The sequence below is a fragment of the Lolium perenne genome, chromosome 6 (assembly GCF_019359855.2).
Source record: "Lolium perenne isolate Kyuss_39 chromosome 6, Kyuss_2.0, whole genome shotgun sequence".
Classification (NCBI taxonomy): Eukaryota; Viridiplantae; Streptophyta; class Magnoliopsida; order Poales; family Poaceae; genus Lolium; species Lolium perenne.
Window position 1 is genome coordinate 133519264 of NC_067249.2, and position 70782 is coordinate 133590045.

The 70782-nt window shown below is 43.3% G+C and overlaps 4 protein-coding genes, 1 long non-coding RNA gene and 2 other non-coding genes across 8 annotated transcripts; 1 reads left to right on the forward strand and 6 right to left on the reverse strand.

Moving 5' to 3' along the window:
• Positions 1 to 6748: 6748 nt before the first annotated feature.
• TRNAR-ACG (transfer RNA arginine (anticodon ACG)) lies at positions 6749 to 6821 on the reverse strand. The gene has a single exon. It is a non-coding gene; the product is annotated as a tRNA-Arg (tRNA).
• A 16992-nt stretch (positions 6822 to 23813) lies between these two features.
• On the reverse strand, positions 23814 to 26224 carry LOC127334495 (uncharacterized). The gene is made up of 2 exons (XR_007872184.2): positions 25782 to 26224; positions 23814 to 24224 (listed from the first exon to the last, which is right to left on the reverse strand). It is a non-coding gene; the product is annotated as an uncharacterized lncRNA (long non-coding RNA).
• A 1078-nt stretch (positions 26225 to 27302) lies between these two features.
• LOC127334494 (uncharacterized) lies at positions 27303 to 30296 on the reverse strand. The gene is made up of 6 exons (XM_051360957.1): positions 29968 to 30296; positions 29640 to 29851; positions 28721 to 29038; positions 28567 to 28641; positions 28318 to 28392; positions 27303 to 28051 (listed from the first exon to the last, which is right to left on the reverse strand). The coding sequence occupies exons 1-6, from the start codon at positions 30167 to 30169 to the stop codon at positions 27506 to 27508; spliced, it is 1428 nt and encodes a 475-aa protein (XP_051216917.1). The 5' UTR covers positions 30170 to 30296; the 3' UTR covers positions 27303 to 27505.
• Positions 30297 to 31227: 931 nt separating this feature from the next.
• On the reverse strand, positions 31228 to 31300 carry TRNAA-UGC (transfer RNA alanine (anticodon UGC)). The gene has a single exon. It is a non-coding gene; the product is annotated as a tRNA-Ala (tRNA).
• A 151-nt stretch (positions 31301 to 31451) lies between these two features.
• On the reverse strand, positions 31452 to 37805 carry LOC127334493 (ran-binding protein M homolog). The gene is made up of 11 exons (XM_051360956.2): positions 37646 to 37805; positions 37092 to 37478; positions 36472 to 36618; positions 35997 to 36083; positions 35434 to 35479; positions 34886 to 34962; positions 34383 to 34536; positions 33635 to 33703; positions 33342 to 33401; positions 32267 to 32353; positions 31452 to 32096 (listed from the first exon to the last, which is right to left on the reverse strand). Exons 2-11 carry the CDS (start codon positions 37460 to 37462, stop codon positions 31812 to 31814), a joined length of 1383 nt encoding a protein of 460 aa, XP_051216916.1. The 5' UTR covers positions 37463 to 37478; positions 37646 to 37805; the 3' UTR covers positions 31452 to 31811.
• Positions 37806 to 41856: 4051 nt separating this feature from the next.
• LOC127334490 (uncharacterized) lies at positions 41857 to 47839 on the forward strand. Of its 2 annotated transcripts, none has more exons than XM_051360954.2 (12): positions 41857 to 42222; positions 42805 to 42926; positions 43011 to 43455; positions 43544 to 43650; positions 43749 to 44562; positions 44819 to 45355; positions 45574 to 45762; positions 45837 to 46064; positions 46156 to 46389; positions 46575 to 46647; positions 46721 to 46907; positions 47019 to 47839. In XM_051360954.2, exons 1-12 carry the CDS (start codon positions 42046 to 42048, stop codon positions 47488 to 47490), a joined length of 3585 nt encoding a protein of 1194 aa, XP_051216914.1. In that variant the 5' UTR covers positions 41857 to 42045; the 3' UTR covers positions 47491 to 47839. The 2 variants fall into 2 exon arrangements, with proteins under 2 accessions (XP_051216914.1, XP_051216913.1); XM_051360953.2 differs by having other exon boundaries at positions 41859 to 42222; positions 46718 to 46907.
• Positions 47776 to 49086, reverse strand: LOC127334492 (protein MAINTENANCE OF PSII UNDER HIGH LIGHT 1). Its single transcript, XM_051360955.2, has 3 exons — positions 48730 to 49086; positions 48478 to 48612; positions 47776 to 48367 (listed from the first exon to the last, which is right to left on the reverse strand). Exons 1-3 carry the CDS (start codon positions 48955 to 48957, stop codon positions 48014 to 48016), a joined length of 717 nt encoding a protein of 238 aa, XP_051216915.1. The 5' UTR covers positions 48958 to 49086; the 3' UTR covers positions 47776 to 48013.
• Between the last annotated feature and the right edge of the window lie 21696 nt (positions 49087 to 70782).

Consider the following 70782-nt stretch of genomic DNA (forward strand, 5'->3'; position numbering starts at 1 on the left):
ATAGCACATGATTTATTGGCAATGTTGCTAGCTTTGAATTCATGCACACAAGCCTGCCACCCTTTTTCAGATGTGAAGATATCCACGTTGGTACATTTCCTGCTATCTTATCCACCAAAAATTGTAGCTTTATCTTAGAAAGTCTGGTAACAACAAAGGGAGGCCCTGTACCGGGAAGGCTCTTCACAGGGCATCCAAGCACCTCCAAAACAGGTTGCAGATCAATCACAGAGCATCGAATTGGAGACACGGAGCTTTTTGCCAGGTTGCATCTCAACCCCAACGCATCTCCAAAGACGCGCAATAGTTCAACCACCCATAAAAAGCCTCATCCATTGTTGGCTTGATCATTAATACGGCGTCATCCGTGAAGAAGGAGAGTTTGTGTCCGATCCAATAGTTTGCCATAGAAGAGAATACCCCGTCCTCCTCCGATCATCATCATTATCATCAGCTGGTATTTTCCTTGGCTTGATCTTGGACTTAGGAAGTTTGGTGTGTGCAATCGACGCAACCTTAAATTATGCGTATATGTTACTTCTAGGGCTCTTGGTGACGAAATCTTCAAACACACCAATCTTGTACACGTTTTGAAAAGTTTTTCTCCCTTCAAACAGACCAATCTTCAAACAGACCAAATATGAATTTTTATTGAAATTTTAATAAAATTACCTTAACGTATTTTTTCTCTTTTGTTTACACATGCGTATGATTTAGGTTTCATGCATATTTCATTGATTTTTTGCGACACCACATTTCGTCAAGATTTTTCTTTTTATTTTTCACAAGAATAGCATCAACTTTCATTTTTATTGAAACTAGCACAGTGGCCCGCGCACATGCGCGGGCGATATCTTGATGATTTCTTATAATTACTTATACGAAGGTAAATAGTTTTGGGTAAGACCCGCTATTAGAAGGAAGAAGGAAGTCTACGAAGCCCTGAGAGTGGATTTGGTAACCGCGTGTATACGTGAGCACGCTCTAGCTGCTGTTGGATCAACTTTGAGATTCATTTTTTGGGTCACGGTGACCATACGGCGTTAATCTTTCTCTGGCACGCTCCTTGACCCTTGGTACGCGATGTCAGCGTACTTTCTGACCAGCACGGCGCCACCAATCACTCGCCCCTGACGCCCATCTCCTTCCTCGAGCGGTCGGTGCTGGTGTACCCAGACCGCCCAGCCGTCGTGTCCGTCGCCGGCGGCGACCTCCGCGTCCAGCACCGCGACTTGCTAAGAATACTGATTCGCTACAATTTGGCTCGAGGCACGTCCAATTCGGCTACAATCGCCTCTAGCCCCAAACCAAATCGATTTTGATTTGGAGGTGTCTCGCTGAGAATCGAGTGATTTTTGACTGATTTGTTCTGAACTGTGTGCAGGTCGTGGTGTTCGCCCAGAATATCCCGGCGATGTGCGAGCTGCACTTCGCGGTGCCGATGTCCGGCGCCGTCCTCTGTGCGCTCAACTCGCGCCTGGACACCGCCATGGCGTCCGTCCTGCTGCGGCACGTCGGCACTCGAAGGCCAAGGTCATCTTCGTCGATGTCGCGCTGCTCGGCGTCGCCCAGGAAGTCATCCGCCTCGTGTCCGCTGCGGGCGCCAGGCCCCTGTGGCCTTCCTCCACTCCGATTTGGAGTCCTCCCGCATACGATTTGGAGATATAGGAAGCAGTATCAAACGTAATAGAACCAAAATTGAGCCCGTCAATTGGAGAGCCCAATCCATCCTGCTCCGTCAGTCAATTAGAGAGCAGCAACGGCAGGAGCTCGTCGCCAAGGATCACCACTTCGTCGCCTGGTAACAAAATCTCAGGTATCGCAGCGGGTCTTGCCCAACCTCTCCTCCATTGCGAAGGGGAAGCTACGGGGCCCGGGCGACGAACTTCCGTATAGCGAAGGCTTCGCAGCAGACCACTGGGCTGGGGCGCCATGAGCGGAGCGCCGGAGCAGGTGGGCAGCTCCACTCGAGCGGAGCAGGTGAGCAGCGCCACTCGAGGTTGGGGGCGAATCGGAAGTTCATCGGGGAAAGGGGGTGAGAGATGGGATGGAGCTCGAGGAGGAGAGGGCCGACCGCCTTATCTGCTTCGCGAGCGTGCGGGGAGGCAGCGTGCGGCGGTCGATTTTTGGGATGGCGGGCGTGCGGCGGCCGATTTTGGGGAAGGCGGGCCTGCGGCCGTCGATTTTGGGGAGTGCGGCATCAGAGGCGTACAACATACGGGGCGGCGTACGACCACAACCATGACAAACGGCAGAACACACAGACGTTAGACACGTGTTGAGTAAAGACCGCGTGCTCACGTATACACCCGGTCACCAGGCTTCTTTCGATTCTAAGTATGTTCGGGTCCAATTTGGTTGTCACATTTTTCTAGCAACCACTTTGAAATGATCACTCTTGTGCTTCGAGCTCTTTTCATTAGCAAAACCACGAAATCTTCATGCTATCTTAAAATTATTTATACGGTCAATAAATTAAAAGAATTATTGACGATGTAATAATAAATCGGCATTTATCTAAATCCTAGAATTGCATGTTGAAATAATTTGGATTTTTATTAAATTTTCATTTATATATATTTTGAATGAAGGTAAGAACTTAGCTTGTACGGAGTAAAATTAGTTGTTATTCTTTTAGTATATGTTGCATTTCCTCCTGATGTGTATGCATTTGCCGGCTCGAGGAGCTATTTCTATTTTTTAAATCCCTTTCATAAGACATCTCATTTTTTTCCAATTGCCCACTGTCCCACTTCTTCCCTTTTTTTATTCACCGCTTGTCTCCTAATCTATAGATCTGGTTGTGTCCGCTCCCAGGAATCAACAAATCTAGGTGTCTCCACTCTTTTCCACCTGTCCTATGAATCCACCGAAATCAGCTCGCCCATGTTCTCCATTGACCACAAATTGAGCCTTTAAATGGAGCATGAGGTACTGTTGTTGGAGTACGATGGCGGACGTTTGTGCTGACGAAGGTCAGGCACCTTCTATCTTACCAGGAGCTTGAGGCTTGCCGCGTTGGTTGCAGGCTATCTACTTTGAGAAGACAAATGTCTCGGTGCCCTTTGTTAGTTTTGTGTTAGCTCCACCGAGACTCACTGATTGAAGAAAGTTGGCATTGTCATTAGATAAAGAAAATTCTTATATCCAAAAAAATCAAGGTTCGTAGTTGGATCTCGTATAGAAATGAAAATATGTATTATTACTTTATCCATGAGAAGGAAAGAAGAACACACTCAATACCTAGCATTGATATATCTTCGAGACACCTTATCTTTCACCTCTCAGGACATAGCTCTAGCCAGTTCAAATAGAGGAGTATTGTCACCATTCAGGAGAAAGGCACCTGAACTTGTAAGAACTATATGCGGATTTAAAAGTTAGAACAAATGCTAAATAGCTGATACATGAGATGTTGTTAGCTCCAACTCACTTTGTCTCAGCATCACACCTTATAAAACTGTCACTGTAATAAATTATCAGGGCCATGTGTCTAGCTTATCCATGTAACAAAAGTAAACAACGTTTGGTACTATATATACTGCAGTAAAAACCGACGAAAATACTGGGATAGTTTTTATTTCTAGAACCTGAGCATAGCAGGACCCCGTTGCAGACATTACCATATAAATCACCGAAATTATACCAAACTCAACATTAAATAGTAAAAAATATCAGTAAAGCAGGCAAAAATAGAAGGTTAATGTCTAGGAAATTTCAAGTGATTGATTCAAATCTTATAGAACATATAGCACTAAATGATTAATATGAATATAGCGACAACACACCCCGTAGAAGACCAATACATTCAAATAAAATTGCATAATCGTGCTGCAAGGGAAATAAAACTTGATCTTCTAAATAATAAACTGAAATACCAAATGGATGCATGATTCATGGGATGTTAGCTCCAGGTAAACATTTCAAAATGCCGTTGTATAACAGCATGTCGGTTTGGCTGATGCACTTACCCTAGAGTAAGTACTATGCTGTAGCTGCAGTGAACATAGGTAAATAACAAATTAATCACCTTGTCTAATCTAGTTCTGTGTATAGTTGCCAACTCTTACCGATCCTAACCTGATACGTCGTAAAAAACATTTCAGCTGAAAAAAAGTAGGGACCTTATAATAAAGCGGGTAAACAACAATTATTAATATGAGTGACGATTAGCGTGAATAGAACACGTGCAGAATATATTGGGATGAACGTTAAGATGTGTGCGTATAGATATAACACAATTGATGGTGAATACTATCATAAAAGGGTCATTGCAAAACACTTACAATTCAGACCGTGAGGGTAATTTGAAATGCAGTACTGGTAGCTTTGGCTAGTACACAATTCATGAATACCTAAATGCTTAGCCCAGCGGCTAAAAATAATGAGAATGAAGAAGGAATGGAACTGAAAATGTGAAGAGAATATTTACCATGCTGTTGGATGGCGCATTAAGCTCTCAATCTCGTCCTCGTCTAAGTCGTTCAACGCAAGGTCCAGGTCTGGTAGATATCAGTCCATGTGGTCCGTACTTTCTCTCCGATCATTGATCACACTTGAAGAAACAGTCGAAGGAACACAATATCAATACTAATCACTATAATTAAGTACAAATATTTACAGGGCTATGAACCATGATTATAAGTAGACAACCTAGCCTTTGGTTGTTGTTTTGGGTTGCTCATCAAGCATATCGCTCGATAAGTAGGCAACCTAGCCGACGCCAAGCACCAGAACCTAATTTCCTCTAAAGCAGTACTTGACAGAACTTGCGTTGAGGCACAGATATATAATTGTCAAAATCAAATCCCCTCGAACTAATAGAGTGCAAATAACAAATCGAATAAAGCTGAATATTTTTAAGCCTGATTCTAGTAATAACAAATCCACTCGACAGAATCTAGTAATTTTGTCTACAAAAGTATGTGTTGAATCTTGAGTTATTGTTTGCTTCCTCATTTTGGCTAGTCTGTTTGGGAAATTTTTGGTTCAGAAGTTCTTCTACCAAAAATTACCTGAAACAAAAATTCAGGTGTGTATGCTACAAAATTAAAACTCAGTACAGAGCAGTTTGCACCATTTTTTTTTTGCATGACGCATCTTGTTCTGCAATGCATATTTTCAGAGTATGCCACAAAGTAAAGAAATAGATTGAAGCATGAAAAATTATTGTCAAGTGACATTACCTGCTCCGGGATGGCCGGTTGTTTGCATGACGCAAGTCCTCCATCGATTCATCCCTCTTTTGCATACATGCAAGGAGCATACATAAGGCAAAGCTAGCCCACGATCCATCCATTCATCCATGTTTAACATGGCAACATGGCTCATACCTAAGGCAAGGAACCTCCAACGATTATGTATGCATGCCCAGGCGGCCGCACGACAAGGAGATTGGACCGGCGGAGGAAACGTACAGAAAAAATACAGCTGTGGCGGCAGCGTCGCGAGGACAAACCTGGAAATCGGAATATAGCAGCGGCGGCAGCATATGCAAGGATACGCCCGTGACGACTCTCTTTTGCAGAAGAGGGAACGTACAGAGGTCAATACGGCGGCGGCGTATGCGTACGCGAGAACATGCCCGGAGATCGATCGGAACCAGCGACAATATCACGGCTCTACGGCGGCGGCAGCTACTTACGCGAGGACATGCCTGGAGATCGATCGGAACACATCTACAGCTTGACGGCTCTCTTTTGCACATACAAGACGCATGCATGAGGCTAGCTAGTTCTCCAGCGATCTCTTGCATGGCATGCAATGCTGGTGGGCATGTATGCCGCACGGAGGCAGCAGCCTATGTGAGATCCGAATATGGCGGCGGCGGTAGAATTGTTTTCTCTCTTTTACCTAGGCATTGGAACCGATACAGGAGACTTATTAATGGCATTGGTGGGTAAATTTATTGAACCTCAATGCCTATAGGATAATTCTACAATCCATCGGTTGTGATGGATTACTTAGCTAAACTAATGGTCAGATGTTTCTGATTTTTGTGGGATTTTCTAGCGATAGAACAAATATGAATTTTTATTGAAATTTTAATAAAATTAATTTAACGTATTTTTTCTCTTTCATTTCCACATGCCGTATGATTTAGGTTTCATGCATATTTCATTAATTTTTTGTGACACCACATTTCATCAAGATTTTTCTTTTTATTTTTCACAAGAATAGCATCAACTTCCATTTTTCACAAGAATAGTGTCAACGTGGCAACAAAATAAATTTCTCTTTCATTTCCACATGCCGTATGATTTAGGTTTGATGCATATTTCATTAATTTTTTATGACACCACATTTCATCAAGATTTTTATTTTTTAGTTTTCACAAGAATAGCATCAACTTCCATTTTTCACAAGAATGGTGTCAACGTGGCAACAAAATAAATTGTCCCAAAAGCAAAAAAAAAAAAAAAAGATGACGGCTACAAAAATGGTGTCAACGTGGCAACAAAATAAATTGATCTTTCATTTCCACATGCCGTATGATTTAGGTTTCATGCATATTTCATTAATTTTTTGTGACACCACATTTCATCAATATTTTCCTTTTTATTTTTCACAAGAATAGCATCAACTTCCATTTTTCACAAGAATGGTGTCAACGTGGCAACAAAATAAATTGTCCCAAAAGCAAAAAAAGACGACTCCGCTTTTTCACAAGAATAGCATCAACTTCCATTTTTCACAAGAATGGTGTCAACGTGGCAACAAAATAAATTGTCCCAAAAGCAAAAAAAGACGACTCCGCTGGGGATCGAACCCAGAATCTCTGGTTTCGTAGACCAGCGCCTTATCCATTGGGCCACGGAGTCTGCGATGTTCATATTTCACATTTCTCTATTTAAACTTAGATTATAAGGTCGCCTCGTTCTAGCCGTAGAGTCACATTGTTTATAGGACTGCGCTACATAGCAGCGCCGCACAAGTGCATGGTCCGTGCGGCGGATTTTCAAAGCCCGCCCAGCTGACTTTTAATTAGCAAGCGCATGCAGCATCCCGGCCCCACACCACAGTTTCCCTGACAATTAGCAAAAGCAGACAAGCATCCCTGCCACGCTTCCCCCAAAATGTAAGCCCACATGCAGCTCATGTACTGCTTTTTAGTTTTTTTTTGTTTACCATGCGGTATGGTGCTCAATTAAAATACCAACGACGGACAAAACTTGTCACTGTTGTATGATATTTCCTCCATTTCATTCCTAGACACCATCAGTTCATATCTTGTATATAAACATGACAAATAAATTGTAGGCTACAATTTCTAAATTAACTAGATAAACTATCAGATAAATTTGACTCAGCTGCCAGATTTTAACAACTAGTGAAAATAGTATGTCACCACCAAAAAACACCAGACTAATCTGGCAGCTAATCATGATTAATCTGGCAGCTAAGATCTAACTAATTTGGTAATTCCCACTAATTAATCTCGAAATCCTAATAACTAATCTGGCAATTACTACAAACTAATCTCGCAATTGCTACTAAATTAACCTGGCAATTAGTACTAATACACCTACTATCTCCCCTCTGCAAAGTACTGTACTTGGTAGAACTCCACAAAGGCCCTCCCATGGAGAGAAACCAGAGAGGCTGGCCGGTGGGCATCTCCTCCTTGCCTGTGGAGGCCGATGGGCATCTCGGTGTGCAGCTACCACGACCGGCGTCGGAGTCTCCTGGCGAGACGACACCCATGCGGGTGGTCGGCGTCGACCTCTCGGCGGCGTTCCTCCACATCCCCCGGCGAGGCTCCACCTGCGGACGTGCTCGTGGCGGCCACCTTGCCCGGCGAGGCGCCACACCAGGTGGTGCTCGTGGCCGCCACCCACGGAGGTGCTCGGCAGCGGTCCCCCGCGGCGGCGCACAACGGAGGCCTCCTAGCGGCGTTCCTCCACCTCGCCCGGCGAGGCGCCACATCAGGCTGTGCTCGGCGGCGGCCACCCACGGCGGTGCTCGGCGGCAGCTTCCCCGCGACCCCCGCGACAGTGCACAACGCGGACTCCCGGCGGTGGTCCTCCCCATTACGGTCATGAGATAAGGTTTGGGGGTGGTCTGTTCAGAGAAGCGTGTGGTGGGGAAAGAGGAGTAGGGTGCGGTGTGGGCCTGTTTCTGTTTCTACAGAGACGCGTGCGCTTTTTTCTTTTAACGAAACGTCGCACGGGAGCACGTTCTATGCGGCGCTTTCTTGTAGCTTTTCCCTTGTTTATATATCCAACACGACCTCCAACTGGAGGGATATTGTGCGCTTCGTACTATACGAAGAAGAGATACGGCCGATATTGTGCGTCTATGTTCCTTACTCGAGAAGCTCAAATCTCATTTTACACTAATATGAAGAAGCATCTACCTGTCCAAATCAGCTTACAGATTGGGTAAAGCAATCTATTATATCATCAGAGAGACCACCTCGGCGAAAGCTGCCCATGGCTGTGCTGGTGACCGCGGCACCTGCGGGTGTCGCTTCCTTGTTGAAGGCGTCTCGATGATGTCTCTCCTGTTTAAAGTGATGGGCTCCGTCCCTCCGCCTCAATCTGCTCTACTTGGGGGCCTCGCTTTGGGCATGCCTCTTTGGTAGTGTCTTGTGGATCACCCTTTGATCTCTCGCTGGTGTCGTAACCCTCTCGTAGGGTTGGCCTGACTACTTTTACACAGTTTGCTGCGGTAGCTGATGTCCTCCCTATCGCCTTGGGGGACTTTGATAGGTCGGCGTCTGGTTGTAGCCCTTACCGGTGTGCTTATCCCAATGCTAGGGGATGATGTTGTGTTCTTGGTCTGAACCTAGCCCGAGCTCCAGGGGTGGTGGCTCTCGGGTCTGGGTCAAAACTTTGCAGGACCTTTTGTCTCTGCCGGCGACGATGGCGCATTCTAGCGCCATTCACCTTCTTGGAGGCATCGCCGCAAGACCACCCTCCCTCTTTTGGTTCCTCAAGCTCTGTTAGGTGATCGAACCGTCGTTGAGTTCCCCGTGAATTGCAGTCTTGGTGCGGTGGAGGTTTGTTGGTGCGGACATGGCCGTGATTGCTCTGGTGTTGCAGAAGGCAAAGCTCCCTCTTCATGGACCAAGTTGGCGCTCCGGCAGGCTTAACGTTACTTGTGTTGTCTTCTGTTTGAGTTTCGTTTTGCGCTTGGCGCGTGTGTGTTGTAACACATATTATAACTCCTAGCCGGTTGATGTCTTCGTTAATTCAAAGCCGGAACTCATTTCGAGCATTCCGTCGAAAAAAATCATGCCAACATCATAGAAACCGGGCAGCAGAGACAAATTTGCCCTATGTGGAACATTTCGATCAGGCATCTTATTATCAAATCATTGCAGAGTCATGGTATTGTACCAGAATGCTCCCTTGACTACCACTGATACATAAGAGCATCTCCAGCCGTCTCCCCAGAAAGGCCTCCAGAACGCCTTTTTTCATTCAAATGAACGAAAACAGCTCAGTCGCGCCCCCGGATTCTCGTTTTCGTCCGGATTTGGGATTTCATCCATCCGTGGATCCCAGGTCATCCTCGGCCCTCAGGGAGCGCACGGGGAGTCCGGACGAAACGAAAGCGCGGGAAACACCGAGAAAACTTCCCGCGCGGCTGCGACTTCTCGGCGAGTGATGACCCACAAGTATAGGGGGTGTATCGTAGTACTTTCGATAAATAAGAGTGTCGAACCCAACGAGGAGCAGAAGGTGTTGACAAGCAGTTTCGATGAAGGATTCACTGTAAATGCTCACATACAAGTTTCCAGGAGGTTTTGATATAGCAGATAAATAAAATAAAAGTAAGTAAAATGCGAGAATAACAATTGCAGCAAGTGGCCCAATCCTTTTTAGCACAAAGGACAAGCCGGTTTGTTTACTTATGATGACCAAACGTTCTTGAGGACACACGGGAATTTAGTCTAGTGCTTTCGCTTCATATAGTTGATTAATCTTCATTGTTTTGATATGTGTTGTGCGGGTGAACCTATGCTAATGCACCGCCCTTCCTAGGACTAATACATACTTGTGATTAAACCCCTTGCAAGCATCCGCAAATACAAGAAAGTAATTAAGATAAATGTAACCACTGCCTTAAACTATGAGATCCTGCTATCCCTAATGCATCGATATACCAACGGGGGTTCAGGTTGCTGTCACTCCGGCAACCCCACAATTAGCAAACGAATACAAGATGCATTCTCCTAGGCCCATAAAGGTGAAGTATCATGTAGTCGATGTTCACATGACACCACTAGAAGAATAACACCACAACTTAAATATCAAACCATTAAATATTACTCAACATAGTTCACTACTAACATTTAGACTTCACCCATGTCCTCAAAACTTAACGAACTACTCACAAGACATCATATGGAACATGATCAGAGGTGGTAAGATGATGGATAACAATCTGAGCATAAACCTTGATTCAACGGTTTCACTCAATAGCATCAATAACAAGGAGTAATTAACACCGGGAGAGTTTCCCCTATGAAATAATCAAGATTCAACCCTAGATGTTACAGCGGAGACGAGGTGCAGCGGTGGAGATGATGGTGTCGGTGGTGGAGATGATGATGATCCCAATGAAGTCCAGCTCGATGACGGTGACGATGGCGACGATTTCCCCCTCCGGGAGGGAATTTCCCCGGCAGATTTCTGCCTGCCGGAGAGCTCTTTTCTCTCTGGTGTTTTCCGCCTCGAGGAGGCGGCTATGACTATCCTCGATGTTCCTCTGCACCTTAGGGTTTCTGGGAGATGAAGTACGCGAAAGGGTGATGGCCGAGGAGGTCGTGGTCCCCCTCCCCATGTGGCGGCGCACCGGCCCTGGTGGCCGCGCCGGCCTATGGGGAGGGCCCATGGCGTCCCTCCTCGGCCTCCCCTTTTGGCTGGCTCCGTCATCTGGAAAAATAGGAGCTTCGGTATATTTTCCGTCAGTTGTTGATCTTCGGAAGTATTGTATCCTGACGGTGCTTTTTCCAGCAGAATTCTAACTCCGGTGAGTAATTCTCCAATAATCATGAAACATGCAAAATAGGTGAAATAACATAAGTATCATCTCTAAATATGAAATATATCAATGAATAACAGTAAATTATGATATAAAATAGTGATGCAAAATGGACGTATCAACTCCCCCAAGCTTAGACCTCGCTTGTCCCCAAGCGAAACTGAACTCGGTAAACAAGACCACATGTTTATGGAGTGAAGAGTCGATAAATAAAATACAGACAAGAAGCATCACATTTATTAATTCACACAAGACATTCTAGTAAACAACTTCCTCATATAACTCAACTCGAGACAAGTAAAGGGAAATCACAAATAAAGGTGCATAGGAAATCATAATTGGTGATGGCAAACTTCGTTCTTGGTCAAAGAACAATTAACAGATTGTACTTATCTTTCGAGCAGAGCCTTTATATTAAAGCTTATATGGCAGATCTTAAATGCTCAATCATAACAATCTCCTCATAATCATTGATAACCTTCAAAGTCATATTCATTCAGATAAAATTTGTACTAAACAAGGAAGAATAAAAGACATGATTAAATAGAGCACAATACAAATGGTTGGATCACAACAACTCAATTGCTTGCTTGAGATAGAGGGAAATAGGTTTACTGACTCAACATAAAAGTAAAAGATAGGCCCTTCGCAGAAGGAAGCGGGGATTAAATCATGTGCTAGAGCTTTTCAAGTTTTGAAATCATATAGAGAGCATAAAAATAAAGTTTTGAGAAGTGTTTGTTGTTGTCAAAGAATGGTAGTGGGCACTCTAACCCCCTTGTCAAACAGACTTTCAAAGAGCGGCTCCCATGAAGGACGTTATCTCTACCAGCAAGGTAGATCATCCCTCTTCTCTTTTGTTTACACATGTACTTTAGTTTTATTTATGGATGACACTCCTCCCAACCTTTGCTTACACAAGCCATGGCCAACCGAATCCTCGGGTGCCTTCCAACATTCACATACCATGGAGGAGTGTCTATTTGCAAATTAAGTTGCTTACTGATAAATCAGGGCAAAACATGTGAAGAGAATTATTAATGAAAGTTAATTAATTGGGGCTGGGCACCCCGTTGCCAGCTCTTTTTGCAAAATTATTGGATAAGCGGATGTTGCCACTGGTCCATTGGTGAAAGTTCGCCCAACAAGATTGAAAGATAAAACACCACATACTTCCTCATTAGCTATAAAACATTTGACACAAATAAGAGATAATAAATTTTGAATTGTTTAAAGGTAGCACATGAAAGATTTACTTGGAGTGGCGCAAAATACCACATAATAGGTAGTTATGGTGGACACACATGGCATGGGTTTGGTTTAAGGTTTTGGATGCACGAGAAGCATTAATTCCCTCTCAGTACATGTCTTTGGCTAGCAAGGTTGGTTAGCAAGCATAAGAGTTGAGGGAAACAAACAAATATACATGTGATAGAAACAATCATACGTCTTCCTTGTAAGCACAAACAATTTTAACTTCAGAATACTAAGCTCATTAGCTAACAAGAAAGAAAGATAATGAAATAATATATCTACATGTATTTCCCTCTTTTCTACTTAAGCTTCAAAGTATTGTTGCTGTTGACCAATGCTAAGTTTGCCAAAACCAAATAGATTTACTTGATGCTCCCAAAGTGATACCAACACTAACAACAAGATCAATCATATAACCGAAATTGCAAACTAAAATAAGGTGTGTAAAACGTAAATGATAAAACTTCTCATTAATATTCCATAACGATAACTCACACCAAGGGATACATAGATAACCAACTAAAAGAGAGATACTTCCACACTGCAACCAACTTATATGATAACTTCCCTACTCATGATATGACACTACTTGATAGTAAAAAAGGTAAAAGATAGTGATGATGTGATACTGCGACACTCCCCCCAAGCTTGGAACAAACCAAGGACCAATACCAATTATGAATTACTCCTTCGGTGGTGATGGTGAATTCTTCCTGTCATCAAACTTCCAAGGAAGAGGCTCTCCATCAACAAACGACGTCTTGCTCTCAGGAATCCTGAAACTGACAGCATAGCTTATGTGTTTAAACATGTTTTCATACTCACGGTTTTGATTCTGAACATCATAAAGTTGCGCTTGGAGTTTGTTGGTAGTGTTGTGAAGCGAGAGGATATCGTCCCACAGCTTTGTAGTCTCCTTCTTGTGTTCATCAATAAGTTCGGACACAATTTTGTGGAAGATGTCCACTTCACGTTCAGCCATCTTCTTGTAGGTGAAGACCTCGTGTTCTAGCTTCTCCATCCTGTCCTCCAAGCTTCCTTCTTCTTTAGGACCCCAGACATCTTCTATCTGTAACTCTCCATCTACGAGCAGCAATTCCTTGGGATGCATCTTCAGCTCGTTCATATACGGGTTGACGACGTTCTCAAAGAAGCTGTCCTTCGGAGTTCCCGACAAAGACATGGTAGCTCTAGATCTGAAAATAATATCTGGCAGAAAATAGCTCGAAACAAAACACGACGAGAAGACGATATACGAACCTCGGGGGATCCGGGGGATTATATAACAAAAACTTTCACAACAAAAGGAAAGAACCAGGTCGAACTCGAGTGGGAGAGAGACTCCGAGGAGCCGTCCCCATATGGCAGCGCGGTCAGGGTGGGGCCCGCACCAACACGTGGGGACGCGCCCTCGTGCGTCCCCTCCGCTCCGATTCGATCTCGTAATTTTTCATATTTTCTAAAAATAGCAAAAATATTGTTCGGAAAGTTAAACGCGGACTTTTTACTACCAAAACTGTTACCTATTCGAAGTCGAACTCTGCAGAACTATCAATTTGATCTTTGATGAAAGTTTCCGGAGTCACCACTCGAATAACATCAACATCTTCATTATAAGAATCTCCAGAAATATAATGTTTGAGTCTTTGTCCATTCACCACTTGTGTGGCATCATCTTTCGGCGAAGCAATTTTTATTGCCCCTGAACGATACACCTCCACAATGACATATGGTCCTTCCCATTTTGAGAGTAATTTTCCTGCAAAAAAATCTATGACGAGACCGATACAATAGTACTTTATCTCCAACATTAAATTCTCTTTTAATAATTCTTCTATCATGCCATTTCTTAACTTTCTCCTTAAAAAGTTTAGCATTTTCATAAGCTTCACTTCTCCACTCATCTAAAGAACTCAATTGTAGCAACCTTTTCTTACCGGCAAGTTTAAATTTTTTATTAAGTTCTCTTACAGCCCAATAAGCTTTGTGCTCTAGCTCTAAAGGTAAATGACAAGCTTTTCCATAAACCATTTTATAAGGAGACATACCCATATGATTTTTATAAGCAGTCCTATAAGCCCACAACGCTTCCTTCAACTTACTAGCCCAATTTTTCCTAGATTTATTAACAGTCTTTTGCAAGATAGATTTAATTTCTCTATTTGATAATTTTACTTGCCCACTAGTTTGAGGATGATAAGCTGAAGCAATCCTATGATTAATACCATATTTAGCAAGAGTTTTTCTAAAACCACCATGAATAAAATGAGAACCTCCATCAGTCATAAGATATCTAGGTACTCCAAACCTAGGAAAAATAACATCTAAAAGCATTTTTAAAGAGGTCTCACCATCAGCACTTTTTGTGGGTATGGCTTCCACCCATTTAGTAACATAATCAACAGCAACAAGTATATGAGTGTTACCTTCTGAAGAAGGGAAAGGACCCATGAAGTCAAATCCCCAACAATCAAATGGTTCAATAACAAGAGTATAATTCATAGGCATTTCATTGCGTCTAGAGATATTACCAACTCTTTGACATTCATCACAAGATAAAATAAACTTACTTGCATCTTTAAAGAGAGTTGGCTAATAAAAACCTGACTGTAGAACCTTTTGTGCGGTTCTATCTCCGGCGTGATGTCCTCCATAAACCCTACCATGACACCTACTCAATATTTCTTGTTGTTCATATTCGGGGATACATCTTCGCATAACACCATCCACTCCTTCTTTATATAAGTGTGGGTCATCCCAAAAATAATGCCTCAAGTCATAAAAGAATTTCCTCCTTTGCTGAGCTGAAAAGGTTGGAGGCAAGTACTTGGAAACAATAAAGTTAGCATAATCAGCATACCAAGGACTATCCCACGAGCTCACCTTTATTGCAGCCAATTTTTCATTTGGAAAACTATCATTAACAGGAACAGGATTATAAGCAATATTTTCCAATCTAGACAAATTATCAGCAATAGTATTATCAGCACCTTTCCTATCTACAATATGTAAATCAAATTCTTGCAAAAGAAGCACCCATCTAATAAGCCTTGGCTTAGCATCTTTCTTTTCCATAAGGTACCTAATTGCAGCATGATCAGTATGAATTGTGACTTTTGAATCAACAATATAAGGTCTAAACTTGTCACAAGCAAAAACTACAGCTAATAACTCTTTTTCAGTTGTAGCATAATTTCTTTGAGCAGCATCAAGAGTTTTACTAGCATAATGAATAACATTCAACTTTTTATCTACTCGCTGTCCAAGAACAGCACCAACAGCAAAATCACTAGCATCACACATAATTTCAAAAGGTAATTCCAATCAGGAGGTTCAACTACGGGAGCGGTTGTTAAGGCTTTCTTTAGAGTTACAAAAGCTTCCTTACAATCATCATCAAAAACAAAAGGTACATCTTTTTGAAGAAGATTAGTAAGAGGCTTTGAAATTTTAGAGAAATCTTTAATAAATCTCCTATAAAAACCAGCATGACCAAGAATACTACGAATACCTTTAACATCCCTAGGATTGGGTATCTTCTCAATTGCTTCAACTTTAGCTCTATCAACTTCAATACCTCTCTCAGAAATTTTATGTCCCAATACAATTCCTTCATTAACCATAAAGTGGCATTTCTCCCAATTAAGAACAAGGTTAGTTTCTTCACATCTCTGCAAAACTTTATCAAGGTTTCGCAAACAATTATCAAAAGAATTCCCATAGACAGAAAAATCATCCATGAATACCTCTACAATCTTTTCACAAAAGCCATGAAAAATAGCAGACATGCATCTTTGAAAAGTAGAAGGAGCATTACATAAACCAAAAGGCATACGCCTATAAGCATAAGTTCCATAGGGACAAGTGAAAGTGGTTTTCTCTTGATCTTTAGCTCTAACAACAATTTGTGAAAACCCAGAATAACCATCAAGAAAGAAGAAATGAGTATTTTTAGATAATATTTCTAGCATTTGATCAATAAAAGGTAAAGGGTAATGATCTTTCTTAGTAACTTTATTAACCTTTCGAAAATCAATGCACATTCTATACCCTACAACTACTCTTTGAGGGATGAGCTCATCATTATCATTAGGTACAACTGTTATTCCTCATTTCTTAGGAAGACAATGCACAAGACTAACCCATCTACTATCAGCAATAGGATATATAATACCAGCTTCAAGAAGTTTTAATACCTCATTCCTTACCACATCCTTCATCTTAGGAATTAGACGACGCTGATGTTCAACAACAGGCTTTGCATCATCTTCCATGTTGATGGCATGTTGGCAAATAGAGGGAGAAATCCCCTTCAAGTCATCAAGAGTGTAGCCAATAGCTCCTCGGTGTTTCTTCAATATTTCCAATAATCTTTCTTCCTCAAAATCTGAAAGCTTAGCACTAATAATAATATGATATGTTTTCTTATCATCAATATAAGCATACTTAAGATTACCAGGCAACGGTTTTAAATCAAAAACGGGATCTTCCTTAGGTGGTGGTGTTGTACCTAGATCTTCAATCGGTAAGTCATGTTTAAGAATGGGTTGACGAAGGAAAATTTCATCAAGCTCATTCCTTTCTTCCCTAAAGACTTCACTCTCATGATCCTCCAAATGTTGCTGCAAAGGATTATTAGGAGCAAGAGCAATAGATGCAAGTTGTTCAACTCTAAAATCATCATTAGGCAATTCAGCTTCATAAGGAACTTTGGAAAATTTAGAGAAATTAAACTCATAAGATTCACCAGCAAATTTAGTCACAATTTTCTCTTTCTTGCAATCTATAATAGCTCCACAAGTATTTAGAAAAGGTCTACCAAAAATGATAGGACAAGTCTTACTAGCAGCAGAACCAAGTACCAAAATGTCAGCAGGATATTTATTCTTACCGCATAGAACTTCCACATCTCGAACAATACCAATAGGAGAGATAGTTTCTCTATTAGCTAGCCGAATAACCACATCAATATCTTCAAGTTCACAAGAACCAATCTCATGCATGATTTCCCTGTAAAGCTCATAAGGAATGGCACTAGTACTTGCACCAATATCGCATAAACCATAATAACAATGATCACCAATTCTAACAGAGAGCATAGGAACACTGACTTTCCTAGACTTACTAGGATGTGAAACAATATTAGAAGCATCTTCACAGAAAATGATGTGACCATCTTCTACATTTTCAGTCACAAGGTCTTTAACTATTGCAACAACAGGTTCAACATTTATTTGCTCCTCAGGTTCTATAGGTTTCTTTGCACTTTTGTTAACCACACTAGTTATAACAGAATACTCCTTCATTTTAGCAGGAAAAGGAATTTTTTCAATATAAGCTTCAGGAAGAATGTGATCAACAGTTTTAACTTCGATACATTTACCTATAGGTGAATCAGTTTTATCTTTGTAAGGTTCATGATACTTATTAAAACTCTTCCTAGGAAATTAAAAATGAGAGGCAAAAGCTTTATAAAAATTTGCAACAACTTGAGAGTCAAGACCATAAGTAGCACTCATATTTCAAAATTTATCAGTATCCATAAAAGTTTCAATGCATTCATAATCATAATTTATACCTGACTCTCTACCTTTGTCATTCTCCCATCCTTCAGTATTCTCCTGAATCCGATCAAGAAGGTCCCATTTAAATTCTTCTTTGTTGCGTGTGAATGATCCAGAACAAGCAGTATCCAGCAAGGTTTTATCTTGAAAAGAAAGTCTTGCATAGAAATTATCAATGATGATATTACCAGGAAGCTCATGAATGGGGCATTTGAGCATTAAAGACTTCAATCTCCCCCATGCTTGGGCAATACTCTCTCCATCATGAGGCCAGAAATTATATATGCGGTTTCGGTCTTTGTGAATTTCACTTGGAGGATGGAATTTAGAATAAAATAGAGGTATAATATCCTTCCAATCAAGAGAATTCCCATTCTCCAGCAATTTATACCAATGCGCCGCTTTACCAGACAGCGACATAGAGAATAGTTTCTTCCTAACTTCATCCATAGAAATACCTGCACACTTGAATAACCCGCATAATTCATGTAAAACAGTAAATGATCTCCAGGATGGATAGTTCCATCCCCTTCATAACGGTTATCCACAACACGTCCAATAATTTTCATAGGTATTCTATATGAAATCTCTTTCTCACCTGGCGCCTCATCCACTACCTTTGCTGTAGTAGTAGATTTTCTAAATAGGAATTCAAGAGAAGATCTCTCCATAATGAATTATAGCAGCAGGCAGAAATAAAAACAGCACGTACAGTAAAAGTTTTCCTTACCAATTCCACTTACCAATAGCGATTCACTCCCCGGCAACGGCGCCAGAAAATAGTCTTGATGACCCACAAGTATACGGGGTGTATCGTAGTACTTTCGATAAATAAGAGTGTCGAACCCAACGAGGAGCAGAAGGTGTTGACAAGCAGTTTCGATGAAGGATTCACTGTAAATGCTCACAGACAAGTTTCTAGGAGGTTTTGATATAGCAGATAAATAAAATACAAGTAAGTAAAATGCGAGAATAACAATTGCAGCAAGTGGCTCAATCCTTTTTAGCACAAAGGACAAGCCGGTTTATTTACTTATGATGACCAAACGTTCTTGAGGACACACGGGAATTTAGTCTAGTGCTTTCGCTTCATATAGTTGATTAATCTTCATTGTTTTGATAGGTGTTGTGTGGGTGAACCTATGCTAATGCACCGCCCTTCCTAGGACTAATACATACTTGTGATTAAACCCCTTGCAAGCATCCGCAAATACAAGAAAGTAATTAAGATAAATCTAACCATAACCTTAAACTCCGAGATCCTGCTATCCCTCATGCATCGATATACCAACGGGGGTTCAGGTTGCTGTCACTCCGGCAACCCCACAATTAGCAAACGAATACAAGATGCATTCCCCTAGGCCCATAAAGGTGAAGTATCATGTAGTCGACGTTCACATGACACCACTAGAAGAATAACACCACAACTTAAATATCAAACCATTAAATATTACTCAACATAGTTCACAACTAACATTTGGACTTCACCTATGTCCTCAAGAACTTAACGAACTACTCACAAGACATCATATGGAACATGATCATAGGTGATATGATGATGGATAACAATCTGAACATAAACCTTGATTCAACGGTTTCACTCAATAGCATCAATAACAAGGAGTAATCAACACCGGGAGAATTTACCCCTATGAAATAATCAAGATTCAACCCTAGATGTTACAGCGGAGACGAGGTGCAGAGGTGGAGATGACGGTGTCGGTGGTGGAGATGATGATGATGATGATCCCAATGAAGTCCAGCTCAATGTCGGTGACGATGGAGACGATTTCCCCCCTCCGGGAGGGAATTCCCCGGCAGATTTCTGCCTGCCGGAGAGCTCTTTTCTCTCAGGTGTTTTCCGCCCCGAGGAGGCTGCTATGTCTATCCTCGATGTTCCTCTGCACGTTAGTGTTTCTGGGAGATGAAGTACGCGAAAGGGCGATGGCCGAGGGGGTCGTGGGCCCCCTCCCCATGTGGCGGCGTGCCGGCCCTGGTGGCCGCGCTGGCCTATGGGGAGGGCCCATGGCGGCCCTCCTCGGCCTCCCCTTTTGGCTGGCTCCGTCATCTGGAAAAATAGGAGCTTCGGTATATTTTCCGTCAATTGTTGATCTTCAGAGGTATTGTATCCTGACGGTGCTTTTTCCAGCAGAATTCTAACTCCGGTGAGTAATTCTCCAATAATCATGAAACATGCAAAATAGGTGAAATAACATAAGTATCATCTCTAAATATGAAATATATCAATGAATAACAGTAAATTATGATATAAAATAGTGATGCAAAATAGACGTATCAGCGAGAAAGGCTGATCGTCGTCCTCATCGCATCGTCTTCCGCGTGTTGTAAAAGCCTGCCGCCGGTCAGTCTTCGTCGGACGCGTAGCTTCCACGCGGCGAGTTAATGCCGTCGCATCAGTTTCACGCGCGTCGCCCTCTATTTACCGCGCAACTACCGCGTCTAGCCGCATTCACCATGCCGTCTCCCAATTCACCTCCTCTCTTCCCCCATCTCATCGAGCGAGCTAGCGATCAATGGCAAACGACGACTCGACGAACAACGGCTTCGGCCGTTGCTCTCTCCACCAATAGGAGGGGAGGCTATTGCACGCCGCGGGCTACCCCGCGCCGCCGGACTTCCGTGCGCCCGGAGGCTGGCACCTGAGCGCGGGCGGCATCCCGATCCCGCCGCCCTGGAGGCGGAGATCGACGTGGTGCTCGCCACCCTCAGTGACGAGCAGCGCGCGGAGCAACGCTTCTTCCCGGATAACTACGATGTGTGGACGGAGTTCTTCCGGCGAAGGTACGTGCGAGAACTCGCCGCGTACGACGGCCGTCCTCCTCCTCCCGCTAGAAACAATGTCGTCGGCCGCCGCTGGTGGAGCAGGCCTGGCTTCACCCTCGAGAACATGCTCACACACATCGAGGGTGGCAATTCCCCCGTTTTGGGGATGTCGCCGTCGGTGGCGCCTACCGTGTCGCGCCGGCACAGTAGCTCCTGGACGCCGCGAAGGATGGCATCGTCCTCCTCGTCGTCTGGGTCGAGGTCGGCGTCGAGGTCCAGCGGATCGGCTCCTCCACCTGCGACGCCGGCCTCTCCACCGCCGACCAGACCGCGACCAGCCGTCGTCTCCCTCACGCAGCCGCAAGAGGAAGACCTCGAAAAAGGAGGCCGCAGCAGCCGCCGTCGCGTCCCAGCTCGTTGAGGAGGAGGCCAAGCGTGCCGACGACGTCGCGGTGGCGGAGGCGATCGCCAGGTCGCTCAATGACCTCGTCCCCGCCGACAACGTGCTCCCCATGGATGCCGCGCTCGACTGGTCCAGGCGGAACTGGGAGCGGCAGGAGGCGGAGCAGCAGAGGCGACTTCTAGACTTGGCTGCTGCGCGGCAGTGCGTCGTCTGCGTCCCTGCACCGACCATCGCGCCCGTGCCCGTGCCGCTCATCACTCGAGGAGAGCAGCGACGACGAGCTCTATCGGCCGACGCCGCCACGCGGCGACCCTGGCCAGGGTTCAAGCCGTTGGTACGAGGTTTTGGTAGCCGTTTTTTTTCCGCCTTTGCGTCAATGGAGATGACTTCGTCTATGATTCGCGCCCCTTCATCCGACGACGTCGAGATCGTCTTCCTGATATCGATGATGGTGTTGAAATATTAAAGTTCTATAGGTGCAATCTTTTAGATCTTGCTAGGCCATATCCGTTTTGGAATTTCTATCTGGTTGCCCAGAGGTGATGTATATGACACGTGATGTAGATGCAAAGAAAAAGGCCAAAAAAAATTACACCTCGGTTTATAATTTGCAACATGTGGTGCAAATATGCACACGACGAGGGAGAACTGGTGACCGTGACCCACAACAAGAGGCGCGCCCGTGTGTGAGGTGCGGCATTGGTGCGCGGTGGAAGCGGACTTGCTTCTAGTGTGTGGCATTTGTGTGTTGGAGGGGAAACTAGCAAAGCGGCCATGTTTGCGTAGGCTCGTGTGGTGACGCCATGGAGGAACATGTATGCGAGGCAGGGGAAAATGGCCGGAACAAGGGGGGAATAGACGGAGGAGAGGGCCGAGGGGGAAAGAACTGCGAGCCTCACTACCCGTTCCCTAGGTGTGAGGACGCCGCGACAAAGAAGGAGGAAGGAGACCATGGCGTCGCTACGTGGCTGCTTAGACTTAGACTAGAAGGGCCCTGCGCGCTTTGCTGCGCCCGTTGTTTGGTGTTATGTTTTATGTTTTCTCCATCGCTTGTGTGTGATGATATTGCAGTACATGCTGTCGAGCGGTAAAGTGGGTGCTTTACCTCCACTATAAACAATGGCGGGTATGATAGCTGCCTCTCCATTTCGTATAGGGTCCAGTTATACGTGAGCCTGATCTAACCTGCCTTTTGATGGGGCAGGGATAACAGTGTCATAAAGAGCAGGCGGTATTGCTCGGTGCGTTCTTCTATTTTATGTTTCTCTGCTTGGTGGTTCTTCGGCATCGAAATCCTTGGCTCTTGTATCATCAAAAAGATCAGCTATGTTGTGGATCAATCTTGCCTTAAATTTCTGAACTATTCGTGTTCTAAAAACAGCATTACGCTGTTAGATATACCATGTTGTCTTATGGTTGCAGAAGCGATTCATGTTGCGGCATACAACCCCATGGACAATACATGAATCACTAATAAAGAAAACAATGGGGTATTGTTAACGCCTCACTCATTTATTCAAGCACAATATAGAAAAAAGTATAATTTTTTCAGTTCTTTGATTATGTAACACACACCAGATGTATTAACTTATCCTGGCAAAGGAACATACGAAACAAACAAAAGTTGTATCCAACTTTTCTTGAAAAATTGCGAATAAAAATTGGGATCGATATTTAAACTTCAAATGACTTCTCTGTAGTAATGAACAATCCATTGTCAGCCAATTCGTATGAGTTGCATTCTCTGGATTACTTTCCCTTTGTATATACCGGCCTTTCATATGTTCGCTTCTGTAGTAGCAACAAACGGTCTGGGCGATTCTGATATTGAAAATTTAAGGAAGAAATAACCAACATCCATCTTCAGTCAGTGCTATCTAGAGGCAATAATATGGACATAGATGCTAATAAAATGAAGATGTCAAATACTCACAATACTTTTGTTAAACATAATTAATTTGACCAGAAAATCTGAGGAGAAACAAACAATTAAACCATTCTGATAGTATGAGCCTGGAATAGAATCAACTTTGCCAATCTTTATTTCAGCAAACTGCTCTACCTCCTAAATCCACATTGGCTCGCTCAGGTGGATTCCCTGCATGTGGAAGGAAACTAATGGAAACAGATTTGTACCGAGACTCTATGCACAAATCATGGTGCGTAATCCTAGGAGAACAAAATTATTGAGGCATAATCTAAACCGGACCAAATGTAAAACATATGGCATAACAAGGATATACATACTGTAGGATGAGGTTCACCCGCATCAATCAACACTAAAATGATGGAACAGAATGTACACAGAATGACTAAAACAACCGTGATCTTAGCTTATTGGTTCAGCTAGATGGCACATTACAACAGGTTAGAAATCAAAGTCAAGTGATTTTAGAAAATGAGTAAAACTGATCTTTGCTCCTCAAGGAGTTTTTTTTGTACATATTTTATACCTTATTTTACCATTTTCTCAAGGAAAAATATTGCTCGAAATCCATGTATCTTTAAAGAACTGTCTACTGTTGATATTATTTAAGTGAAGGTTTTAACGTGGCACCAATGATTTTATCTTTGCGGCTAGTACATGAACTTGTAATAAAGATAAAATTGACTGGTTCCAATTGTTTATTACTATAATCTTTAAAACATCTCAAAAAGATAGTGAGACAAAATATATAGAACCGACATCACAAACTATAATTCAAGTGATATCAAGGAATAATCCTTACTTCTCCGGAGATAATAAAAGAATGATATATCACCATTAGTTGTATATACCTAACATCGATGACTTCAGCACTATCTTTGACCTGAGGTAACGAATCAAATAATTAAATAATAAAGATGGCAATATGCTTTGCTGACAGAATACATGACACAATTAAGTAGAGAAATGGTAGAAGCAATGATACGACAAACAGCACCAAAATGTGGACAACTGTAGTATCATGGTTATTTGACTTCACATGTACCTCAGCAGGAATAAGTCAAACACTTAATTATAACTTTCAGTGAATTAAGGACTATCATTTCTTTATTTGGATTGATCAAATAAGGTTGTTTGCGCCAGAATAGGAAGTGTAGTTTTTGAATGGACAAACAGTGTACATTTTTCTGGAAAGAAACGTTGGAATAAATATCAGGGTTCTCTTGAGAAACACGTAAATCTTCCTCTTTATTCCACCCATAAAATATGTACACCATGAGTGAATATGCCATTTGTTCTCCTGCAGTGAAGATCGGATTACATTAAATATCAGTTGGGAAACATGAACCTTCAAATCTTTTGCATAAAGAAAAACTGAATGTTTGAAGCATTGCAAGCATTAGTGCATATTCTTTTAATGGCTAAAGCTGAATTTCAATGTGAAGTGGAATATTTGAACTACATATGTCCAAGGCCGGACACAACCATTGTCTGAAAAAAAATCGCAAAAACAACACGACAAAGTGAAGTTTTTTCTGCTAAATCTATCCATCTGTTCAGAATCATTGTTTGTTGAACATTAAAGATGCACTCTTGTCGATAGTTTGCAAAAAAGTATTTACATTAGAGGCTATACGTACTGATGGCGACAACTACACCTGCTCACACTGGATACTATACCCTCTGATTGAGGCGTGGAGCAGCTTCAGTAATACGAAGGCATAATAAGCGAAGAAATCTCATTGTGAAGAAAGAAACACAAAAGCTAACCTGTATTGTGGCTGATACGGTTGTAGAATTAGCAAATGTAAGAAATAACAAATTGGTATACTGGAGCAGTAATGGAAAATACTGCATGACGTCCTCCATTATGCAAGAAAGACAAATATTTATGCAGGAAAAAAACGGGTACATAAGAGCAGGAACAACCAGATGTCAGTGGTAATGTTTTGTAAAACCATTCTTAGATGTCATTGCCCCTAGAAACAGGCCTTCGAGAGAAGAGAACAAAATTCTCAGTCAATTTTCATTACTGCCCAAGAATCCTATTAATTCAACGTTCTGCTCTACCTTCCTTCAGTCCTATCAAATCAAAGTGAAGATCCTTTCCTCATAGGCTAATACCTAGAGCCCTGGTACTCCATTAGCAGGTGGGAGCACTGATTAAATCAGACCCTCCATGTAAAGGGAAAGTTTGGTCTCTGCCTCATGGTCTAATCTGATTGCTCATCAAATTGTGCACCGGTCTCGCAACAGAACTGCACGTCGTTCATAGCTACCAGCATGCCACCACCGTCGTCTCATCTCCCTCATCCCTTCTCCAGCTCCAGCCACACTGTTTACCCAGATCTCCTTTGAACAGGCCGCCGTGAGTGGAATGCAACACATTGGTCCAGCTTTTCTAAGATATATGGTCATGGTATAAATCAGTCAATGGATGATTCTTATTTTTCTTTGGATTCAGAGTTACCGATCAAATAAACAATGACGCTCTGGAAAACACATGCAGATTGCTAAGATGCATATTAGAATTTAAAACAAAAAACTAAGACGTTATGGAGTATGGACTACACATGTCGTAGACAATACCAAGAAGAAATGTCCGCATAGAGCAAGATTCTAGCTGGACACATAAATATTGCCATACATAGCACCAAATTCGCATCATGTATTACTAAAATCAGAACCAAAAATTCCACTGTTCAGTGTATACTATATAACTATATACATTAGAAAAAAAGAATAGAAAGTTAAACTACTAACATGTACAGAGAAAGACATGGTTGAACAAGAACTGTATCTGGAGGCAAGAAGATATTGTAGAGTCAAAACACACGAACTGCTGATTTTTCCGTACCAGGTTGAAGTGATAGTCAGGGTAGGGGATCAAGGATGGAGGTTGGGGCTGCTTTGTTTCCGGCGATGAAGGCGGACATGGGTGCAGCACCATCGACGGAGAGGAGCTTCATCCCCGTCTACCCAGAGGACGGCTGACGCGACGAAGACGGTGCATGCGGCCGGCGTGGTCGGCGAGCAGAGTGAGATGCCGGGAACGGAGGGAGGCGGGAGCAACCTCGTTTCACAACTGGGCAGTCGGATCGCCGGAGATGTGGTAGGGAAAGGAGGGAGTTGACAGCGGCAGTGCAGCACACGCGATGGGGGCATCAGATGAGGCACGCAAGGTTCAACGGGGAGAGGACGGCGGTGAATAGAGGAGGCCGCCAAGCGGGGCTGAGAAAGATCTGGAGAGGGGAGGGGATGGGCAGGCACGGAGAATATCTCTTGCTTGGAGGCGGTATCCCAGCGAACCGCCTGACCGAGCGACCGCCTTGCACACGACCAGTCAAAACGTGCGGAAAGTGACGCAATCTATCTACGCGCGGGACCCGCGAAAACGACCCTCCGATCGACCAGGAGCGCTCCTAAGCCTGGGAGCTTAGAGCTCTTTAGGGATTCTTCATCTTGAGTGTAATTTGGTGCAATTTGGGAGTAATTTGAGTTTACTTTGGAAGCAAATTGAGTATAATTTGGATTTTTGTTTGCGAACGTGACAAGTTAATGCTCTGTTTTACATCACCTCAAATTTCCTAGGTTTTACATCATTTGGAATTGCATACGAGATGTATTTTACATCACCCGGAATAGCAGAAATAAGTCAGGTGATGTAAAAGCTGGAAAAGAAACCCTAAAAAGGGATACATAATTGCTTTTTGTGATGTACTATTTGGAGATGCTCTAAGGAGTACCACTGGATATAGCATCTCCAACTGATGACGCAATTTTAGATCACCAAAAAGCTCTTACGTCACCTGAAAACTTTCCCAGATTTCAGAGAACGTAAAATACATCATCTGCGGCTCCCAATGGTTAAAATACGTTACCTGTGTTTTACATAAAAATTCAAATTTAAACACATTTCAAATATAATTTAAACTTCAACATGTAATTAAACATCGATCACTCGACACAAGTAGTTCATATATATATACTACTTGTATATGACAGTAGTTTGATATCACAGTTCTTTTACAAATGCATCAAACGCCCGTCAACTAACTCTATGAATTACTCCCTCAATTCTGAAATACTCTGCCTTCTAATTTTAGTCAACAAAAACTCAGAAAACAAACGGCCCTTCTTTATCTATTGGATGTAACTATTTTTAATGTAGCTTGGATTGATTGTTTACCACTAATTTTGTCTAATTTTTTCTAGAATTTAGAATAAAACAGAATGGAGTCCCTTTTTACTAGGCCAGCCTGGAAACTAAAACAGAACGGGGACCCTTTTACTAGGCCAGCCTGAAAACAATAACAGCAGAACTCCCAATACATGGAAGTGCGCAGTAGCCACTAGCCAGAAACGCAAGGTAGGAAAATAAAAGATAAAACTACCATGTTCTTATAAAAATGAACTAGCCTGGCATGATGTCAAGTTGAGAGTACATCATACAGTCATAGTATCAATTAGCTAGCTAGATTGTAAGAGCTAGCAGAGCCATACAAAGATACATATTACAGAAGATTAACAGAATTGTTTACCCCAGAGATTGATCCGCAAAGTTAGTGTTTTTCATCACTACTACACGTACTTGCCTCTGTACTTTGGCTTGGAGTCCTTATCGAATTTCGGCTTCCCATCCTGCTCTGCGGGGCTGAACACGGCGGAGTGGAGGTTGCCCTCCTCCATCCATTTCTGGTGGTTCTCCCTGAATTCCTGGTGACGTTCCTCACCCATCTTTTCGATCTCCTCTGTGTAGGGCTCGACCTTCACCATGGTTAGCAGAACCCGACTGTACCGCAAGCTTAGGATCTGCTCACAAGAGGCAACCAGCTTGAAGCAGGGGTGCTCCGGGAATTTTGTTACGTCAGCAACATCATCGTCCCGCAGGACCGGGTAGAAGAATACCAGCCTGCCACCGATCACCAGCATCCTTGCAGCAAGGTGGAGGAGGTCATGAACACATTCAGCAAGGCTATATGGCGCGGTTGATGGAATATGGTTCTCCCTCTTCTCATCTGGAACTGTGTAAGGAGGGATGATGCCTTTCAGGAGCTTCCGACCACCGGACTTACGCCCACCAGCCCGGACTCCATATGGAGGGTCGCAAATGATTGCATCAAATATCTAATAGACAAATCAGCAGCATACAGTTTATTGTTTCTTGTGATTAGACAACAAATTAACTAATCAAGAGAGTATCTGGATAGTAGCATGCAGCTTATACAGAAGACAACTTGCTAATAACAGCATACAAGGGAAGACACAATGATCAGTTTAGTCCACAATGTATAATGTTGACATAGTAATTGAGTTGTTCTAATAAACAATGTCAAAACTGTAACAGTGATGCATTAAACATTGCATAAAAAGCACAAAATGCAGGACAATACCTCCTTCAATCCTGGACGCCAAGGTGGCAGGTTGTTATCCGCTCGTAGCACACACAAGGGCTCTGGCAACTTGTACTGAATAAGACAATATGGTCAATACACTAGACGAAATTTAGGTTTCCACCAACTCACAGAGTAAATAAGATGTTACTACATAAAGAAGCTAATAATGATGGTTAGAATGAGTCTCATAAAAGGCATGCAAGAAGCTTCTCCGAAGTAAAACTTAGGTCAAGTCCACCTAATTACCTGCTCAAAGTTGCTCCAAATATTGCAATCGGGGCCACGACCATCCCGCACAACCCTTATATCAATATCTGCACCCTGAAAGAAATTTATAAGCGAGATGTATACTAACTAACAAAAGCATAGCAATGTATTTATTTCTGCAATAAATGCAGACCATAGTCATGGCTCCAAAATGTGCAGCTGCCACCAAAATACTCCCGGTGCCAACGAAAGGATCGTACACAAGTTTCCCGGGCCGTGCGAGCCCTTGGTTGGCCATGAGAAACGCCATTTCACAATCCATTGCAGTCGGACCGATATACTTCCTGCTCTTGAGCTGGTATGTCGGCAACAGGTGCCTATCCGCTGCTCCAACCTCCCGGCCAAAGAATACCGTCTTCTGAGCAACTGGAGGGAGGCCATTTTGTGACCCATAATCATCAGTCTCCAAGACAAAGAACTTGTGATCAGGCTTCTTCAAATTAACACGGCCCTACAACAAGAGAAACACCACCAGATTAGCAAAGATAGAACGGTTGGCATCCACAAAGGTCTCTGAACTATAGTATGTTGGTTGATCTACCGGCAGAACCGGCTACGCTAAAAGGAACGTTATTGGGAGGGGGGCATGAACCAATGTCCGTTCCCCTCGAACCAACTGAGGCGCCCTGATCGGGGGCACCCAAAACCAATTCAGGTTTGGGTCCGCTGGCACCACATATAAAGGGAAAGGGGTCTTCGGTACTAGAGGACTGAGACACGTTCTAAAACCTAGACCCCCTTACCCCCTAAATTTCCAACTACCCTACCCGATCAGGGGGAGTGCTGCACGACATGAAGACTAAACCTCATTGCTGCTGTCAAAGGCCAGTGGCACTGGCGACCTGAGAGCATCCGGCGACACTACTTCCTCTACGCCACCTCTGCCTCAATCCTGCAACGAGCAGGCTAGGATGTCTACGTCAATCACCCGTAAGATCATCTCCTAATCCCTCTGCTAAGGTGCTCTAAGCATGGTCAGCTTGTGTTACTGTCGCCCTAATGAAGAATTAAATGCTAACACAGCAGTGCAAAGGTAGGATTGTGGCAGTAACCTCGAATGGAATGTAGGTGAACCCCTTTATGATCTCGTTCTGTTCTTCGAAGCTGATCACCTTGCCGAAGCTGTCGACAATAATCTTGAAGGAACTTTCAGGCGTCAGGTACGGCAGCTTCCTCTCCTCGGGGTACTCCTTTATGGCCTTCTCCAGCTCGTCGTAGGTGGCACCATGCCCCCACAGCTCATAGAACCCCTTCACAAGCAAGCCTGGCGAATGGGGTGACAGAGATTAACGAGAGTGGCTATATGGTGACACATAACAACATTAACATCTAGGCATGGTGCCGGAAATATATGAACGCTGACGAGGGGAGGTCGCTTACTGCGGTTGGCGATCTGCGCGGCAAGACGCTCGTCGCCGGGGAGGCGCACGAGGTGGAAAGGGGAGTCCGCGTGGTGGTTCTCCAGCAGGCGCCACTCGACGGCGTCCCCGGCGCCGGGGCCGCCGAAGAGCTCGGCGAGCGACTCCACCTCCGGCCGCCGGTAGTCCAAGAGCCTGTGGTAAAATACGCAGAGGTACCACATCTTTCTCTCCCTCTGTTTCGGCAGACCTCCGACTGGTCGACGACGGCGGGGGCCCGGGCTGGCGTGGCGGCTCCGGCGGCGGCGGGTGGAGGGAATCGAAGCTGCGTGCGAGAAGCAAAGATTGGAGCGGAAACCTACATAAACCGCGCAGCACTTGGGCCCATTATACACTCAGCCCAAGCATAAATCGACTGTCCTTCACGGCCCAACAGCCCCCATTTTAGAACTGTGAATTAAGCGTCTTCGAGCGATACAGAGTGTTGTAACTTTCAAACAAAAAAAGGAGGGTAAAGCGGCTGATGAGTGATAATGGCGTGACACGCAGCTGCGTGGTGAGCACAAAACGAACTAATATTTCGCCTGTTACTAGGAGTACTATTTTTTGAGATGCAAAAGAGCAATGTCTGTAAGTATTTTTCTGTTTAATCACAACCGTATAGGATGTCAGCCAACTTGAAAGTGCATAGCTGCTCACTGAAGTCAAGGCGCCTCAGAGGATCCATTTCAAAGTATGTTTGGATAAATGCCCGTTGTTTAAAATGCAGCACTCTTTATCTATTCTAGTAGTTTCTTGTTGCCAACATAGCTGGCTCAATAACTCATAACAAACTATATTCCACTTTTAAATCACACAAATGTTTTGCACCGTCAAAACCCCAATTCCTTGCTTCTTTCATCTCTGTCATGGTAAGCGAGAGCATGACTTCTTGGTAGGAAGCAATGTTAAGTTGCATTAAAAATAGAAATCACGACGGTAGAAACAACAGATTGAACTGCCATGGTTATTCCAAGGAACTACGAGAATATTTTCCCCAAAAAAAGTTGTTCAATGTAGAAAACAATGCTTCTGAAAAAAAAAACATACTAATTAATTTCTTGGATTCTGTTAGTCTGAAACAAAACATAACTTTTTAAAATTATCTCAAAATAAAAGATATATCGGTTTGGATAGATTGGACATGCATCATGGGAACAGTTCAAAACGAAAGTACGCAAGCTGTTCCTAGAATGACGTAATGAGCCAGGCAGGTCATTACAAGTAAACCAAAAAATCAAACTGGAGATGCGGGGGATCGAACCCCGTGCCTCTCGCATGCAAAGCGAGCGCTCTACCATTTGAGCTACATCCCCGTTTGTTGTTTATTTAGTTTACTTACATTCTTCAAATGATTCTTACATCACAGAAGTAGAGAGCATATGGTGTCCCCTTAGGTTGTGAGATTTTTTATCTAAAGAGAAGATTCGATCTCTGGAATGGACATGCCAGATGTTGTAGCAGGACAAGGTTAAATGCTATTTCATTTACAGTATTATTCAAGCTATATATCTTTTGTTCACAATGTCTAACTGCACATAGCCAACCAAAGTTTATGAAGACACGGAGGGCTTAAGGCCATGAGAGAAACTAGGTTTTCTGATTACAGGGAAGGAAGTAGTGGAAATTCAGTTGCCTCAGCTACTGTCGCTGTGAAATCTCTCGTTCAGCTTGTGGATGGCTGATTGGCTGGGTACCTCAAAGGGAAGAATGTGTTTCCTCATGGCGTAGTCCACAGTTCCAGGCCATCATTCCTTCCTTCCAAGAATGATGAGGCTCTCGTTTCTGAATCCACTGCTCATAAGCCCATTTGACACAAATAGACACCTAGGGACGCCTGGATCTTTCACAGGTCTGCATCTCTTTATGAAGTAAGAATGTGTCCCCTTGATCGCTGTTGAACGCACGTAGCTCGGAGCTGCATGCCGTGAGCTGCCTCAGTAACTTCTCAAGGCACGAATAAAGGCAGCTCTCAGGGTCCTTCATGCTGGGGTTCGTCGACAGGACAGCGGCATTCACTGCATCCGCCACGAATTCACGCTGGGGAGAGTCCAGCAAATATCCAATGCAAGATTCTGAAGGCTTCTCGTACGCGAGTAGGGCCACACTCTCCTGCAACAACAAAGTACTCACTGTTAAGATCAACGATGCAAGTATATGTCACTGATGCAAGTCTGCCAAGGATGAAGATTTTGAACAACAAAATTCAAAGCAATTTGCTCTTGTACAGAAGGAATGTAGGTGCTAGAAGAATGAGCCATCTAAAAAGGCAATGGAATTACCTTCAGCAACCCCTCAAAAGCTTTGTGTGTCAAGAAGTTGGCCAGGTTAGCACGGGCGTATTTTACAGCATTCTCCAGGTGCTCACCCTAATGCATGAAAGACAGTGTACAAATTGAAATAAGACATAATATTATGCAGCATGTTCATGTGCCCAGTACTAAATGTGTGCCTGTCAACAAAACACCTGTGTGCACGATGACAAATAAACTACACCTGCTTATGCAACAATAAGAGGAGCTTGGCCAAATAACCACCAGAACACCCAGGGTAAACCAGAATGAATTATTACTTATCCCCATTTCCGAGAAGGCGAGAAGTCTAGTAAAGGCTGAAATTAAGTGAGACCAGCTACTTTATTACCAACTTAACCCTTTACATTAGTTCTTTAACCTAAAGATCATGGTTCATAACATATCCACAAATTTTAAAATGAAGTGTACTACCTACTCGAGAAAAGAATCATGTATTTAAATACATATTTGACCATTAATTTTTGCAGGAATAAGTAGGTCAAATTTTAAAAAACATTTGTAGTGTAGAACACTTACTCCATTAAATCTGAAGGTACCATTTTCATCTAACCAATCCAAATAGTTGTAACTTATTAGCTGTCAAACTTAGAGAAGTTTACGCGCTTTCCAAAGCATCATATATTTGAATAGAGGTAGTACAATTAAGCTATCCACCTTTTAGTGATCAAAGTATAAGCAAGAGCAACATCAGGGCTATTCCAGCACAACCAGACTCTCCTTCCAAATTGCAGTTAAGCTTTTCCACCTAAAGGCTAAGCTAGAAAATATTACATTATTATTTTCATTAACCTATTCTATGCCAAAAGACCTTCAACAGATGGAAACAAGTTAATGCATGTGCTTATTAACGACAACATTTCTCCTTCTTCATTCTTTTTATAAGATCGGTGGTGGAGGACCCTACTGGCATATCTTAGAATCGACTGCACAAAAGATGTAATACCAAGTGGTAGCACAAGTGAATATGTTCAGACAATTTGTCCAACCATATAGCCTGCGGGAATCATGAAACCAGTAGAATTAAGAATATTCAGATAATTACCCTGATGTATTCAATGAATCTTTGAGAATGGAGTAAGAAGCAAATAACTGATGTTTCGTCCTGCAGAAAAATAAATCTTTATTATAGAGCAAAGAATATGTAACTAACTTTTTCTGGGAGTAAAGTGAAAAAAAAAATGTGCTAATGAAATTGAAAATATTCGCAAGTCCAGAATATTCATCGAGTCTGTGCAAAAATATAATTTCGATCACATCACCATTGTTTTTAGTAGCCACAATAGCGTTTTGTGGAAATGACGTGAACAAGAAAATTGAGCGAACTGTAAAGTATACCTTTATGACCTGTGGATACCACTCCTCAAGTCTTTTGAATGCAGAATCGATATCCCCATTCATGATAAGCTTCAAGAATCAAGTAAAGTGTTTTCAGAAGGCAGGAACCCACTAGAAGCAGAAATCAACAGGGAGAAAATATCTTGTGTGCCATCCATAAAAGTAGAATAATGTGGATGTAGTAGCTACAGCTTGTTGGTCCTTACAGTCAACAAACTGAAATATACCAAGCTTGCAAGGGAATCTAAATAACAGCTGAGAGCAGTGGGTGCTCTTTTTACAAAAATAAATATTCTCATGGAGTTTACGATCATACAACTCTCTACAGTCAATGAGGTGTATAAATATCTCGTCACACCTTACAAACATAATTAATTGGTGTGGTGTTATCGTTAAAGGTCAATCATAAAAATGTACAACTTCACGAAAATAATCAACTGGTATTGATTTATCACAAGCAATGGTCAGGTTACCCCAACCATAGCACATATAAGTAATAATCACATTATATGCTCATTGGATAATTGGCACAAAGCCACAAAGGCTTCACCGATTAGTGACTGGTCTGTAGCTCTTTAACTATTACATTATAAAGACTAACTAAAAGATCAGACTCCTCAAAGGTGCTATTTAAGACATCACAAAAGCAGAAACAAATAAACTACCAGTGTTCTAGAAAACAACAACAATAATAATAATAATAATAACTACCAAAGGAACTCAATTGCATGTAAGTTTCTCAGCTCACCTGGCGTAACAATTTCCTGTGGCTAAGACCGTATATTTCAGGAGGCTCCCCATAACCATTTTGATGATTGGCTGGAGGATCAGTTTCACTTGCCATATCAAAGGAATTTAATGTATCTTGGTAACCATAATGTAGGAGATATGATCGAACAATCCTGTCACGAGTCATTGTACATACACATAAGACGCATCAACCTAGAAAAGGTTTTGAATATCAAGATAAGAACGAACTACGTAGCACAACAGTTAACAATTTACTGAACCAGGCTTATCTTGATAGGAACGAAGATAGTAAACCACAAAGTAGATTACAGAAAATGGTAAATCACTAAATCTCAACCACAAAGCAACAATGAACCCAAAAGACATCAACAGTAAAGTGACAGGGAAATTAAAGAAAACTTTAGTCATATCCATTTTGAACCTAATTTGGGGATTTACATTTAAGAATGTGTGATGCAACACTTAACATAATAAGTTGTCATTTAGTATATGGAGACTTACCAATGACTGATGTCCGGTTGCAAGTACAATTTGTCACTAGCGGATTGTTGTTTCAGTTTCTCCTCAAGAATATAACCCTGCCAAACACAAGTGAATTCACTGAATTGCATCAATCACAAACGCTTATACAATGCACACCAAGTGAACAATATGTGTGCAGTGTTTATCCATGGCACGCCAACTACAACATTCATTCGCAACTGTATCCACGTTAGCTAAACTAAAAATCATATGTGTCAGAAGAAAGAGCTGGAGTTGCAATCAAGGAAAATCATTTGATTTTTGTGTCATCATATCTTGGTAGCCAATAATGCCAATAACAGTGTATACGACTAGCATTCTTTCGGTTGAGAGTATTATAAGTAGTAGTACTTGGGATGCAATGCACAATTTGGCAAACTGAGATAGAGAATTCAAGTTAGACAGTCAAATATGATTCACGGATGCCGCAAAATAATGTTAGTACAGTGAGGCCATGGAAAGAGGAATAACAAATGAAGAGAAGAAAATAACGAACAATTTTAAGTAGCAGAAATGTATTGGCTCACCTCAATGTCAAAACAGAACTGTTCTTTTCCAAAGTTCACAGTCAACCTGATTTACAAAATTCCAAATATTCAGATATAAAGAAAATCAAGCAAAAACAGGTGTGTGGAATTATGAAAACCACATAATAGGTCGAGGTAGGCAGTTGATAAATAAGATGAAGGAGGGTGCCAGCATAAATAGGTAGTGGGACATAAAATAAATTCATATTGTGATGATGTTGGCAACTTGTAGGGAGGGAGGGTCAAAATCAGGCGCAAACAAGTTTTTTGAGTCGACGAGTCAAAACGAGTTGCCAGCCCTGCGATTAGTCAACAAAAGTCGCTCTATAGTCGCCATAAGTCGCTGAACAGTCACATGTCGCCGTGATTTTTGAAAAAAAAATGTCTTGCCGATTAGTTGGCGACTATACAGCAACTCAAAAACCATGGGTGCAAATATACGAAATACCAAAGCTCAGAAATGACGTTCCGCTGATAGATGCGCAAGTTTCAGTGGTAATTGCAGATTGAACATAGCTTTTCTATTTTCATCAAGACAATCACAATAGAAAGAGGTAGCTTACTCTTCATCCTGGCTATGCACCGCAATAGTAGGATATAGTGGGCCTTTAATATCTTTTGGAAAGCTTCCAACCAGAGATCCATTTTTTCTGCAAGATGCTAGAACTAATTCAATCATGGTGTCACCATAAGATTCTAAATAAAGTACACAGGTGAAGGACTTGAGACAGAGAGCATGAAACAAGCATCTGGTACTGGTACATACTAAATTCAAGCTATAAGATACTAGAGGATGATAGACGATACCAAAAGTTCATGGTGACAGTGCAAATCCAAAACAGCCATTATTTCCAAATTAAAAGGTTTACAATGAAAGTACAAGCAGACTATAAGTATTCATCTTCAGCCCGGAAACCAAAAAAAAATGAAGGATGGTAACTTTAAACGTTATATAAAATATAACAGCTGACCAAAGCTTAACGAATCGCAAACAAAACAAACAAATACTGTCAATTTGTCAAGAATGACCACACTTACGTGAAGAACAATTCTTGCGATATGTAGTTGATGCCAGCGCCAATTATATCACCAGATGTGAACTTGGGACCAAACGACTCACTTTTTCCTGGACCCCGGTAAAGATAGCCATCATCGCCATGGTATCCACAACTTTGTGATTCCCAGCTGCAAGAGAGACAGATATGACAATCAGCAAAAAAAAAATATCATTGAACAGAATGCCCTAAGTGCTATAGCAGTTCAAAAGACAAGTAAAAACGGAGAACAGGTATTATTTGCCACAAAAAAAACATCACACAGAAACTAAGATCAGGACAGACAACATTACAACTGATGGACGTCCGGGAAAAATCATACCCAACAACAGCTAGACATTGTGGTACATCCATACAAACTTATAGGGCATACTCCTTTTAGCATAAAAATGATCTAGGAACTGCAACAGATAGTGATATACAGATCTCCACACAGATCATCTCAGACAGGTTATAGGTTATGCGATTAGCTAAGGCCACCACAAACTATGACACTTTCCAATAACAATGAGAACGTATACTCCAAGTTTGGCTTACCAGAGCGCTAAATCTAGACGAGAGAGACCAAAACAGCTAAAATAGCCAAGCAAAGGGGCAGCTCACCCGGGCTGGCGCCGCATCTTGAAGCTCTCAGTGGTGAACCCAATGGAGGTCTGCCCCTTGAGCCCGGCATTCTTGACGGTCATCTCGAAGTAGTAGACGGCTCGGCGCGCGGGGGCGGGGCAGTCCGCCTGCACGACCCCTACGTCGTGGCCGTGGTTGTTGGCGCCGAGGTACTTGACGGACATCTTGTCGATGGAGACGACGGCGAAGAGGCCCGAGCTGTTGGCGGTGTTGAGCTCGGACGGCACGGGCTCCGCCTCCAGCGCGGCCGCCGCGGCGTCCCACTCCGCCGGGGACCGCCACCGCGACGCCAGCCGCATCGCGTCCACCGGCGCTGACTCTGCCGCCGGCGCCTCCTGGTTCGCCACCATTAGCCAATCCACACTACTGGAAGACAAATCGTCAGAACAGAAGTTGTCCCAAGAAGCAGTGAAGAAACGAAGATTGCTGCTTTGCCCCCGGCACAGAACACCGATCTCTAGCGCGGAAAAGGAAGAATCGCGAGGAAATCTGGGGGACTCCCGGAGAGGAAATTGGGTCGAGGGGGAGCTTACAGAGAGGCGGATCGAACCGCGATTGGCTCTGGGCGGCGGGCGGCGCAGGGGATGATCCGGCAGGTCGCGGTTGCGGTGGTGGGGAACGGGGGAGAAGCGTGCCGAGGGAGGGAGGAAGGTCGAAGGAGAGGGTTCGCGTATCGAGAGGGTAACGTGCAAGGGTAGGGGAGTGCAATTGTCGGCTACGTAGAGGGGTAATTTGGTATTTTTGGGGTTGGTTCGTCAGTTCATCTCAACTGACGCAAGGGAACGAGGGGTGCGTCCAGTTGGTGGTAGAGAATTCCTGCACGAGTAATGTCATTTCTTTGTCTTCTTCTGAACAACATATTCCACCTAACAATTCTTAGATTACTTGAGAAGTAACATGCATTAATTACTCTATGTCAGTATCTTCATAGTGGATAGTATTATAGGCATTGTAACATAGCATGTTATATTTATTACTTTGTAGATCCATTCTTCTTTAAGAGCAACTCCTCGGGTCGCCCCCTCCAGGCGACCGAGGGGCGAAACCCTAGCCGCGCCGCCTCCGTCTCCTCCTCCCCCTCCTGCCCTCCTCGTCGCCCCCGGAGACGCCGGCGGGCTAAGCCCGCGACGCCGGTGAAGGGGGCGGCGGGGATCTGAGCCCTTGGCCCCCCGCGCGGTTCTAGATGGAGGATCTCCGCGCCGGGATCGCCTTGACCGAGGCGGCGGCCGACGAGCTTTCCCTTCGCGGACGAGCTTGTCCGTTGGCTTCCCCGGTGGGGGCTCGGGATCTGAGGCGGCGGCCTCTGGTGGTGTGGCGGCGCGGGCTCTGCGGCGAGCGGCGTGCGCGATGCGGGTCCTCCTCTTCGGCTGTGTGGACGGCGGGGAGGTGGAGGGTGCTGGTCGTGGTGCGGGGGCCGCGGCGTCGGTGCCCCGGACCAGATCGGAAGGATGGCGCCTCCCTCTTCGCTTGGCGCGCCCCACCCTCCCGGCGTCGTGCTCCGACGGTTTTTGGCTGGCGGAGCGGGTGCCGGGCTGGGTGCTGGAGGTGGTGCAGATTCCGGGAGAAATCCCTGGCTGGCTGTGTCAGCCACGACGGTGGCGACGCCCGCGGGCGTCGTGTTCTTCCTGGAGCGCCGTCAAGGTATCTTGCCCCCCCCTCCCTTCCCCTTCCTGATACTGGGAGAAATCCCAAATCCTTTGGATTGGGCTGCAGCGACGCCCCGTGCGCCGTCACCTTCCTGGTGTCGCCTTGGATCAGTTGGGGTTGTGGGTTGGCGCTGTTTCCCTGATGGTTGGCGCTGTGGCTGTGGTATGGGCGGTGGTGGTGCTGCTGAGCTCAAGGGTCTGGCTCCCACAATCCTTTTGGATGCTCGCTGGTTCGTGCTCTGCACTCGCTCGGGTGCGAGGTTGCGGGGCGACAGGAGCACGATGCTTCTCCCCTGTAGGTGCTGCCCTGAGGCTCGGCTATGCCCTTCCTCGTCTCCTTCAGAGCCCCTTCTCTTCAGCGTCCTCGCCCTGCAGCTTCGTCTCTTCGTGTCAGGTGCCGCGTCCAGCAGCAAGGCTTCTCGTGGTGTGCTCGACGCAGCGCTCGGGTGGGCTCTAGTGTTGGCTCAGTTTTGCAGTCTGGTTCATGTCCCTTCTCTGCTCTGGGTGAGTGTGTCTCCATGGGCGGCGGTACGGCGCCCTTCGAGCCAGGGCGAGGGGGCAGGGGTCCCTCTCCGGCCATGGAAGAGAATGGACAGGCGACGACTCGCCATCTTGCTCCAGCCGTGAATCCTCCCAAGCAAAGCAGATGATCCCATCCCAAGTTTCACCTTGCCTGCTCCCTGGTACTTCGATCGCGTTGGAAGGGCTCTTCGGGCTTCAGCTAGTTTCTGGTGTACCTTATGTTTGCTGTTGTCGGTGTGAGTTGTAAGCTGTTCTTCAGCATCTTTGTACCTTGGCCGTGTGGCTTTATTAATTTAAAGCTGGGCACTTTGTGCCTTCTATTTAAAAAAAGTACAATAAGTTCTAGTCAGCTGGCTATAAGGATTAAAATAGTATATTATTGCTTAGTTGGAGGAGAGAGATGAGGAGAGAGAAGGAGAGTGGGCTCTTATGCAAGAGCTAGCTCTAGCACGTGCTCCTAGACACTTTGTGAGAGTGAAAGGTGGGTCATACATTGATAAAGTACTACATTTTTATAGCTCACTATTGTATGTGTTAGCTCTAAGTTGACTATAAATGATATGGCACTTGTCTTATAGCCAGCAGCTGGCTACACTATTGGAATTGCTCTAAAAGGTGTGATAGCTAGTTACCACTCTCTTCTCTTTCCTCAATTAATGACATGATATATCATTAAAATGCTTAGTTTGAATTACATGTTGTTGATGGTATTACCTTTATTACTCTCCACTATGAGTAGTCTTAGGCAGTCTAGTAACTAGTTGTAATTGTTATCTCAAGTAATTATTGTTTTTCGATTTCAAATGATCTACAAAGTTAAAAATATGATTAAGAAGACCCGCAAATGATCCAAGGAAAAAATCCTTATATTGTCAATCAGTAGTCATCTACAACAAGAAGGCGTGATATATAAGTATTATTCATAAAGGTAATACGGATACATGAGATATCTCTACATAGCGCATCTGAAAAGAAAACATTAGAAAATACAATACTTATACTCACTACACTTTTGATCGGGAAGTATCAGCTCCTTGTAAGTGAGACAAGAGCATAAGTAGAAGCTATCGGATTGACTGACGCCGGCTAAGAACTCTCCTTCTTTAGATCCCAAAATTACGAAAATAAGTAAGAAGGTAACCGTACGTATGAAGATCATGGTGGCCTTTTTTGGAAAAAAAAAATAAAGAAAACAACATTTTGAAGATCCAAAAATATCTGAAAGAATATCTAGATACACATAATGTTGTACTTTACCAACATGCAAAATCTTAACTCAAAATATATCATATTAGACGCTACACAAAAATGATAAAATCTAACATCAAAAGTAGTAAACGGCGCAAAATTTTGAACGTCTCAAAACATGTCAACTATTTTGGAAGCAAATGCTTATGAAACCAGAAACAATGTTAGCTACCACATATCTATATCTATACCGATATAAAAAGAACTGAGTTGCATTTGATCCAATCAAGAAGAACTGATCCAATATGTACGAGGGATAAGTTGGAACCTCGCACCATATAATTTTGAACGCATTACCATCCTTATCACACATTTGGCCCTCTTATGATTACCAAATAATCCATTTTGAACATCACACTGATATTTCAGTTTCATCACATTTATTATATTCCTTATAGAAGCTACATTGTTACACACTATGTTCCTCTAGCTCTTTATCTTGGTTGTATACGTCAATACATATTTCCATTAGATATATAACTTTGCTCGCGGCTTTCTATATGATTTTATAGTTTGTGGCATGTATATTGCTCCTAAAGTCTTACACGGCACTACACAATTTATAGTTTATGAATATATGTACTATTGTGTTTCGGCAATATAGATATAAATTTTGTACATGAATTAGACATATGAACGCCTTCTTGCTCACAAGGTTACTCGAGTTTGGTGCTAGTAAAGTACTACCTCCATGTGAATCAGATGCACACGATTTTTAAAGATTTAACTTTGATCAAGAATTAGTCCCACTATATGATAATTATATCATTGACAATTGTTATCTTTAGAAAGTGTTTTTAATAGGAATCCAACGTACCATTTTATGCAACACAATTGAGATATAGTTGCTTAATTTTTTGGTCAAAGAAAACTTTTCAAAACACAATGGAGATTTAACTTTGATCAAGAATTACTCTCAGTATATATATGATGGTTATCCGAATGACAATTGGTATCTTTAGAAAGTGTTTTTTTTATATGAATCTAACCGTACCATTTTATGTGACACAATCGAGATATAGTTACATAATTTTTTTGGTCAAAGAAAACTCTTCAAAGTCGCTTATGCTATATAGTAGCATTTTTGTTATAGTTTATCCTAGAATGGTAAATTTGTAATATCTCTCTGATGTATAATAAGTGTTGGTAGTTTAGTACAACTTTGCACTCACCGACAATTAGTATGCACAGGAGAGTTGTACCCCCGACAATTACTATAAATCATAGGGAGCACTCCCTCCATACCGATTTATTGTTATAATATACTTTTTCATACTGTAGAACTATTAGGAGTGGTAAGAATTCGTGCCTCGCTCCCCAAATTACAGAAACATCCTAGACGCTCTCCCTGACACGCAGATCCGCTTCAAAACATTTCTCGAGCAGAGCCGACATCGGAACTCCCCAACGACAACGAGGGCAGAAACAGCAACAGCCGACGAACCAAATTCGTGTGCAATCCCGGAGGTCTGTGCGATTTTGGTTGGAACCTGGTCGGGAATCGGTGGCCGGAGCGAATGGCGGTGCCGGAGGCGGTGGCGCTAGAAATACCGGCGGAGGAGGGGTCCCCGGCGGCCAGGGTGCCGCCGAGGATCAGGAGGAGGCTCGCCCAGGCGCGTGAGCCCAGCGTTGGCGCGCCGGCGACGGCCGAGGAGATCGAGGCCAAGCTGCGCGACGCCCATCTCCGTAGGCAGGTGGGTTTGCTCTTCCCCCTTTTTTTCCCGTTGCGTGCTTCGTTATTTGGGTTGGGTTTACGTTTTTTTTCTGCTGATGACTGCATAGTTACGAGGTTGAGAAGTTCGAAGTGGAGATTTAGCACGTTTACACTGTAAACACAAGATCCTAGTATTGCAGTTCGATTACTGGCAAAATTGGCTACCAATTTGGTCCATGTGTTAGTTTACTTGATCAGATCTTAGAGCCGCAAGCCAGTTGAGGACTTGTCGAGTAGCATGAATTGTCTATCCAAGGGGTCGCTAATGCGGACATTCTGCGAATGGGAGCCCTGGGTTGGTTATTTTAAACCCAAAAGCTTTGCTTCTCGATGCATTTATATTTTTGTAACAAGCCCTGGTTGGTTCTGATGGTGAGAATGTTGAATCTCCATTCCAATTGAATGACCAGTCGAATGTTCAGTCTCTCGTTTTGTGAACTAAATGTTGAGAATTGTGTGAAGGGTGGAATGACCTAAATGCGGTAGTTTTGTGAAGTTCCATGGGCTGGTAAAACAAATATCATTGCTACTGCCGACTTACATAAGTTGTTGTCCACACCAGCAATTTCATGACGCATTATCATGCAAAGCAAGGCGTGCCGTCAGGAGCACTTCACAGCCATCTCAGGAGGAGGATCCCAAGCAGCGCCTTGAAGCAAAGCTTGTGGCCGCTAAGCAGAAGAGGTAATCAAAAGAGGCGACTGGCAGATTATATTATTTGATTCTATTCGAGCAACGGTAACAGTTAAGAGTATTTTATAATTTTAGGTTGAGTCTCTTGGAGAAGGAGCAGAATCGTTTAGCTAAATTGGACGAGGTGCGTCAGGCTGCTAAGAATGATGCGGAAATGAGGTTCAACAGGGAAAGGGAGGAGCTTAGCATGAGAGTTGAGCATCGGGTCCGGCAGGCAGAGGAGAACCGTATTCAACTCTTGCGTGCTCGTTTGCAGAGGCGGGCTGCGCTGGAGGAGAGGACAAAAAGGTTCCTCGGGCAAAGAGTGGCGTGGGAGAACAAGTACAGGGAGCGTGTGCGGTCTGCGATCCTGCAGAAGCGGAATGCAGCTGAGATTAGAAGGATAGGGCTATTAGAAGCTGAGAAAAAGCGGGCTCAGGGTCGACTTTCACAGGTCCAGCTTGCTGCCAAAACTGCATCTAGCCAAAGAGAAACTGAGAGGAGCAAGTTAAAAGAACAGCTACAAGACAAACTTCAGAGGGTATGTATTTTTAATGCGCAGAGTTCTCACAATTGCTCTATCCTTTTGACTTATGCCTTACGGTTGCTAACCATCTATGCAAAAACAGGCAAAGCGGCAGAGAGCTGACTATTTGAGGCAGAGAGAAAGTGCCCAGTGCTCTACGCATACCAGTTCAATTAAACACGGGGACTTTCTTTCAAGAAAGCTGGCAAGGTATGGCCTTACGCAGTTGAACAACTTTCAATATTTAAATAATTGTTTGGTTTCTATGTATAGATGAGATTTTATTGATTTTTTTCATGGCATTTCAGATGCTGGAGAAGATTCATAACATCTAGGAAGACAACAGTGGTGTTGGCTAGGGCCTTTGACATTCTGGGAATAAATCAGGAATCTGTTGATTCTATGCCATTTGAAAAACTAGCTCTCTGCATTGAATCTCCAGAAGTTCTTCAGACCACCAAGGCATTGCTTGATCGCTTGGAGAGTCGTTTTATTCTTTCTCAGTCATCAAGTTCATCCACACCAGAAAATATCGATCATCTGCTCAAGCGCCTGGGATCACCAAAGACTAGGATCCTACCAAGTAGTGCGGGAAGAGCTAGAGTAACACCAAAAAGGGCAACTAGAAATTCTGACGCTGGCAAGTTACCTAGATATTCACCAAGGGTAGTGCTTTGTGCTTACATGATACTAGGTCATCCAAGTGCTGTGTTTAATGTACGAGGCGAACGAGAGAAACTACTTGTGGAGTCGGCAACAAACTTTGTGAAGGAATTTGAACTGCTGATGAAGACAATACTTGATGGGTTAGATGGTGCATGCATACTGAGGCAGTCCACACTAGACGCAGTTTCTCCTGGATCTTCTACTTACCAGGAATCTTCTTCAATTGCTGCTGATCGGAAAAAATTTAGATCTCAGCTGGTTTCTTTTGACAAAGCTTGGTGTGCTTATCTTTACCACTTTGTGGTGTGGAAAGCAAAAGATGCCAAGTCGCTAGAGGAAGATCTCGTGACAGCTGCATGCAAGCTTGAGCTCTCAATGATGCAAACATGCAAAATAACTACTGAAGGCCGATCAGATAACCTTAATAAAAATAATTTGAATGCCATTCAGAAACAGGTATGATTTATACCAGCGCTTCTTTTTTATGTCTTGCATAACCCTTGTGTGACAAGTATTGTTTTAGGTGCATGTGATTTGTGTAATTAAGAAGGCATTTCAGCTCCAGAATTTACTGTAGTCTGACGAGTAGTAAAGCCTTGGCGTTGTAAAGAAAATCTGGAATGTTGCACTTAGTTTATGTACTCTGATGCTCTTTTATTGACATCTTCATAGGTATAATGTCTGCTAAAACAAGTTTCTGCTTGTTGTCCAGGTTATGGTAGACCAGAAACTTCTAAGGGAGAAGGTTTGGCACCTAGGTGGTGAACCTGGTGTTCAGAGGATGGAACTTGCTTTATCAGAAACAAGATCAAAGTTCTTTGGAGCTAAGGGAAACGGGAGCCCCTTGTCCACAGCTGCTGCAAATGTCGCATCTCCATCTGGAAAGTCTCTTCTTTCTGACATTAAAGAGAGTTTGGACAAGGATGCTGAAAGGCCAGGTAGAGTTGTTCAATCTTTGTCCAGAGCTTCCTCTTCACTGTCTCGAAGTAACACTGGAGATAACGGTAGCCAAATGAGCATCACACTGCCAGAAAAGCTGCCAACTGAGGATGAGCTTGCCCAGTCTTTGTTCAATGTTCCCTCTTTACCATCTGAAAGTAGCTCAGACGACAAGGCCATCAGTAGCCAAATGAGCATCACAGTGCCAGAAAAGCTGCCAACAGAGAATGAACAAATGGTCAATGAGATTCTGCATGGCTCTTTTCCTGATAGCTTTGAAGATGTTGGTAAAGTTGAGGGAGATTTCAAGGTTAGGTCCTATCATATACTAGAATTTTACTGTTGAACTTAATATCTAGGGTAATGTAAGAACCAGAAACGTATATCATGTTAGAGAATTTGTGTCAGCATGGACTGTATAGGGAAACTCAAATTACATGATGTAGGGTGTAATTTTTCCCAGTGTAAGATGCACCTCCAGTTAAGTAGCACGTAATTCTCTCAGTCGCTCACATTTGTTATTCTTAGGCAAAGGTCAGGGAAACAATGGAGAAAGCTTTCTGGGATGTGGTTCTGGATTCAATGAAAGGAGACACACCAGACTACAGTTATCTGGTCAACCTAGTAAAGGAAGTCAGGGATGCATTGCACCAGATGGCTCCTAAAGGGTGGAAAGAAGAAATAACAAATAACATTAACCTTGAAATGTTGTCTCAGGTAAGAAGAGTGTGAATGGTGTTATGATGAATCTGTAATATTTAGCTGATACTAATATTATTGTTGGCTGAAAGGTACTTGAGTCAAGCACCCAGGACACACAGTATCTAGGGCACATTCTGCAGTACTCTCTGGGTATGGTGCGCAAATTATCTTCTCCTGCAAAGGAAGATGAAATGAAGATCAGTCATGACAAATTATTGAGCGAATTGATTGAACACTCTGAATCCAATAATGGAGGTCCATATGCATTTGTAATAGCTGTCATCAAGGGCTTGCGGTTCACTATGGAAGAATTAAAGGTTTGTTTAATACCTTGAGGTCTGAACAATTTACACTGACTACAGTGAAACTATAACACCATTCCTAACTAAATATTTTTATTTCCAACAGGCTCTTCAGTCAGAAGTCAGTAGAGCACGGATACAGCTGTTGAAACCAATTATAAAGGGATCGGGTGGTTTTGAGTACCTGCAGAGAGCTTTTGCTGATCGCTATGGATCCCGTTCCAATGCATTAGTTTCTCTCCCTTCAACTATTCAGTGGATTTCTGCCTCAAAGGATTTGGTAGAAGAAGAATGGAATGATTATGTCAGCTCCTTGCAGACCCTGCCTGCTACAGACCATGTTAGTATCTAGACACCGTGCATAGCCACTGTTCTAAGCAGCAATAGTGTACTTTCGGATTTTACCCACTGTTATTGATTAAGATTACAGAAACAAGCTCACGGGCTGTTTTTAGCAACAGTTACATAAGTACTTGTGGTTTTCACTTGATGCTATTGATTGAACTTACAATCCCCTCATAACAGGTTCAGCCATTTGTTACGACCCTACGAGCTGGTCGTGGAATTCCAGATCAGCAACATGTAGTGCCTGTAGCAGGTACATGTTTTTAAATTTAATTTTGGCCATTTACCTGAATTTTGTAATCACTTTGCATAATGTGAAACAGAAGAATGTACAGAGCTACCAGCGTGCACGGGAGAAGAGCTTGAGAAGCTAATAAGAATTGGGCTATTGCGGCTTATCAGCAGCATGGAGGGCATGCAGAGGAAGTCAGTACCTGAGACCTTTAAGCTCAATTGGTTGAGGTTGCGTGCTGTTCAGAGTCAATTCCAACAAGTGATTGTTATCGCAACAAGGTGGGACGTTATTTAATTTTGTATTATTTTTTGTGAATATTTGTATTTTTTCGTTATTATGTGATATCGGAGCTATAGAATGAATCGACTGAACCTATGTTTTTCTGACAGCATGCTTGTCCAGCGTCAAGTTTTGATAAGTGAGAACTCAGAGACCACTCCTTCGGAACTGGAAAATGCAACCTTGGAACTGTTTAACACACTCACGGAGCTACTAGATAACTTTTCTGATGTTAGCACAGACAAGATCATTGAGGTTATGATCCATTCGGCAACCTCAACCGGCTCTTGTTCAGATGAAGTGATTGAGAACAGGAAGCAGATATTGACCAGGGTCTTCCTTAAAAGCCTTCAGACCGATGACACCGTCTTCAAGAAGGTCTCTGGATCTGTTTACTGCGCCTTCCGTGCGATCACGCTGGGTGGCAGCGGGGCGAAGGGCAAGATGCTCGCCGAGGTGGCCCTCAGGCGCATCGGCGCGACAAGACTCACTGACCGCGTAGCGAAGGCTGCCGAAGTGCTACAGAAAGTAGCAACAGTATCAGAGCAGGTTCACGGCCCGTGGTACAAGCACCTGCTGTGAGAGTGACCTCTGATTTTGTGAAATTGTGCCCTATCAAGTTGTTGTGGAAATGAAATTGTGCAGCGATCTGCAAGCGTTGCAGGGTGGTAACAGTGTTTGAAGATTTCACCGTCTCCGAGCTAGGAGGATATGGGAAGTTATCAGGTGTGCTAATGTGCCTACGTAAACAATGGTTTAGTAATTGTGTGAGAGAACTGAACAAGCAGGATACGTTGATACTGTCTTCGTGTAGCTCGTGTCTATATATATGTGCTGTACTGTATATATATAAATAATAATGCTAAGGAATATCAACACTCTGGAAACGTTTTCATCTACTAATGTGTGTACATATATATGCCTTCCATCAGCTTGCTTGTCCTAGCATACATCAAAACGCAATGTATTACAGATAACCTGCAGGTACTGAATTGCTGATTCACAATCTCATCATCTCATATGCCTGGCTAGGCTTACACATCAAACTCTATGCATGCTCCGATGTGCACCTGAAGATGCACCATGACGCTGTGAGGATAGCAGCTCACGATGACAGCTGCTCGGCGTTCTCGGTTGAAGGCTCTGCCGACGCCTCCAAGGTGGGTGAGTCAGACGGCGTCTCCTCCGGCGCTGCCGCCTCCACGACTGGTGGGCTTGGCTGGACCGAGAACGCCGCTGCAGCCGGCTGGAACTTGGCGACGTAGTAGCTGAGTGGCGGGCCGGAGTAGGGCGTCTGCACGGGGGGCTGGTTCTTGCTGACCTGGATGAGGATGGACGAGGCCCCGGCGACGACGATGAGGGCCAGCCCCGCCACGAGCGCCGCCGTGTTCTCGGAACCCTCGGACGACGTCCCCGCCGTGCCGGAGCTGATGGCGCTCTCCGCCACGTACACCGCCGGCTGCGCGCGACGATTCAGGTGAAGCAGCCGTCAGTTTCTTTCAGGTGCCGAGGAAAGGAGGCAAGAGCAGAGAGAGTCTGCGACACTCCGGCAGTAGAAGGATAAGTTACCTCGACGGAGTAGATGTTGGTCTGGCCTGCGGTGTCCTTCTCGACGAGGCCCGTCCACCCCTTCTTCTTGGGAGGGAAAGTGCCCACGACCTGGGTCCTCTCCTCCGCCAGCCACTCCACGCTCAGGCTCCCGATCTGCGCAGCCACACACGCAGTATGAGTAACTGGCTAACTGTCAAGTACTCAAGTCCAGACAAGAACAAGAAAAGGGTGAGGGGAGCTAGACGATTGGCAGGTGATGTAGGTGGGTACCTCCTTCTCCGGCGCGCACTCCACGTCGTTGCACTCAGAGTCGTCCTGCGGCGGCGGCGGCGGCGACGAAGAAGCATTGCAGGACACCGACAGCAGCCTGCTGCTGCTGCTGCTGATGCTTGCACCATTAATGCCTCCTCCGCGCAGAACCGTGGACTGCTGAGGCTTGCTGCTCCTCAGGAACACGCAGCTGCTCGCAGCGAGCATGGATTGGGCAGGGCAAGCCATCTCTTCTCTCTTCTCCCTGCCTTTTCTCTCCTCTCTTTCTCTCTCTGCACGCACAGCACACAAGCTCGAGCAGGAAGAAGTTGCGGACTAGAATTGGATTATGGCTGTGGCTTACGAGCACCACAGATTTGCCAAGCGGCTTTTGTAGTGTTGGCGATTATTTTTCCGTGGGATATTTGCTCTGTGGATGCTCGGTGGTCCACGTTGTCTCGCTGGCTGCTACGAATTTTTCTTGAGCTGGCAACATTTCCTTGTAGTACCAGCTGAAACGGAGAAGGTTTTGCCTTCCGCGAGCCTTGCGGCCCACACACCCGGTGTAGTGGTTTGCATTGTACACGGCTGTACGTACACTCACTCGTACCGAGAGAAATAACATCCAGAGTTTGCAACTCGCAAACACAAGCTTAGGCTGCTCATAGTGGGGAGTAACTTAGACTAGTAACATATGCCATGTTACTAGTCTAGGTTACTACCTTCATAGTGAGTAGTAACTTATATGTGGTGTCATGCATTGTGTTATTTATTATGTTGTAGACTCATTTTGCTTTGGGGTGTGTGATGTTATGGTAACATAGCTAGTTACCACCTCACTCTCTTTCTTCATTTATTCGCATGCCATGTCACCAAAATGCCTTGAGATGTGTGATGTTACTAGCTATGTTACTCCCACTATGAGCAGTCTTAGGGCTCCAGCGACTCAGACGCCAAATGGACGTTGTGCGATCGTTTGCGTTCGTGCGGACCGGAAATACGTCTGCACCTGACTCTTTCCATTGTTGTCGAGATAAAAATGCATTTAACACGGCCCGTTCATCATATCCTCGGGGGACACGAAAGGTCTCTGGAACCTTAGCCCACTATTTTGCCTGTTATTTTGGGAGTCATCCCTATTGTCGCCTCGCTGCTCGATGCTCCTTTGATAGTCATCTCTATTGCCTCCTCCAATTATTTCCTCGAAAACCAGCCGATATTTGGCCAGGAGCATCATAGCTCGAGTACTGCCGAGGAATCGTCGTCTATTTTGGAAATTTCGACTGCGGTCCTCTTCAGGCGACCTGTGCCGCTTATTGTGGACAGCATCTTCTCCATATGCCCACCTGTTTGCTATCTCCATCAATGCTGATATTGTCTTTGGGTTGGTTCTCCCCAAGTCTTCGACAAAATCTCCTCGTCGGATTCCTGCTACGAACGCATCTATTGCTCTCTCGTCAGATATGTTCTCTGCCGAATTTTTAATGATGTTCCACCTTTGGATGTACTTTCTCATTGATTCATCATGCTTTTGTCGACACGCTCTCAACTCTTCTAGTGATGCGGGTTTTTTGCAGGTGGATCGGAAGTTCTTGACGAACACATCCTCGAAACTGTCCCAGCTGTCGATGGAGCCCGGAGGAAGCTTCTTTATCCAAGATCGCGCGAATCCACTTACATGTACTTGGATGCTCTGCATCGCTGTTGCTCTGGTTTCTTCTATCAGCTTCACCGTCTCGAGATAATCAATTAGCCAATCATCTGGATCTTGCAGGCCGTCGAACTTTTTGAAGTTATCGGGTAATTTGAACCCTGAAGGAAGTCGAGTTTTCCGGACCCTCCTTGTAAAGCACCGCAGCCCACACATATCCTCATCGTCTATCTCTGGGGAATGCCGATGTTCCCTTCTATTTTGTCGCGCTCTGTCCACCCATGCCTGTGCCGCTGTGTCCCTTGCTCCACTTGTTCTCTCGGGACCTGGTGCTGCTACAGTAGGTCGTGGACTATTTTGCCTTGCTGATCCTTCGGGAGGTGAATTTACAAACGTCGTTCCCATGGCTCCAACTCCTGCCATACCCATGTTGTACAATGCTTCTCTTGGATCTCCGGGAGGTGGCTTGGATGAGAGGATGAACGCTTGCGTCACCATGTATCCAGCTTCTGGTGTCTTAGGGATGATATTCACCCTCGTGTCTATCGACATAAAGGACATGTCGAGATTTTGAACCAGATTCTCCCTATCTGGCTCAGGTATATTTTGCAGCCGAGATCTCGCTCTATTTCGAGCTGCTCTGTTACTATCTCCCGAAGTACCAGAGTGTTGACTCAAGTTAGTGATGGGATTCGTAGCATAGAAAACAAAAAAAATTCCTACCGCGAGAACGCAATCCAAGCCAAGATGCAATCTAGAAGATGGGAGCAACGAGGGGATGAACGAGACTAACCCTTGAAGATTTCCAAAGCCTACAATAGGAGGCTCTCGTTGCTGCGGTAGACGATCACTTGCCCCTTTCAAAAGCGCGTAGAAGATCTTGACGGTGCCACAATCGGGCAGCACCTCCGTACTCGATCACACGTTCGGTGTTGATGACGACGTCCTTCTTCCCGTTCCAGCGGGCAGCGGAAGTAGTAGATCCTCTTTGGAATCCCGGCAGCACGACGGCGTGGTGGCGGTGGTGATGGAGAACTCCGGCAGGGCTTCGCCTAAGCGTATGCGGGAGTTGTATGTGGAGGAGAGGTAGCTAGGGTTTGGGGAGAGGGGGCTTGGGCACCGGCCCTCAAAGGGGTGCGGCCAAGGTGGAGGCTTGAGTGGCCGGCCACCCTCCCCTTGTCCCTCATTATATAGGTGGAAGCCCCAAGAGTTGTAGTCCAAGTCTTCGAATAAGACCCCAACACCAAAACTTCCCAAAGGTGGGAAACCTACTCAAGGGGGGAGTCCTACCCAAGGTGGGACTCCCACCTTCCTTTAGGTGGGGTGGCCGGCCACCTATTGCGGAGTCCACTGATACGTCTCCAACGTATCGATAATTTCTTATGTTCCATGCTTGTTTTATGACAATACCTACATGTTTTATACATACTTTATGTCATATTTATGCATTTTCCGGCACTAACCTATTAACAAGATGCCGAAGAGCCGATTCTTTGTTTTTCTGCTGTTTTTGGTTTCAGAAACCCTAGTAGGGAAATATTCTCGGAATTGGACGAAATCAACGCCCAGGGTCTTATTTTTCCACGAAGCTTCCAGAAGTCCGAAAGGGAAACGAAGTGGGGCGACGAGGCGGCCACACAACAGGGCGGCGCGGCCCACCCCCTGGCCGCGCGGCCCTAGCGTGTGGGCCCCTCGTGGCGCCCCTAAACCTACCCTTCCGCCTATAAGAAGCCTTCGTCGATAATAACTCCAGTACCGAGAGCCACGATACGGAAAACCTTCCAGAGACGCCGCCGCCGCCAATCCCATCTCTGGGGGATTCAGGAGATCGCCTCCGGCACCCTGCCGGAGAGGGGAATCATCTCCCGGAGGACTCTTCATCGCCATGATCACCTCCGGAGTGATGTGTGAGTAGTTCACCCCTGGACTATGGGTCCATAGCAGTAGCTAGATGGTCGTCTTCTCCTAATTGTGCTATCATTGTTCGATCTTGTGAGCTGCTGATACGTCCAAAACGTATCTACTTTCCCGAACACTTTTGCTATTGTTTTGCCTCTAATTTGTGTGTTTTGGATGCAACTAACACGGACTAACGCTGTTTTCAGCAGAACTGCTCTGGTGTCTCGTTTTTGTGCAGAAATCCAACTTTCGGGAAAAACCTCGGAATTTATGCAGAAGGCCCTATTTTCCCAGGAAACTAACGGAGCCAGAAGGGCAATTGAAGTGGAGGCCCGAGGGCCCCACACCATAGGGCGGCGCGGCCCGGTGGTGTGGCCCCCTCGGCCGGCCTCCGACGCCCTCCTTCGGACTATTTATCGGCCTCGACCTAAAAACCCACGGAGCGACGTCGAAGTCGCCGAAACCCTCCGTAACGCCGCCACATCGCGAAACTCCGTCGCGGGAGCCAGAAGTCTCCGTTCTGGCACTCCGCCGGGACGGGGAATTGGAGGAGATCATCACCGCCATCACCGCCAACGCCTCTACATCAACCAGCCATGTTTCCCCCATCCATGTGTGAGTAATTCCCCCGCTGTAGGCCGAAGGGGATGGTAGGGATTGGATGAGATTGGTCATGTAATAGCATAAGATTGTTAGGGCATAGTGCCTAGTGTCCGTAGTTGGTACTTTGATGATATTGTTGCAACTTGTTATGCTTAATGCTTGTCACTAGGGCCCGAGTGCCATGATCTCAGATCTGAACATGTTATTGTTTCATCAAGATAATCATTGTTTATGGTCTTACCTATAAGTTGTATACACATGTCGCTGTCCGGAACCGATGGCCCCGAAGTGACAGAAATCGGGACAACCGGAGGGAATGGTAGCGATGTGAGGATCACATGTGTTCACGGAGTGTTAATGCTTTGCTCCGGTACTCTATTAAAAGGAGTACCTTAATATCCAGTAGTTTCCCTTGAGGCCCGGCTGCCACCGGCTGGTAGGACAAAAGATGTTGTGCAAGTTTCTCATTGCGAGCACGCACGACTATATATGGAACACATGCCTATTGATTGCTTTGTACTTGGACACCGTTTTATTATTATCTCGCAAATGCCCTGCTATGATTGTTACATGAGTTTCTCTCATCCATGCAACGCCCGTCATCCGTCCCCGTGCCTACGATATTTTAATCCTGCTGTTTACTAAAATCACTACTGCTGTCTCTGTTACTCTGCTGCCGTTATTTCACTACTGCTCTTGCTATAAACCTGTTACTCTTGATAAACCCTTGCGAGCAAGTCTGTTTCCAGTGCAACTGAATTGACAACTCCGTTGTTAAGGCTTCCAAGTGTTCTTTGTCTCCCCTTGTGTCGAATCAATAAATTGGGTTTTACTTCCCTCGAAGACTGTTGCGATCCCCTATACTTGTGGGTCATCAAGACTATTTTCTGGCGCCGTTGCCGGGGGCATAGCTTTATTTGGAAGTTCACTTGGATTAATATTGTTCGCTGCAAATTCTCCATCATGGGTAAACCTCGCGATACTAAGATCGCCATATTACCATCCACTACAAGAAAAGGTTCAATTCTGAATACCTCTGCTGCTCTTGATTCACCATCTCGTGATTGATAAACTTGTTTCACCGCCACATGCTTCGCATGCGGGTACATCTGCTGAATCTGAACACTCTCATAATATTGATAATGTTTCTGCTGTGCTTGATGATAGTGGTTCATTGGGATCTTTTCTAGATGCTACAATTGCTAGGTCTAGACAAATTGAAAATACTGAAACTCCTAATGCTATTACACCCGTTAGTTCACCTGAACTTGGTTATTTTAGTGATGATCCCTGAGGAAGATTATGTGGAGCTTAATGATGATTTTATTGAAAAATGCAATGCTACTACTGATGCAAGAAAAATTAAAAAGTTGCTTGCAGAACATGCTTTGTTAGATATAAAGCTGTCTCCTGATCCTAAGTTTGCCACATCTCCTATAAACATTAGGGATAAAGATTATGATTTTTCTCTTGATCTATCTCATATAGCTATTGTTGAGAAAACACCCTTTTGTGGTACCGAAAAAGAAAGTGCTGTTGAACACATGACCGAGCTATCTACTCTTAGTAGCTTGTTTTACGATGATGTTAAGATGCGTACTTACTTTGTTGCTAAAATATTTCCATTCTCATTAAAGGATGACGCTAAAACTTGGTATAATAATTTGCCACCTAATTCTATTAAAAGTCCGAAAGAATTGCTTGATGTTTTCTTCCGCAAATACTTTCTGCTAGTGCTCAACATATTGCTTTGCAGAGAATTTATAATTTTAATCGGGGAGATGAAGAGAAATTGCACGAGGCTTGGTCGAGATTCTGCTCTCTTATTAGAGCTCGACCTGAGCATGATTTGGAAAAGCATGATTTACTTGATATATTTTATAGTGGACTAACCATTGAGTCTAGGGCATACCTGGATAGTTGTGCTGGTTGTGTTTTCAGGAAAAGAACTCCGACGATATTTGAAGAATTATTGGCTAAAATAAGCCGGAATCATGATGATTGGACTACGCCCGAACCGACTCCAACTCCAATATTGAAGAAGCGGGGTTTAATTAAATTGAATGATGAAGATATGAGGGAAGCCAAGAAGTCTCTCAAGGAGAAAGGTATTAAATCTGAAGATGTGAAGAATCTACCTCCTATTGAAGATATATGTGAGATAATTCCCCCTTCATCCATGATTGAGGTAAACTCCCTTCAACGCTTTACTAGGGAAGATATTCCGTATTCGAAACCTCCTGCACAATGCTTAGATGAGTTTGATAATTATATTGCTAAGCAAGAAAATTTTAATATGAGAGTAGAGAATCATTTAATGGAAAATTCTCAAGCTATTAGTGAATTGCATGATATTGTGGAGAGAACCTCCAATGATGTTAAGATGCTTGTTAAACATTTTCAAATGATTCAAACTCAAATTGATCAACTCACTAAAGTGCAAAATGACTTGTTAGGGAATAATTCTAAAGAGAAACATGCTTATGAAGTAACAACTAGAGGTGGTGTCTCTACCCAGGATCCTCTATATCCTGAAGGGCATCCCAAAAGAGTTGAACAAGATTCTCAACGCATTGAACCTAGTGCTCATTCTAGGAAGAAAAAGAAGAAGAAACATAAAAATGTTGTAGAATCCTCTGAACTCTGTTAATGATCCTAATAGTATTTCTATTTCTGATGCTGAAACTGAAAGTGGTAATGAACATGATAATGATAATGATAATGATAAGAATGATACTCCTGATAAAGAAGAGGTTGAAGAAGAACCTGAAAAGCATGCTAAAAATAAAAAGTACACTAAAGAAGATTTTATTGCTGAGAAACATGGTAATGAAAGAGAACCTTGGGTGCAAAAGCAAATGCCTTTTCCTGCTAAGAAATTAAAATCAAAGGAAGAAGAACACTATAATAAATTTTGCGATTGGATGAAACCTTTATTCTTGCAAATCCCTTTGAATGATGCTATTAAATTGCCACCTTATTCAAAGTATATGAAAGATATTGTTACTAACAAAAGGAAAATCCCCAATGAGGAAATTTCCACTATGCTTGCTAATTACTCTTTCAATGGCAAAATTCCAAAGAAGTTGGGCGACCCAGGTATACCTACTATTCCTTGTTCTATTAAGAATAATTATGTTAAAACTGCTCTATGTGACTTGGGAGCCGGTGTTAGTGTTATGCCTTTTTCTCTTTATAAGAGACTTTACTTAGATAAGTTGATACCTACTGATATATCTTTGCAAATGGCTGATAAATCTACTGCTATTCCTGTTGGTATATGTGAGAATGTTCCTGTTCAAGTTACTACTAACTGCTTGATATTAACTGATTTTGTTGTGTTGGAAATGCCGGAAGATGATAATATGTCTATTATTCTTGGGAGACCTTTTCTTAACACCGCAGGGGCTGTTATTGATTGCAATAAAGGAAAGGTTACTTTCAATGTTGATGATAGGGAGCATACCGTTTATTTCCCCAAGAAGATTGATAAAGTATGTGGAGTCAATACTATTTCTAATGTGAGAACTATCAAAGTGGGAACTATTGATTGTCCTATATATGAGCCTAAGGAAGAATATCAAACTCTCGTGATTGGATCCATATCAATACAATTCAAGGTAACATGATTGATTTGAGGTTTATTTCTTCTTATGCTATGTAAAATTTATTTGGTGGCAAGACTTGATCAACCTTGTTAACAAATACTTTTTGTATGCATAGAGAGGGTAAACAACATCTCTTTCTTCCTCCACTTGCTCTAGTTGCTGTAGCACTTTTAATTTGCAAAGTTCTTTAGTTATTTGAAGATTTCAAAAAATTTCCTGGCCAGTAATAATAAACTAAATACCCAGAAATGTGCGTTTTTTCAAAGTTTTCAAAAATTCACAAAAATTATACCGTTGGTCCTATTTTTCGACGAGGCACCTGGGAGCACCAGAGGATGACCTGTGGGGCACCAGAGGGGGCCAGACCACAGGCCGGCGCGGCCAAGGAGGTGGCCGCGCCACCATGTGGTGTGGGTCCCCCTCGCCCACTTTGTCATCTCTTTCGCCCAGAACAGTCTCTCTCCCGAAAAAACTCGTACCAAGTTCCTCTCACTCGCGTTTTTGCTCCAGAGCTCCGGATTTTTCGATCTCTTTGCTCAGCCCAGATTTCTGTCTGAAATTTGGCACATTTGTTCTTCGGTATGTGACTCCTCCACCCATCCAAGTAGAATTTCGTTTGGTTGAGTATATCTTGAATATTTTGCTGCTGTAGGTAACATGTTTAGTGAGCTTGCATGCTTGTTCCAAGTGGTAGAAACTAGTTTTGATGCATGATTAGTACTCTAGCAAGTTCCTATGGTAGTTTCCCTCAATTATATGTCACCAAACCAAATTTTTATGTCATTTGTTGAAAATTTCAGAGAAGCTATGAAGAAGTTTAGCTTTGGGGAGTTGTTCAAGAAGGGGACAACTAGCACCGGGAGGCCTTCTAGGGCCGCCACCCGGATTAGGCAATCATACAATGAAGACATTCTCGCGCCTAGCTTCGCGCCTGAAGAGGACAACGGTCCTCCTAATGCTTCTACTTTTCCATGTTATGATTTTCTAAGGAATGCAGGGATACTGGAGGATTTCTTAACCCTTGTCAACAGGGCAGGGTTAACCACTTATATGGGCGATGAAAGGGAGCAATACTACTTGCTCACCAAAATCTTCGTCGAGAGTTTCCGATTCAACAACAAACACTATGAGCCAACGGTTGCATTCAGGATCTATGGTAATACTGTGACTATGCCATTGAAGGATTTTTGTTGTGCCTTGGATATTGCCCCTGTAGGTACAGCAAGTAGGATTGATGACAACCCCCGGGACTTGCTGGAGCTCTACCGCGGGATCACCGACGATGATTGTCGCACCATTCAGCGGGGCAAGATAAGGAACATTCAACTCCCCGCCATTAAATATTTTGCATACTACATTGCTACTAGCATTCTTGGTAGGGAGAACACTAGTAATATCTCTAGCTACCATCTTGCTTTCCTGAATATTGCACTTACTGGTCAAACCTCCTATCACCTTGGTGCTCTTATTGCTCGCCGCCTGACTACCAGGGGGCCTATTTTTGGAGGAATTATTGCGCTGCGTGTTTTAACTTTTCTTAATCTCCCTATTGATCCTAATGATGTGCCATTGGCCCCTAGGAGACTCGATATTACTGCTATGAAGAGTCATCATTTTGTTACCACTGACTCTGCTTTAGATAATTTGGTGTATAGAATGTTGTTTTCTGACGGGGAGGAGAAGGAAATCCCTCTTCCCCAACCTGGTTTGCTTAGTATTGACAGGCAGTCATGGTCGTGCACTAAGGAGGAGGTGGATGAACATATGAAGATACAAGACTTCCACCAGCAACATGACTCCGAGGACGTCGGGACCTCCTACGACCACACCGTCACATATCCGGGTGCTTCTTCTAGCACATACCCAGAATACGACCCATCTTCATATTACGGAGACACTACTTCATGGGATCGATGGGATTGAACTCCACTTAGGCCAAAAGCCTAAGCTTGGGGGGAGGTATACCAGCATCACTCATTCTTTGCATATTATGGTTGCTGGATACTTGTACATACTTGTTTTGTTCGATTGAGTGGTTTTCTAATGAGAGGAAGATGATATTTGGGGAAGTGCTGCCTGAAAACAGATTCTGGAACGTTACCGTAAAAATTGTCAAAAATAGCCAGAACGTCATTTTGAGCTGAAAATTTTTGTGCAGGTTCCCCAGGTTGTTATCTAACTTTCATTAGTTGAACACTTTTCGATCTGAGCAACGTAAGATTTTTGTAAAAATCGATTTCTGTACTGCTGTCAGGTTTTGGCAGATTTCTGCCATCTCGCTTTTCTGTGTTTCTTTTAGTTTGCTATTTCTTGATTTCGCTTTGTTTCCTTCCCAAAACACAAAAAGACCAAAAATATTTCTGTTGTTTCTCTTCACCATTTGTTTGCTTTGGTTTCTTGCATTTGTTTCACTTTATTTGCTATTGCTAGTTTGTTATAAGAAAACCCAAAAAGATTTTGTTTTGTTTGTTTGTTCCCTCTTGTTCTTATTTGCAATTCGAAAACACCAAAAATATTTGCTGTTCTTCTCTGGTTTGTAAAGTTCTTTATGAATTCAATGGTCTTCGGTGGCTGGAGCGTGGTTTTCATTTCATATTATCCAAGCTACACAAGTGAAAAGGCAATAATGACGATCTACGACAATCTGATTGTGGTGAGAGGCTGGTATGAACTCTATTTGCTTTCATTTTTGCACATATACTCATCCATGTGAGCATGCTTAGTTGGTTCGTGTGAGGTATATGTTATTTGAGAAAGTCTAGTAGTTCATGATCTCTCATGTTTAGCTCCAATTTATTAATATGAGTAGCATGTCATGTATGTTTGTTTGCATTGTTTTATTCATAAGTAAGTATGGCATTGTGGTATCCTCCTCTGAATAATTCATTTATATCGACTTGGCACATGCTCACGCATGCATATGACTGAACAAAAAGGTCAATTAAGCCTCGATGATCTATATTGCTTCAGAGTTCTTGTATCACTTTTATGCCTCCGTTAATTTATTTTGCCGCAAGCATGATTATGACAGTTACTGCTCTCTTGATTTGTCGCTCCCTAGTCTATTGCTAGCCTTCACTTGTACTGAGCGGGAACGCTGCTCGTACTTCCAAACACATGAAAACCAAGTTATTCCAGAGTGTCCACCATAAGTACCTATGCATGGCATTTCAAACCATTCCAAGTAAATTCTCATGCGCTACCTTTAAACCCTTCAAAATGCTTCTCAATTTGTGTTTATGTTTCATAGCTCATGAGGAAGTATGTGGTGTTTAACTTTCAACCTTGTCATTTACTTTTGACGGACTCTCATATGGACTAGTGGCACATCCGCTTATCCAATAATTTTGCAAAAAGAGCTGGCAATGGGATTCCCAGTCCCGAATTAATTAACTTAAATAGACACTCCTCCATGGCTTGTGATTGTTGGACGGCACCCGAAGGATTCGGTTAGCCATGGCTTGTGTAAGCAAAGGTTGGGGGGAGTGTCATCATCATAATAAAACCAAAATAAAAAGGCACTCCTTCATGGTATGAGATTGTTGGCAGGCACCCGAGGATTCGGTTAGCCATGGTTTGTGAAAGAAAGGTTGGAAGGAGTGCCAAATAAATATGCAATAATTCATGGGAGCCGCTCTTGAAAGTCCGGTTGGCGAGGTAGTTAGTGTACCCATTACCATTCGTTGACAACAACAAACACCTCTCAAAATAATTTTACTCCTGTCTTTATAAAAATGAAAAGCTCTAGCGCATGTTAATCCCTGCTTCCCTCTGCGAAGGGTCAATCTTTTACTTTTATGTTGTGTCTCCATTATTTCTTTGAGCACTATCTTGAGAGCACAACTGTCATTCTTAGTACAATATGCTTGTCTCAAAATATGATTGATTGTGGTATAACTTTGATGCATTTATCTTTTGACAATCACTACTTCTAGTCTTTCTATGAACTCCAGAGGTGCCCGGGCATTTATGTTTTGCCAACCAAATACAGGCCAGCGAGATACCACTTTATCATACTCTCTTATGAACATTGCAATCTTGCTTATATACATGATTCATGATGCTTCTTATTAATTGTTGGTACCTCTCCATGATTGACATAGCTGTTAGATGATCTTATTTGCATGTATCTCATTATGAACTGCTCGAGTATTAGCCATAGCATGAGAATATATACATCATATGAGCAAATGTGTTCGTGAAAGTTCTTTTATCGCTCAGTTGTTAACTGAATTGCTTGAGGACAAGCAATAAGCTAAGCTTGGGGGGAGTTGATACGTCCAAAACGTATCTACTTTCCCGAACACTTTTGCTATTGTTTTGCCTCTAATTTGTGTGTTTTGGATGCAACTAACACGGACTAACGCTGTTTTCGCAGAACTGCTCACAGTGTCTCGTTTTTGTGCAGAAATCCAACTTTCGGGAAAAACCTCGGAATTTATGCAGAAGGCCCTATTTTCCCAGGAAACTAACGGAGCCAGAAGGGCAATTGAAGTGGAGGCCCGAGGGCCCCACACCATAGGGCGGCGCGGCCCAGGGGGGGCCCGCGCGGCCCTGTGGTGTGGCCCCCTCGGCCGGCCTCCGACGCCCTCCTTCGGACTATTTATCGGCCTCGACCTAAAAACGCACGGAGAGAAGTCGAAGTCGCCAGAAACCCTCCAGAACGCCGCCACATCGCGAAACTCCGTCGCGGGAGCCAGAAGTCTCCGTTCTGGCACTCCGCCGGGACGGGGAATTGGAGGAGATCATCACCGCCATCACCGCCAACGCCTCTACATCAACCAGCCATGTTTCCCCCATCCATGTGTGAGTAATTCCCCCGCTGTAGGCCGAAGGGGATGGTAGGGATTGGATGAGATTGGTCATGTAATAGCATAAGATTGTTAGGGCATAGTGCCTAGTGTCCGTAGTTGGTACTTTGATGATATTGTTGCAACTTGTTATGCTTAATGCTTGTCACTAGGGCCCGAGTGCCATGATCTCAGATCTGAACATGTTATTGTTTCATCAAGATAATCATTGTTTATGGTCTTACCTATAAGTTGTATACACATGTCGCTGTCCGGAACCGATGGCCCCGAAGTGACAGAAATCGGGACAACCGGAGGGAATGGTAGCGATGTGAGGATCACATGTGTTCACGGAGTGTTAATGCTTTGCTCCGGTACTCTATTAAAAGGAGTACCTTAATATCCAGTAGTTTCCCTTGAGGCCCGGCTGCCACCGGCTGGTAGGACAAAAGATGTTGTGCAAGTTTCTCATTGCGAGCACGCACGACTATATATGGAACACATGCCTATTGATTGCTTTGTACTTGGACACCATTTTATTATTATCTGCAAATGCCCTGCTATGATTGTTACATGAGTTTCTCTCATCCATGCAACGCCCGTCATCCGTCCCCGTGCCTACAGTATTTTAATCCTGCTGTTTACTAAAATCACTACTGCTGTCTCTGTTACTCTGCTGTTATTTCACTCGCTATCGCTATAAACCTGTTACTACTGATAAACCCTTGCGAGCAAGTCTGTTTCCAGGTGCAACTGAATTGACAACTCCGTTGTTAAGGCTTCCAAGTGTTCTTTGTCTCCCCTTGTGTCGAATCAATAAATTGGGTTTTACTTCCCTCGAAGACTGTTGCGATCCCCTATACTTGTGGGTCATCAGCTGCCTAACATGATCAAGATCATCTATCTGTAATGCTACATGTTGCGTTTGTTGGGATCCGATGAATATGGAATGCTATGTTATGTTGATTATCAATCTATCATCTATGTGTTGTTTATGATCTTGCATGCTCTCCGTTATTAGTAGAGGCTCTGGCCAAGTCGTTACTTTTAACTCCAAGAGGGAGTATTTATGCTCGATAGTGGGTTCATGCCTCCATTAAATCTGGGACAGTGACAGAAAGTTCTAAGGTTGTGGATGTGCTGTTGCCACTAGGGATAAAACATCAATGCTATGTCTAAGGATATTTGTGTTGATTACATTACGCACCATACTTAATGCAATTGTCTGTTGTTTGCAACTTAATACTGGAAGGGGTTCGGATGATAACCTGAAGGTGGACTTTTTAGGCATAGATGCATGCTGGATAGCGGTCTATGTACTTTGTCGTAATGCCCAATTGAATTTCACACTACTCATCATAATATGTATGTGCATTGTCATGCCATCTTTATTTGTCAATTGCCCAACTGTAATTTGTTCACCCAACATGCTATTTCTTATCGGAGAGACACCACTAGTGAGCTGTGGACCCCGGTCCATTCTTTACATCGAATACAATCTACTGCAATACTTGTTCTACTGTTTTCTGTAAACATCATCATCCACACTATACATATAATCCTTTGTTACAGCAAGCCGGTGAGATTGACAACCTCACTGTTACGTTGGGGCAAAGTATTTTGGTTGTGTTGTGCAGGTTCCACGTTGGCGCCGGAATCCCTGGTGTTGCGCCGCACTACACTCTGCCGCCATCAACTTTCAACGTGCTTCTTGGCTCCTACTGGTTCGATTAACCTTGGTTTCGTACTGAGGGAAACTTACTGCTGTACGCATCACACCTTCCACTTGGGGTTCCCAACGGTCGCGTGCTGTACGCGTGTCAAGCTAAATTTCTGGCGCCGTTGCCGGGGAGATCAAGACACGCTGCAAGGGGAGTCTCCACTTCCAATCTCTTTACTTTGTTTTTGACTTGTTTTACTTTATTTACTTTCTTGTTTGCATTCCCCATATTAAAAACACAAAAAAATAGTTACTTGCATTTACTTTATTTTATTTCATCATATTTCCTCCTAAGTTCACTCTTAAAGATGTACCGGTAGGATGAGGGTCTATCATTGGGAAAGATAACATAGAAGATTTTTTCACTCATATTAGTACTGTTGAAGATTTTGAAGATAGACACTTGGTAGAACTTGCTCCTACTCATGAAATCGTTGTTGCTTCTTTAGTACACACGTTAGAAGCTAGATTTGTTAATCTCAACCCTGTAATTTAACATATGTTTCTTACACTCTGTGATATGGAAGAAGGAGAAAAGAAAGATTTTGTATTAGAAACCCTTCTTAAAGAATTTGGTGATGTAGCAAGAGAAGCTAGAAAAGTCTTTACTAAATATAATATGCTTGACTTGCCACCATTGAAAAATTGTTATTTGGATGTTAATCTTGCTGATAATTCTACAAAGAAACCTTTGGGGAGGATTGATAATGTTCGCATTACGGTTAATAATAACCTTGTCCCCGTTGATTTTGTTGTGTTGGATATTGAATGCAATGCATCTTGTCCCATTATATTGGGAAGACCTTTTCTTCGAACTGTTGGTGCTATTATTGATATGAAGGAAGGTAATATTAAATATCAATTTACTCTCAAGAAAGGTATGGAACACTTCCCTAGAAAGAGAATGAAGTTACCTTTTGATTCTATTATTATAACAAATTATGATGTTGATGCTTCATCTCTTGATGTTACTTGATACACACTTTCTGCGCCTAGCTGAAAGGCGTTAAAGAAAAGCGCTTATGGGAGACAACCCATGATTTTACTTCTGCACTTTTGTTTTATATTTGAGTCTTGGAAGTTGTTACTACTGTAGCAACCTCTCCTTATCTTTATTTTATTGCATTGTTGTGCCAAGTAAAGTCTTTGATAGTAAGGTTCATACTAGATTTGGATTACTGCGCAGAAACAGATTTTTGCTGTCACGAATTTTATCAGTATTCTCTGTAGGTAACTCAGAAAAATCTGCCAATTTACGTGAGTAATCCTCAGATATGTATGCAACTTTCATTCAATTTGAGAATTTTCATTTGAGCAAGTATGGTGCACCTAAAAAAATCGTCTTTACGGACTGTTCTGTTTTGACAGATTCTGCCTTTTATTTCGCATTGCCTGTTTTGCTATGCTTGATGGATTTCTTTGTTCCATTAACTTTCAGTAGCTTTGTGCAATGTCCAGAAGTGTTAAGAATGATTATGTCACCTCTGAACATGTAAATTTTGATTATGCACTAACCCTCTAATGAGTTGTTTTGAGTTTGGTGTGGAGGAAGTTTTCAAGGATCAAGAGAGGAGGATGATACAATATGATCAAGGAGAGTGAAAGCTCTAAGCTTGGGGATGCCCCGGTGGTTCATCCCTGCATATTTCAAGAAGACTCAAGCATCTAATCTTGGGGATGCCCAAGGCATCCCCTTCTTCATCGACAACATTATCAGGTTCCTCTAGTGAAACTATATTTTTATTCCATCACATCTTATGTGCTTTACTTGGAGCGTGTGTATGTTCTTGTTTTGTTTTGTTTGAATAAAATTGGATCCTAGAATTCATTGTGTGGGAGAGAGACACGCTCCGCTGTTGCATATGAACACATATGTTCTTGGCTTTACTCATAATGTTCATGGCGAAGGTTGAAACTGCTTCGTTAATTGTTATATGGTTGGAAACAGAAAATGCTACATGTGGTAATTGGTATAATGTCTTGAATAAGTTGATACTTGGCAATTGTTGTGCTCATAAGGATCATGTTTAAGTTCTTGCATCATATACTTTTCACCTATTAGTGAAGAAATACATAGAGCTTGCTAAAATTTGGTTTGCATGATTGGTCTCTCTAAAGTCTAGATATTTTCTGGTAAGGGTTTGAACAACAAGGAAGACAGTGTAGAGTCTTATAATGCTTGCAATATGTTCTTATGTAAGTTTTGCTGTACCGGTTCATACTTGTGTTTGCTTCAAATAACCTTGCTAGCCTAAGCCTTGTATTGAGAGGGATTACTTCTCATGCATCCAAAATCCTTGAGCCAAAAACTATGCCACTTGTGTCCACCATACCTACCTACTACATGGTATTTCTCTGCCATTCCAAGTAAATTGCTTGAGTGCTACCTTTAAAATTCCATTCTTTGTCTTTGCAATATATAGCTCATGGGACAAATAGCCTAAAAACTATTGTGGTATTGAATATGTACTTATGTATCTTATTTCTTATCAAGTTGCTTGTTGAGCGATAACCATGTTCCTGGGGACGCCATCAACTATCCTTTGTTGAATATCACGTGAATTGCTATGCATGTTCGTCTTGTCTGAAGTAAGGGTGATTTATCATGAGTTGAATGGTTTGAGTATGCATATTGTTAGAGAAGAACATTGGGCCGCTAACTAAAGCCATGATCCATTGTGGAAGTTTCAGTTTTGGACAACAATCCTCAATCTCTTATGAGAATATTATCTGTTGTTGAATGCTTATGCATTAAAGAGGAGTCCATTATCTGTTGTCTATGTTGTCCCGGTATGGATGTCTAAGTTAAAAATAATCAAAAGCGAGAAATCCAATGCGAGCTTTCTCCTTAGACCTTTGTACAGGCGGCATAGAGGTACCCCTTTGTGATACTTGGTTAAAACATATGTATTGCGATGATAATCCATGTAAATCCGAGCTAATTAGGACAAGGTGCGGGCACTATTGGTAATCTATGCATGAGGTTTGCAACTTGTAGGATATCTTATACATAATACATATGCTTTATTACTACCGTTGACAAAATTGTTTCTTGTTTTCAAAATAAAAGCTCTAGCACAAATATAGCAATCCATGCTTCCCTCTTCGAAGGGTCATTCTTTTACTTTTATGTTGAGTCAGTTTACCCATTTCCTTCCATCTCAGAAGCAAACACTTGTGTTAACTGTGTATTGATACTTACATACTTGCATATTTGCATTCATCATATTACTTTATATTTACAACTATCCATGAGATATACATGTTACAAGTTGAAAGCAACCGCTGAAACTTAATCTTCCTTTGTGTTGCTTCAATGCCTTTACTATGAATTTACTGATTTATGAGTTAACTCTTATGCAAGACTTATTGATGCTTGTCTTGAAAGTACTATTCATGAAAAGTCTTTGCTATATGATTCAGTTGTTTAACCATTGTCTTTACCATTGCTTCGAATCGCTGCATTCATTACATGTGCTTACAATAGTATTGATCAAGATTATGATAGCATGTCACTTCAGAAATTATCTTTGTTATCGTTTACCTACTCGGGGACGAGTAGGAACTAAGCTTGGGGATGTTGATACGTCTCCAACGTATCGATAATTTCTTATGTTCCATGCTTGTTTTATGACAATACCTACATGTTTTATACATACTTTATGTCATATTTATGCATTTTCTGGCACTAACCTATTAACAAGATGCCGAAGAGCTAGTTGCTGTTTTCTGCTAATTTTGGTTTCAGAAATCCTAGTAAGGAAATATTCTCGGAATTGGACGAAATCAACGCCCAGGGTCTTATTTTTCCACGAAGCTTCCAGAAGTCCGAAAGGGAAACGAAGTGGGGCGACAAGGCGGCCACACAACAGGGCGGCGCGGCCCACCCCCTGGTCGCGCGGCCCTAGCGTGTGGGCCCCTCGTGGCGCCCCTAAACCTACCCTTCCGCCTATAAGAAGCCTTCATCGATAATAACTCCAGTACCGAGAGCCACGATACGGAAAACCTTCCAGAGACGCCGCCGCCACCAATCCCATCTCGGGGGATTCAGGAGATCGCCTCCGGCACCCTGCCGGAGAGGGGAATCATCTCCCGGAGGACTCTTCATCGCCATGATCGCCTCCGGAGTGATGTGTGAGTAGTTCACCCCTGGACTATGGGTCCATAGCAGTAGCTAGATGGTCGTCTTCTCCTAATTGTGCTATCATTGTTCGATCTTGTGAGCTGCCTAACATGATCAAGATCATCTATCTGTAATGCTACATGTTGCGTTTGTTGGGATCCGATGAATATGGAATGCTATCTTATGTTGATTATCAATCTATCATCTATGTGTTGTTTATGATCTTGCATTCTCTCCGTTATTAGTAGAGGCTCTGGCCAAGTCGTTACTTTTAACTCCAAGAGGGAGTATTTATGCTTGATAGTGGGTTCATGCCTCCATTAAATCTGGGACAGTGACAGAAAGTTCTAAGGTTGTGGATGTGTTGTTGCCACTAGGGATAAAACATCAATGCTATGTCTAAGGATATTTGTGTTGATTACATTACGCACCATACTTAATGCAATTGTCTGTTGTTTGCAACTTAATACTGGAAGGGGTTCGGATGATAACCTGAAGGTGGACTTTTTAGGCATAGATGCATGCTGGATAGCGGTCTATGTACTTTGTCGTAATGCCCAATTGAATTTCACACTACTCATCATAATATGTATGTGCATTGTCATGTCATCTTTATTTGTCAATTGCCCAACTGTAATTTGTTCACCCAACATGCTATTTCTTATCGGAGAGACACCACTAGTGAACTGTGGACCCCGGTCCATTCTTTACATCGAATACAATCTACTGCAATACTTGTTCTACTGTTTTCTGCAAACATCATCATCCACACTATACATCTAATCCTTTGTTACAGCAAGCCGGTGAGATTGACAACCTCACTGTTACGTTGGGGCAAAGTATTTTGCTTGTGTTGTGTAGGTTCCACGTTGGCGCCGGAATCCCTGGTGTTGCGCCGCACTACACTCCACCGCCATCAACCTTCAACGTGCTTCTTGGCTCCTACTGGTTCGATAAACCTTGGTTTCGTACTGAGGGAAACTTACTGCTGTACGCATCACACCTTCCACTTGGGGTTCCCAACGGTCGCGTGTTGTACGCTTGTCATCCACCTGGGACTCCACCCCCTTAGGGTTGGCCGGCCTAGCTAGTGGAGTCCCTCCGGGACTCCGCCTTCCATAGTGATTTCTTTCGGACTTTTCTAGAACCTTCTAGAACCTTCCATAAATGCACCGGATCATTTTTAAACTTATAAAATGACTTCCTATATATGAATCTTATTCTCCGGACCATTCCGGAACTCCTCGTGATGTCATGGATCCCATCCGAGACTCCGAACAAAACTTCGAACTCCATTCCATATTTCCATATCTACTTAAACGACATCAAACCTTAAGTGTGTCACCCTACGGTTCGCGAACTATGTAGACATGGTTGAGACTTTTCTCCTACCAATAACCAATAGCGGGATTTGGAGATCCATAATGGCTCCCACATATTCAACGATGACTTTAGTGATCGACTGAGCCATTCACATACGATACCGATTCCCTTTGTCACGCGATATTTTACTTGTCCGAGATTTTATCATCGGTATCTCTATACCTCCTTCAACCTCGTCTCCTGACAAGTACTCTTTACTCGTACCATGGTATGTGGTCTTGTATGAACCATTCATATGCTTGCAAGCTAATTAGATGACATTCCACCGAGAGGGCCCAGAGTATATCTATCCGTCATCGGGATGGACAAATCCCACTGTTGATCCATATGCCTCAACTCATACTTTCCGGATACTTAATCCCACCTTTATAACCACCCATTTACGCAGTGGAGTTTGATGTAATCAAAGTACCTTTTCGGTATAAGTGATTTACATGATCTCATGGTCGAAAGGACTAGGTAACTATGTATCGAAAGCTTATATCAAATAACTTAATGACGTGATCTTATGCTATGCTTAATTGGCTGTGTCCATTACATCATTCATATAATGACATAACCTTGTTATTAATAACATCCAATGTTCATGATTACGAAACCATGATCATCTATTAATCAACAAGCTAGTTACACAAGAGGCTTACTAGGGACTCCTTGTTGTTCACATAACACATATGTATCAATGTTTCGATTAATACAATTATAGCATGGTATGTAAACATTATCATAAACACAAAGATATATTATAATAACCATTTTATTATTGCCTCTTGGGCATATCTCCAACAGTCTCCCACTTGCACTAGAGTCAATAATCTAGTTTACATATGTAAAGATATAACACCTTGGCCTTCCGGTGCTTTATCATGTTTTGCTCACGGGAGAAGTTTTAGTCAACGGATCTGACATGCTCAGAAACGTATATATTTTGCAATTCATTTAAGTCTCAACGCATCACTCATTTTCTAAATGAGTCGGCATTAAATATGTTTGGTCTTTCGGTGGAACCTTAATTCCGTGGTCTGAAATATGTCACTAATATTGTCACACACAATATAGCTTCAAAGTTCTGATACTATCGGAACTACACCAAGTTCTCAAAGAACCTCTTGACTTTAACATCCTCTGTCATCTATTATATATTAAAAATAAATTACGGGCTCACCAGAAAAAAGAAAATACTCTAGAAAATCCCACAATAATCAGAAACATCTGACCGTTAATTTAGTTAAATCATGGATGACAGCCAATGGATCTTAGAGAAAAAAAGGTTGAACAAAATTACCCACCAATGCCCCGTGTTATGTTTTCTGTGCTCCTTAGATAGGGTTACGTACTCCTCCATCAAAAGAAAACAAAACTACCCTAAGGGCTCTGATAGCATCCTCACGCACGCCGCCGGCATACCTTTGTAGCTACGGCTGGCCGATCTCCTCCAAGTGCATGACACATAGGCAGCCTGCCTCCTCTAATTGCATGTCGATCCATCAGCGCTTAAAGTTACGATTTTTCTTGCTGATGCATTACAAGACCATGAGTGCCCACGCTGCTCACCATATCCGCAAGATTGGTCGGACGCTTGGGACAACACAGAAGTAAGAACAATCGACCTCCATGGTTTCCACGTGAAGTTTCAGTTTCTGGGAGAAGCCATCTTTTTATTTGATGGTTTGCTTGGTGCAGCTACATGAAGATCAATTAGTTTTGTTTTGTTTGAAAGGGAAGATCAATTAGTGTCAATGTTGACACGCTGGAGGTGAAGGTGAGGGAGGGGCTATACATCAACAACATTAGATACGTTGTGGGCATTATACTACAGAAGAAGAAGGAAGTCTGGAGAGTTCTACATGCATCGACGCCTCATCTGCTTGTGGATGGCTCGCTGGTGCCTATGAAGATTGCAAAATTGCAATCCTCTTCAGGTCTAGCACAGTAGCAAGGACGTCCTCGCCTCAGCTATCACCACAGGTAAGGCCGCCCCCTCCTCGATCCACACCTTCTCTAAAATTCAGACGGCTCAGAACATGTGGCGAGGGCTGGGTCCAATGATAATAAGGGCGTTGCTACACCATATCCTCGATCTGATCCCGTATCTAAGATAAAGTTTGGATGCTCCTTGGTTTCACATGCACACATGATCAAATTATATTTGGGATTTTTCGCCCCGTAGATTTTGATTGTGCTGTCTGTAGATGGGTTCTAATTTCCAAATCAATTAAGATATCTCCACAGAAGTGAACGAAGAGATCAAAACAGCATGAGGATAATCTATCTACTAGGTGAGCATCTATGAGTCT

What these genes read in the sequence shown, in the direction of transcription:
- LOC127334494 (XM_051360957.1), bottom strand. Translation starts at nt 30,169, where the DNA reads ATGTGGTACCTCTGCGTATTTTACCACAGGCTCTTGGACTACCGGCGG. An exon ending in CGCGCAGATCGCCAACCGCA is followed by an intron (nt 29,852 to 29,967) that starts GTAAGCGACCTC and finishes CCCATTCGCCAG; the next exon opens with GCTTGCTTGTGAAGGGGTTC. An exon ending in TCACCTACATTCCATTCGAG is followed by an intron (nt 29,039 to 29,639) that starts GTTACTGCCACA and finishes CTCTTGTTGTAG; the next exon opens with GGCCGTGTTAATTTGAAGAA.
- LOC127334493 (XM_051360956.2), bottom strand. Translation starts at nt 37,462, where the DNA reads ATGGTGGCGAACCAGGAGGCGCCGGCGGCAGAGTCAGCGCCGGTGGAC. An exon ending in TCGCAAGAATTGTTCTTCAC is followed by an intron (nt 36,084 to 36,471) that starts GTAAGTGTGGTC and finishes AGCATCTTGCAG; the next exon opens with AAAAAATGGATCTCTGGTTG. An exon ending in CTTTTGAGGGGTTGCTGAAG is followed by an intron (nt 32,097 to 32,266) that starts GTAATTCCATTG and finishes TTGTTGTTGCAG; the next exon opens with GAGAGTGTGGCCCTACTCGC.
- LOC127334490 (XM_051360953.2), top strand. Translation starts at nt 42,046, where the DNA reads ATGGCGGTGCCGGAGGCGGTGGCGCTAGAAATACCGGCGGAGGAGGGG. An exon ending in AAGTTGAGGGAGATTTCAAG is followed by an intron (nt 45,356 to 45,573) that starts GTTAGGTCCTAT and finishes TGTTATTCTTAG; the next exon opens with GCAAAGGTCAGGGAAACAAT. An exon ending in ACATGTAGTGCCTGTAGCAG is followed by an intron (nt 46,648 to 46,717) that starts GTACATGTTTTT and finishes AATGTGAAACAG; the next exon opens with AAGAATGTACAGAGCTACCA.
- LOC127334492 (XM_051360955.2), bottom strand. Translation starts at nt 48,957, where the DNA reads ATGGCTTGCCCTGCCCAATCCATGCTCGCTGCGAGCAGCTGCGTGTTC. An exon ending in AGTGCGCGCCGGAGAAGGAG is followed by an intron (nt 48,613 to 48,729) that starts GTACCCACCTAC and finishes GTGGCTGCGCAG; the next exon opens with ATCGGGAGCCTGAGCGTGGA. An exon ending in CCAACATCTACTCCGTCGAG is followed by an intron (nt 48,368 to 48,477) that starts GTAACTTATCCT and finishes CGTCGCGCGCAG; the next exon opens with CCGGCGGTGTACGTGGCGGA.